The 52,130-nt window shown below is 37.3% G+C and overlaps 2 protein-coding genes and 4 pseudogenes across 7 annotated transcripts; 1 reads left to right on the forward strand and 5 right to left on the reverse strand.

The window, feature by feature from the left end:
- Nucleotides 1-3,802: 3,802 nt before the first annotated feature.
- Nucleotides 3,803-7,515, reverse strand: LOC147273442 (uridine 5'-monophosphate synthase / UMP synthase (PYRE-F) (UMPS)). Its single transcript, XM_086256909.1, has 6 exons — nucleotides 6,648-7,515; nucleotides 5,913-5,996; nucleotides 5,011-5,093; nucleotides 4,809-4,896; nucleotides 4,464-4,718; nucleotides 3,803-4,130 (listed from the first exon to the last, which is right to left on the reverse strand). Exons 1-6 carry the CDS (start codon nucleotides 7,440-7,442, stop codon nucleotides 3,993-3,995), a joined length of 1,443 nt encoding a protein of 480 aa, XP_086113035.1. The 5' UTR covers nucleotides 7,443-7,515; the 3' UTR covers nucleotides 3,803-3,992.
- Nucleotides 7,516-7,802: 287 nt separating this feature from the next.
- TPS5 (trehalose phosphatase/synthase 5) lies at nucleotides 7,803-14,384 on the forward strand. Of its 6 annotated transcripts, none has more exons than XR_015124172.1 (5): nucleotides 7,803-8,007; nucleotides 8,742-10,800; nucleotides 12,097-12,370; nucleotides 12,737-13,061; nucleotides 13,512-13,652. XR_015124172.1 is itself a non-coding variant. In XM_086256082.1 (5 exons), the coding sequence occupies exons 3-5, from the start codon at nucleotides 8,816-8,818 to the stop codon at nucleotides 13,833-13,835; spliced, it is 2,583 nt and encodes an 860-aa protein (XP_086112208.1). In that variant the 5' UTR covers nucleotides 7,805-8,007; nucleotides 8,459-8,517; nucleotides 8,742-8,815; the 3' UTR covers nucleotides 13,836-14,384. The 6 variants fall into 6 exon arrangements, 5 of the variants coding, with proteins under 5 accessions (XP_086112208.1, XP_086112205.1, XP_086112206.1 ...); XM_086256082.1 differs by lacking the exon at nucleotides 12,737-13,061 and adding an exon at nucleotides 8,459-8,517 and having other exon boundaries at nucleotides 7,805-8,007; nucleotides 13,512-14,384; XM_086256079.1 differs by lacking the exon at nucleotides 12,737-13,061 and having other exon boundaries at nucleotides 7,805-8,007; nucleotides 13,512-14,384.
- A 232-nt stretch (nucleotides 14,385-14,616) lies between these two features.
- LOC147273444 (putative purine permease 22) lies at nucleotides 14,617-20,244 on the reverse strand (annotated as a pseudogene).
- A 6,493-nt stretch (nucleotides 20,245-26,737) lies between these two features.
- Nucleotides 26,738-28,832, reverse strand: LOC147273445 (dynamin-related protein 4C pseudogene; annotated as a pseudogene).
- A 5,781-nt stretch (nucleotides 28,833-34,613) lies between these two features.
- On the reverse strand, nucleotides 34,614-37,096 carry LOC147273446 (dynamin-related protein 4C pseudogene; annotated as a pseudogene).
- Nucleotides 37,097-47,680: 10,584 nt separating this feature from the next.
- On the reverse strand, nucleotides 47,681-49,975 carry LOC147273447 (dynamin-related protein 4C pseudogene; annotated as a pseudogene).
- Between the last annotated feature and the right edge of the window lie 2,155 nt (nucleotides 49,976-52,130).

Genomic DNA, 52,130 nt, shown 5'->3' on the forward strand with positions numbered 1-52,130 from the left:
AACCTGAGTGGGTGCGCGGCGCGGAAGCCTGGATAGTGCGCGGGGCGGAAGCCTAAGTGGGTGTGCGGGGCGGAAGCCTAAGTGGGTGCGCGGCGCGGAAGCCTGGGTGTGTGCGCGGCGCGGAAGCCTGGGTGGTGAGCAGGGCGGAAGCCTGGGCTCGAGCCGGGGCTGGCGGTGCGCAGGGCGGAAGCTCGGAAGCTCGGAAGCTAGGAAGCTCGGAAGCTCGGAAGCTCGGAAGCTCGGAAGCTCGGAAGCTAGGGAGCTCGGAAGCTCGGGAGCTCGGAAGCTCGGAAGCTCGGAAGCTAGGAAGCTCGGAAAACTCGGAAGCTCGGAAGCTAGGAAGCTCGGAAGCTCGAGAGCTCGGAAGCTCGGGAGCTCGGAAGCTCGGAAGCTAGGAAGCTCGGAAGCTAGGAAGCTCGGAAGCTCGGAAGCTCGGAAGCTAGGAAGCTCGGAAGCTCGGGAGCTCGGAAGCTCGGAAGCTAGGAAGCTCGGAAGCTTGGAAGCTCAGAAGCTGGGAAGCTAGGAAGCTCGGAAGCTCGGGAGCTCGGAAGCTCGGAAGCTAGGAAGCTCGGAAGCTCGGAAGCTCGGAAGCTCGGAAGCTCAGAAGCTAGGAAGCTCAGAAGCTCGGGAGCTCGGAAGCTCGGAAGCTAGGAAGCTCGGAAGCTAGGAAGCTCGGAAGCTCGAAAGCTCGGAAGCTAGGAAGCTCGGAAGCTCGGGAGCTCGGAAGCTCGGAAGCTAGGAAGCTCGGAAGCTCGGAAGCTCGGAAGCTAGGAAGCTCGGAAGCTCGGGAGCTCGGAAGCTCGGAAGCTAGGAAGCTCGGAAGCTAGGAAGCTCGGAAGCTCGGAAGCTAGGAAGCTCAGAAGCTCGGTAGCTCGGAAGCTCGGAAGCTCGGAAGCTAGGAAGCTCGGAAGCTCGGAAGCTCGGAAGCTAGGAAGCTCAGAAGCTCGGAAGCTCGGAAGCTCGGAAGCTAGGAAGCTCGGAAGCTCGGGAGCTCGGAAGCTCGGAAGGTTTTTGCACCTCAACTGAGGGTAGAGAATTCAATGGGGAAAAGTTGTAACTTTCCCACAGACGGCGCCAAACTGTTGATGCTCAAAAATGGTAAAGCAGTCAACGTCGAGTCGAACCACGTAGGCCCGTTGACTCACCACCGAGTGGATGACACGTCGAAGTGGGGCAGGAACGAGTAGCTGGGTCCGACTGGTGAGTAATGAGAGAGAATGATATCCAAAGCACCCTGCGCAAGTACACAAAAGTGAGCGGGAAGGGCACCGGTGTGGTGCCGGCCCAAGCTCCTCCGACGCTCAAGTCAGTGTTCAGAGAAATCTGAGAGCAGAGTGAGTGGATAGTATAATATTGATTGAATCTTCCCTTTGTGACAAGAAGGTACCTCTTTTATAGTACCTTTGGAAGAGTGTCAACCAATCCGGCGATGACACGTGTCTCTTGTAATGATTCGCACTGTAGGAGCGCCACGTGTCACCTGTCTCGTGGGTCCGAATGAGTCGACACGGGTCGGGGCCTAGGAGGCTGGAGCTTAGGAGGCCAGAGCCTATGAGGCCGGAGCCTGGGAGGTCGGAGCCTAGAGGGCCGGAGCCTAAGAGGTTAGGGGCTAGGAGCCCAAGAGCCTAGGAAGGGCTTAGTCTTTGGGCCTAGGCCCAAATGACATGATGTTTAAGCCTTATGTGACTTGTCGTTATGCCGAGATGATTAGTCATACGAACAGTATGGAACCCGGCGACAAAACAATTTAGATATCTTCCTGAACCCCTGTATTTGGTGGGTGCAAGTCATGACAATTTTAGTACAATTTTTGGTTTTGGGTTCATTCATGAAAATAGCGATTACAAATTGTTCCAAGTTTTGACCACCATGATGATGCCAAATTTACGTACAAATTCTTGGAGAGAAGTAAAAGGCTGTCCATCATGTGGATACTATATTAAATCTGATGAGATTACTTTGAATGGAGTGCTATATTGGACCTATTGGTTGGCAAGTGATCATAAATTGCACTGGTATGTGTTTTCATTCAATCTGCACGATGAAGTATTCCATGTGATACCCCTGCCACGGCCAGTATCATTTATACTCCGATTGCTTTCATGGAAAAATTCAATCGGATTTTTTGTATGGAGTGATCGTCTTGAGTTTCTGATGGTGCCTATGACCTAGGAATCTGCAGCAAGTGGTACAAAAATGCCTTGGACTAAACGATTTAAAATATCCTCATCAGTGTGTGAACATTCCTTTGGAGTTTGGAAGGATCAATTTCTTTTCTCCCAACGTCATGAAGCAAAGCACACGAATAATGGTGAAGGCGACCTGTTTCTTTATGATCCTACAAGCCAGAAATTGAGAAAGCTTCCCAAATATGAAGCAATGTACTGCTTTCTTGAAGCACACAATTATGTGGAGAGCATAGTTTCAGTCTAAAAAACAACATTGGATGAAGTTGTGGAATAGGCTCTTGCATTGCATGAGGTGTAATTTTCTTACTTCTCTTCAGTATTCTGTTTGTTACCAAGTTCTAATTTCTTCCTCAATATATTTCTCAATTTTTATATAGTGAAGGCCATGGACGCTGGTGCAGAGGATGTTCAAATTTAACAAATTTTCTGTTATGTATTTTAACAAATTTTCTGTTTTGGGTAGCAAATAGGCTTGAGAGTATGATGCTGTTTTCTGGGTGTTTCCATTTCTGGGTTTCTATGCGCTTATTCACTAGAATATTTTTGATGTTGTGGTGGCTTGTAGAACTCTAGTAGTTGAGGGCATTTATCTCTACACCTTCGTAGGCTCTACCCTTTTGATATCCCTCGTAAATTCATGCTCATTCGGCTGCTTATAGAGGCATCTAAATGAATGCTTGCGTTTGGTGTAATAGTATCTTCTGTTTGTACATTTATGATTTTCTGTTTGAAGTTGCAAAGCTGATACTTAGCAAGCTTCTGTCGGGGTTTTCGATTTATCTGATTCTTCTTGGTGGGTCTTTGAGATTGTTTTACTTTATTGGTCTAGTGTCAACTTAATTCTGATTTTCTTTGATATTTTTCTTGTTGAATGTGAATGACAGTAAGTATAAAAGATAGTAATTTGCCTAATTCTCATGTTCTTATCTTTCTTCTAAGAATGTGCTGCCTAGCTATTGACTGTAGTTGAAAGAAGTGAGGGGGTTAATTGGATGATACCAGTCTTCTAATCTGTGGAATGTTTTAGCTCTGGTTGTATGTGATTTACTTCCATTCAAATTTTTTGATACAGCAGTCTCCACTATTCTTTTCTGATAATGTGAACTGTTTCAGTGGCTGATTTTGGCCTTTAATTACTACGATTCAAGTCTACAAAATGCCTTTGAACTCTTACCCTCGGATTCAATATATGTTTAGAGTCGACGTGCATGTATATAGTGATGGAAACTCTTACCCTCGGTAATGTGATGACTGATGATGATCATTGGATGACCATTCCAGGTTATTAATTAAAGTTATACATAAAGATTTTTTTTTTTTTTGGGGGTTATAAGCCAACTCTTAGCTGACACGTCCAATCTGTTAAACTGGAATTCCATTCCAATTCATTATAAATGTGGCAAGACCTTCAAATGCATTTTTTAAGAAAAAACATGTAGTGCCTGAGTTGGAAGTTTGGAGATCGTAAGAGCAAAGTTGGGAATCCAATTCAACACCGTAGTTCTTTTTTTTTTTTTTTTTTGGCCAGTAACAACACCGTGGTCCTTAAAAGTTTGATTTCTGCGGCCTTCTAGGTATTTTATAAAGTTGTCAAGCATTTATAACTTAGAATCTGGAAAACAGAAAAACATGTATAACTCCCATAATATAAAACTTGGAAGTTTCAAAAATACATTGAGATCAGAAGCACCAGGTCCTCTGGTCTCAGAAAACCACACATTGATGTCAACCATAATTAACTCATCTGTTTATTAGCAAATCACCCAACATAAGTGAAACAAGGGAGTAAGACTGATAGCAATCTTAGCTGCTGCTGCTGCATTTAGCCAAATATGCTTCCCATCCTTGAAGTCGGTATTCATGAGCTGCCTCTGCAGGGTTTGCAGCCTTTATAATTCCACGCCCAACTATTATGATATCACTACCTCTATCATATATGACCTGGTACACAATTTGTCTCAATCACAAGCTGGCCCATATGAATTAATTAATAAATAATAATAATAGCAATAATAAATCCAACTCAAAATTTTGACATGAGATGTCATTGACTCATTGCATACCATTCCAACAATATTTTGTTTATAAATATATAGTTGGCTTTCTGGCTAGTTTAGAACAAGAAACTTTGTGGTATCCTTCTACAGTTCTTTACTTTGATATATGAACACTCTGACTATTATATATTTATATACACATGAAGAAAAACCAGAACAATACACCGATCCCTAAAAATGTACGGTTATCAACATAAAATCACTGTATCAAACTTACAGAGCGTGGAGTGTTATATTGCTGGCCAAGATCATCACCCCCCTTCACCATTTGCACTCCAGGGGTTGCCTGAATGAAAGCTGGATTTACTGGTGCCCCTGGCCATGATGCTGGATTAACTGAAATGAAGCCAATCACAAAGTCCGAATGCTCCTCAGCGATCTTCACTGCTGCAGCTGTGTAGTCTCCCTTGGCAAGGTTACCGGCTGAGCTCATTTCAGCGAGCAGCAACAGGCCCCTACCACGCGGCAAACCCTAAGAGAAGTACAAGAGTGCTATAAAAGTTAAAAGATGAAATCATTTGAGCACTATTTATGCTGAAATCATCGATGCAAAGTTGCAAACCTTCAATTTCAGTCCATCCACAATCCCAGGACCCGAGATTATGTGAGCATTGACTATATCAGCCCAGTCCAATATATGGAATATACCTCTGCAAAAGGCAGAACCAAAAACCTAAGGGCATTGGTACTAACAGGGAAAAAAAAAGAGAAAATTTTAGAGGGAAAAAAAAAAAGAAAATTTTAAGAGGAAAACTCAGGCTCACCCTTCATACTGCATTGTTACTGTGTTACCAATGTCTGCAAACTTACGATCTTCAAAAATTAAGAAATTATGTTTGTCTGCAACCTTTAATTGGATAGAGCGCATATCAGCTATAGGTTGGCAGTTATTTTCCATAAACCAAAACATATTTGTAACCCACACAATCCAATATACATTGCTGTCAGGAAAAAAGCAGGAATAACTTCAAATATTCAGTTACTGCGTTTGACTACTGATTAAAATATAATTAACCAATGTTAATATCTTCTTCAATAAATCATGGTATAACAATATATGATATATCCCTTCTGAATTAAATCCGTGGAAGATTCATCTATGCATAGAAAATGATGGCTTAATAATATTCATTCAGTCAAATGTTGCGAAGTTGAAAAAATATTGACTCCCATGTTTGTAATGAAAGACCAGGCCATCTTCTTAAAAATAAAAATCAATTGATTTACCTAAAACGCAAACGGAAATTAAGGACATTTAAGAGACTAAGTATTAACTCATAAAAAATAAATAAAAGGAATCAAATGCACACTCCAATTCCATTCAAATACACTACTTCATCTTCCACTTTAATAAATGGATATAGTATATGTGGAAGTGGAAGTCAAGATGGATATGGTGAATGCAATTGAAGATTTTTTCAGAGACAATCATCCAGAAGCAATTACTGTATATCTTATGAACCTTGGACTCACACATACAAAAAATTTTTTGCATTATATTTTATGTGGCACACCATTGATATTGTCAATGTCTTAATGCCTATACCAACAAGAAGTTAAAAAACCACATGAAACAACACTCATCAATCATTATGATTCAGAAAACAACACTAAATAACAACTTTGCAAGTAACAAAATATAAAAAAAAACAAGTCTACAATATACCGAGCGAAGTTTAGAACCAAAATCTGGGGTGAAATCAGGCAATATATCGACATGGGTTTTCAATAAACATATCTCAGGTCCAACCTGCATTAAAACAAGTAGAATCAATCAAATGTTGAAGATTAATCTATCCCAAATAATTGGAGATCTTGGTTCTCGGTATTCTCCTTCAAATCCACTTCCTCTCTTCCGGTAAATTCAAATTTACAAGGCATCAACTTCTAAATTTGTCAATAGTAGCTGCACTAATAACCTTGTATTTGCAAATCTAGCTTACAAATACACACGCATACACGATTAAGTCATTACATATGCAACTATTTCAGTAAAAGTACAACAACAAAATCAGGAGCAACACCACATTAAAATATTTAAAATATCACAGCGTTTTCACAAACTAAATTTGAATCCATACAAAAAAACTTCTCTTCTGGTAGGCAGACCAGAAGAGAAGTTTTACTCAAGCTTGACTGGGCTAACATTTCAGGCCCAATCCGCCTAAACCCAAAACAAAACTGGACTAAAATAGTTTAAACATTCCAGGCACCTGTAAGCACCACGTGACACCCAACAATAGTCTAAACCCTTGCTCAGTCAAAGTCTCAAGAGGTCAACCCTGGTCAGCAATTAAAGATATTGTCTACATTCAAGTTTCAAAAATTTTCCGGGAAAATAAGGAATCTCCGAGAAAATCAGATACCACTAACATTTCAATTTCAATTCAAATCGACTCACCTTCTCAGCAATGTCGAGCAACTCCTTTGCAGTCCCAACATCAGCAGCCAAGCAGAGATTACTCTGCTTCTTCACCATAACCTCATAAAGCCTCTTCCCCATTGGATTCTTCGCCAGCTTCGCTCTCTCCTCAAACCCTAAACCCCTAACCTTAACCGTCTCGACGGCCTTGGGCACAGCAACTTTCCGATTCTCCTCCAGAAACCTCAGCACAACGCCCTCCGTCTCCTCCGCCACCTTCCCCTTCTCCTTCAAAACCCTAACCATTTCACTCAGTCGGAACAGTGCGTGCAGCTTAATCCCGTTCTCCGCCAAATTCTCCCTCCCTCCCTGCTCCCGATCGATCAAAACGACGGCGTCACTGACCTTCAGCCCCGCGGCTCGCAGCGGCTCGGCGGTCTCCAAAACCGACGCGCCGCTGGTGACCAAGTCCTCGACAATGAGGCAGACCTGGTCGGCGCTGAACTCGCCCTCGATGGCCTTGGCGGTGCCGTAGTCCTTGACCTCCTTGCGGCGCATGAGCATGGGGATGTCATGGCTGGTGCTGATGCAGGTGGCGATGGGGAGCGCCGTGTAGGGTACGCCGCAGACGAGGTCGAAGCGCGTGGCGGAGGGGACGGCGGCGATTAGGGTTTGGGAGATTTGGCGGAGGAGGGTGGGGTACGATACGATGAGGCGCAGGTCTATGTAAATTGGCGAGAAGATGCCGGATTTGAGCTCGAAGTTGCCGAATTTGACGGCGGAGATCTCGTGGAGTTTGAGGATCAAGGACTCCGTGGACGGCGACGATGACATTCTGGAAAGAGAGAGAGAGAGACAGAGAGAGAGCGGAAAGGAAGGAGAAGTGGAGGAGGAGAGGTCTGTCGGGAATAGCTTTCCTGTTTCGTATATTTATTCTTCCTAGTTTCTTTTTTTGTACCATGGGCTTGGGCTTATAACAGCCCACTTTGGTCAAGTCTGTAACCTTGTACAGAAATTCCAGAACTTGAGTTAAGTTGTGACCCTTTAAGAGTTAATCCAGACAACAAGAACTAACCATGGTTAAATTCAGTTGGAGGGGACTGTTTTATGTTCCTCATGTCATCACTCACCACTAGCACCAAAACTAGTGAGAGAGTGAGAATCTAATTCTTTCTAAATTTTTCCTATAAAGACATCCCATTTGGTTTGTTGTCGGACGTAAAAAGAAATTAGAGTGGTAGCAAATGAAATTTTGTACAAACAAAAATTAAAGTAATAATAGAGAGCCTTTTTTGTCTCCACCTAATGCCACTGTCAGTCAGTAAAATAGAGAATCTTTGGTGTCTCAGCTCGCACCGTCGCTCACTCTCTTTCTCTGGTATCTGACTTCAAGGCCAGGGTGAGTCTCTCACTCTTCTGAAATGATGATTTTTTAAAGCTTCTTTTTCATGGTTATTCTCCTTTTCCATGTTGCATGCCACTTTTTTGTGCTTTGTTCACTTCCCACTTGGTTTTGAGTGCTGCTGCATCTTCCATTCAGTATTCACTTGCTACGTTCACTCTTTCTGTCTCAAGATTATTTACACTTTTTGTAATTGAAAGGTGGGTTGAACATGCATTTTGATGTTTTAAGCTACTTTGGTGGATTTTTCTGTGTAGATAGACTGTTCTAAAGATTCTTGGTTTTCTGGGTTGCTGGGTAATCATTTGTTATTGCTAGATGTAATTTTTGTCAGATTTAGCTTCTGGGTAGTTCCAAATCTGTTCTTAGATTCTTGATTTTTCTGGGTTTTTTTCAGATCAGCGTTTGAGCGTCAGATTTTAATATTTGTCTATTTATTTCATTTAAGTGTACTTACTTCTGCAAAAATTGAAGGTCTGTTGTGAGGAAAGCTAAAGGAGATTTCTGGTAAATTTTCTTTGTTTGTAAGGAGAGCATCTTTGTATTGTAAGGATTGTATGCTAGTTTAGGCTTTAGAACTCAACCGTCGGTGGAATCTGTGCAGCTTTTGCGGCATTTTGTTAATGATTTCATTGGCATTGAGATTTCAAGTATTTCTTGCATTGTGTGTTCTTATTTTATCTATTCATCGGAGTGTTCTGATTATATCTGTTCATGGAAATTCTTTGTAGAAGTTGACTGTGAGGAATCAACATAGTCCTCTTTCAACTCTAAGTTGACCAGAAGTTCATAATTCGTCCTCACAATGGTTTCAAGGTCTTATTCTAACTTACTCGACCTTACTTCTGGTGGATCCCCAACTTTTGGCCGTGAGAAGAAGAGGTTCCCCCGAGTGGCAACTGTTGCGGGAGTATTGTCTGAGCTAGATGATGATAACAGCAATAGTGTTGGCTCTGATGCTCCATCATCCATTTCTCAAGAACGGATGATCATTGTGGGAAACCAGCTTCCACTTCGGGCGCATCGTAGAGAGGATGGGGAGTGGTACTTTAGCTGGGATGAGGATTCACTTCTTTTGCAACTCAAAGATGGCCTTGGCGAAGATGTAGAAGTAATCTATATTGGTTGTCTTAAAGAAGAAATTGACCCAAGTGAGCAAGATGATGTAGCCCAAACTTTGCTTGATACTTTCAAATGTGTCCCTGCATTTCTCCCTCCTGAGCTTTTTAGTAAATTTTATCATGGTTTCTGTAAACAACATTTGTGGCCTTTATTTCACTACATGCTTCCTCTATCACCAGATCTTGGTGGTAGGTTTGATCGGTCTCTTTGGCAAGCTTATGTTTCTGTGAACAAGATATTTGCAGATAAAGTAATGGAAGTGATTAGCCCTGATGATGATTTTGTGTGGGTTCATGACTACCATTTGATGGTTTTGCCAACATTTTTGAGGAAGAGGTTTAATAGGGTGAAGCTTGGATTCTTTCTCCATAGTCCATTCCCTTCATCTGAGATATACAGGACACTTCCTGTAAGAGATGAGCTTCTTAGAGCACTTCTGAATTCTGACCTAATTGGTTTCCATACTTTTGATTATGCCAGGCACTTCCTCTCTTGTTGTAGTAGAATGCTTGGGCTCTCATATCAATCTAAGCGGGGATACATTGGGCTTGAGTATTATGGTCGCACTGTAAGCATTAAGATTCTTCCTGTTGGGATACATATACGTCAGCTACAATATGTATTGAATCTTCCAGAGACTGAATCTAAAGTTACCAAGTTGGAAGGTCAGTTTAGGGGGCAAACTGTTTTGCTTGGGGTTGATGACATGGACATCTTTAAGGGAATTAGCTTGAAACTTTTGGCCTTCGAACAATTGCTTATACAACATCCTGATAAGAGGGGTAGAGTTGTTTTGGTTCAAATTGCTAACCCTGCAAGAGGGCGGGGGAAAGATGTCCAGGAGGTCCAGTTAGAGACTGATTCCACAGTGAAGAGAATCAACGAGACATTTGGAAGACAAGGATACAGTCCTGTGGTCTTGATTGATAGCCCACTTCAGTTTTATGAGCGAATTGCTTATTATGTTATTGCGGAGTGTTGTCTTGTTACAGCAGTGAGAGACGGGATGAATCTTATACCGTATGAGTATATAATATGCCGCCAAGGAAATGAGAAGCTAGATGAGACTTTAGGACTAAACCCAACAACCCCAAAGAGAAGCATGTTAGTGGTATCTGAGTTTATTGGGTGTTCTCCATCACTAAGTGGGGCAATTCGAGTTAACCCATGGAACATTGATGCTGTTTCTGAAGCTATGGATTCTGCCCTTATGATCCCTGAGGCAGAAAAACAGTTGCGACACGAGAAGCATTATAGGTATGTCAGTACACATGATGTTGCATATTGGGCGCGCAGCTTCTTGCAGGATCTTGAAAGGGCATGCAGGGATCATATGAGAAGGAGGTGCTGGGGAATTGGTTTTGGTTTAGGATTCCGGGTGATTGCTTTGGATCCAAATTTCAGAAAGCTTTCAGACGAGCATATTGCTTCAGCTTATAAGAGGACCAAGAATCGAGCAATTCTTTTGGATTATGATGGTGCTATGATGCTGCCAGGTTCAATTATTACCACTCCTAATACAGAGGCTGTTGGAATCTTGAACAATCTGTGCAATGACCCAAAGAATGTTGTCTTTCTTGTTAGTGGGAAAGACAGACAGACTTTGACTGAATGGTTTTCTTCTTGTGGGAAGCTTGGGATTGCAGCAGAGCATGGTTATTTTGTGAGGTACGTCTCTTTTTGTTGTCATTGTTGCTATTGTCCCCACTCCCCCCTTTTTTCCCCGTTCAGGCTCTATGGCAGTGTAGATGCGGTTTCATAGACTTCTTTCCTGGTCTGATGATGTTCCATAAGCTTAAACATGTGATTTCAAGTTCTTGGATCTTTATCAATAATGAAGTTCTGGTTATAGATGTCACATGGACAAAGTACGAATAGGAAGGGGAAGAAGAAGAAGAGAATAAATAATAATAAATAAAAAAAGTTCACTTGTTGATTTAGCCTGCTTTTTGGATATTTTTTCTTTTTCTTCTGGTTGAAGGTATTTCCCAATTGTTGATGCTGTTGCATACACTTATGCATGTAATCTTGGTTTGTGGATCTTTTATCAATAATTTAGTTGTAGTTTTAGATGTCACATGGACAAGTTCCAAAAGGGATGGGCTAGGCCTGTGTTTCTAGTTGTATGAAGAACTGATGAACTGTGCAATCTCATTTGTTTAGTTTTCTAACAGCTTGTGTGGACAAATAAAATTTGGATTCCAAATGATAAATAAGTGTTTTATTTAAAATAGAATGGTGAAAAGGAACTAGTGAAATTAGGATAGTCATTGCATGTGTTGAATCATTTCTCTCAAATTGGATAGACCCGTCTCAGAACTGTGCAATCTCTCAAACGGAAACCTAAAATGTTCTTTTTTTTTTTTTTTTTTTTGTAGCCTGAAAATTTTCTAACCAGAATATTACGGTGGATAAAACTAAAATCTTTATGGTGCATAACTGGACTGTGGTGCTCATATGATTCGTGTTCACAATGCTAAGTGAGTTTGCTTGGGTTATCATTCTCCACTCTCAATAAAACACTTCGAAATGTAAATGGTAGGAAATTTCCATTGCCCCCAATCCTAAAAGGTAGGCCTTTCTTGTTGCTTTGGTGAAATGTAATAAAGTACAACCTTCATATCATGTGATTGGTTTGAAGGTTGTTTGAGCAAATTTTTGTGATCATTTTTTCTGAAGATGGGTATAGCTTCTTTAGGCTTAACAGATAGAATTAATTCAATCACATTAATTTTTATAAGTTTTCCCTACTGGGATTCTTTTTGTTTTGTTTTATTTTAAATAAAGTGAAAAAAAGAATGAGGTAGAGGTAGAGCTGCATTTATTTTAAATCAAAGTCAGGATCAATCTGCAACTTTGTGATCCAGTTTCTGGTTATAGAGTTTTGAAAAGAGAAACATGTCTGAAAATCCTTTTGTTTGTTTGGGTGTGATTGAAGTTGAATGTTTTTTTTTTTTTTTTCAGGTCAAATCATAATGTCGACTGGGAAACTTCTGTCTCTATTCCAGATTTTGATTGGAAACAGATTGCTGAACCAGTAATGCAGTTATACACCGAAACAACCGATGGTTCTACCATAGAGACCAAAGAAAGCGCTCTTGTGTGGAATTACCAATATGCAGATCCTGATTTTGGCTTCTGTCAAGCTAAGGAGCTTCTAGATCACCTGGAAAGTGTTCTTGCCAATGAGCCAGTGTCTGTCAAGAGTGGCCGGCACATTGTAGAAGTTAAACCTCAGGTGAGCGGCTCTTTTTCTCCTTTGTAATGTCAATTTAATAGTTGTTTTTAAGTCTAGAAACATATGTAAATGAAATGAGTTGTTGCTATCCATTGCCACGGTTTCATTGGCTTCTGTAGCATTTTACATGTTCTATGTAATCCAGAAGTTTTAGGGTGGGCCTTAAATTTTATAGTAAACATATAATGAAGTTCCAAGGAAACATATGAGCCACTAACCAGGGTAGAATACTTGCTCTGACACCTTGTTCAATACATGGGTAGAATTCACCCTTAATCGGCTTGCAAGGAAAAGATGCCCATATGTTTATATGTTGCATATCCCAAAAGGTATTGGAACTATCCTAACACTCTTCCTCAATGCTAGGACTGAGGACACTGGGTTAAACATGGTTTCAAAGAAGGTGTGCTGCAGGGATTGGTAGAGTTCGTATTTGCCCTACGTGGCTAGGTACTTTGGGGATGTGCAATGTATACAACATAGTTCACATTCGCCCTAAGTGTGTTCAACCCTGGCATTGAAGGAGAATTATGCATAGTCCCATATCGCCTAGGTACTTTTGGGATATGTAATGTATACACGTGGGCGTCCTTTCCTTGAAAGCTGATCTCAAGTATGATTGCTACCCATGGTTTAACTCATCGAACAAATTGGAGAGGATTCAAATGGTTATAAGCATAACCTGAAGAAGGTGGGAAAACTTAAGAAATGCTTGCTCCAAAAGCTATATACTCAGGGGCTGTATTAGAGTGTTGAGGTGGAAAACCTATCATTTGTTCTTTACTTTTTACCACATAAGCCTTTTCATTCATTTCAAGGCAGAAGCGTCACTTGGTGAATCTTCTTTATTGGACTGTTTAAAATTGGTAAACTTGGCGCATCATGACAGTTTTAATCAAATGTAAATCAAGTGTGGTTGTGCTGTTCAAAAACTACTACTTATATGGATCATGGACTTTCTATTCACTTTTCATGATTCTCCTATTTTATTCACTATTTGTTGATATTTTTTTTTAAAAATTGGAAGCATGAAAAATATAATGTAAACTCTCTTCTGATTTGAGGTTGCAATATATATCTCTATGAACTGAGGCTCAACTATAATTATATAAGTTTCACTCATTATCTGTCCATTCCTCAGGGTGTCAACAAGGGCCTTGTAGCAGAACGTCTCCTCCTAACAATGAAACAGAAGGCAATTCTTCCAGATTTTGTTCTCTGTATAGGGGACGACAGGTCTGATGAAGACATGTTTGAGGTGATAATGAGCTCAGGGGACTCTCTCTCTCCTGTTGCTGAAGTTTTTGCTTGCACTGTTGGCCAGAAACCCAGCAAGGCCAAGTACTACTTGGAAGACACAACTGAGATTTTGAGAATGTTAAAGGGCCTTGCCAATGCTTCAGAACAGGCGGGCAGAAATGCTCCACAACCTTCTCAGCGAGTGGTTATTGTAGAAAGTAAGTAGATTATTCATTGTGTACCCTCCCTGCAAAACGTCCCCTAGGCCTGTGGTTCATTTCATGAGAATAATCAATATTGGGTGGGGTCGAGCTCGATGGTTTGAAAGTGTGGGTCCTTCCTGTCCATCAGATATACATATATAATTTATTTGGCTGTTGTTGCAAAGCGTATGTAGCTAGCTAAATTGTAACTTGTTCATGTCTTGATGTGGCCTTGTTACTTGGTGTGTTTCGGATTCTTTCACCATTGAATGTGCCATGTGTTATTGTTGAGCATCCAATATCTTTCTGAGGTCCATGTCAGCCACACCCTATGAGAAAAATTTCAGAGGGCTCAGCGTACAGAGGGTAGGCTCACTTTTGAGGTTGTAAATGAAGCTCTATGGGAGCATATGTAACATTATGCATGGTACCTTCCACAGCCCCATGATGTGGATTATTAATCTTGTAAACAGATCATCGATTCTTGAAGGTATGTATCAAGGCTTGCAAGATCATATGCTTCATAATATTATATATATTATGCATAATCTAATATGATTTTATTATTTGTACATTATGATTCTTATATCTCTCCACCCAAAAGAAATAATTGATAGACACATAACTTTATGGCTAGAAAACTGGATTGATCAAAAGAGAAAAAAAGAGAGTAGAAAACTGGATGTTTAATTGAGAGTTTGAGACAAGTCATCAACTTGTCATTGCTTGTAGTTTTCTTCATCCATTAACCTCTTCCAGGAGTACTGAATTGGAAGCTTCATTGGCATTTGCATTTTCAGTTTTTTCAGTCTTGGACTTACAATATTCGTCAAGGTAGTGTTGCCGAAACTATGGCCATCACCTTCAAACCATGCATTCTGTCATCGAAAACAATCACAGCCAAAACCTGAACCACAGGCAGACCCATAGCACCTATAACATTGCAGAAGAGGGAAGACACCTCAAATATCAACCCCACTGTACCAATGATAAACTGCCAAGCAATAATCGTCCAAACCAAACCAACACCTATGATGCCTTCCCTGTCTCAAATTCATCCATCTCTCTATTTAGTCCCTTCCACTCTCCACTAGCAAACGGTCCAACCAAGAGAGCCACAGTTGCCACTAGTGACTGATTGATGATCATATCCATGACAGCTGTGAATGTTTGCTTTTTGAGAACCTTCCGGAAGGCAAACTGGGTCAGGGCAAGCACCAGTGCATTCCCAGCAGACCCCCCCCCCCCCCCCCCCCCAACAGTGCATATGAACCCAAGTGCATACTTTCCTTTGGAGACTGATTCTGTATAAGTATCATCTGAAGAGTCATGATCAGTACTTTGAAACACAAGAAGAGGGGAGGAGATGGTGAGGACTACAGAATTGATGACAAATGGAGTGAGCTTTTGGGAGTTGAGGAAGAAAGAAAAGAGAGCTGTGAAGCCCAATTGGGATGCACATATCAGAGAAAAAGTAGACGCAGGAAGGTTTAAAAGCCCAAGTGAAGTCAAGAAGCAGCTTCCTGCTATGAGTAGGCCAAGGGTGACATAAACCAACACAAGGGTTTAACACAGATGGTCCTTCTGAATGGGTAGTACTGTTTGTGGTGGGATTATTAGTATTGTGTTTGGATGATAAGAAAAGAAAATAGAAAGGAATGACGATTGGGAATCCTCCAATTTGGACCCATTTGCCCTTTCCACCTTTGTCGAAGTACAATCTTCCCACAAGTGTTCCTGCTGACTGGCCAGAGAGGACAAAGAATATGTAGGTGGCTATTCGAAACCAATTCCACTTTTGTAGTTTCTGGGTCGAGGGATTGTTGATTGGTTGTTGACACTTGTATGCTCAATTGAGTTTCCCTCTTTGTCATCCTGAATTGCTAGAAAAATTCAAAATGAACAATGAGTCTATGACTATATATACCTGCGAGATTATATAGAACTATTCAGACAATATTTTTGTGGTCACTTTGCTGACCACTTCTATTAGAGGTAAAATTTTCAAATTAGAACACGTGTCAATCATTAATATCTAAAATCCTAAACCTAAACCATACCCTTAGAAATTGTACACATGTTGTAATTTTAATGGGGTGGTACACTACGTCAACATGTCACATGGTGTTGCGGTCACACACAATAATTTTTTGTGTATTTATCATAGTTTCTCTTCAAAGTATATATTCTATGAAAGTCTGGTCAGCACTAATTGAATGGTTTATCATACTACGCATGTATGACACACACACGCATATTAGTAAAGGTTACTTCACCAAATTAAAAATGGCCTTCAACCTTGAATATTGTTATTTATACCATATTTATTAATTCTCAGAGAAAAATTATTGTGTATGATCGTAACAAAACTATAAAACAATTGAAAGCTTATAGTTAAGGCAGCGGCTATTCCGACCACCCATTGGTGCTGAGTTGACCACTCTCATCTTAATTTAGTAAAAGACATTTTTACCCCATTGTAAAATGACCATATAGGACATCTTGTTTTCTTAAAGTATGTTTTCTCATTACACCCCCATATCCGCTTTACCACCGCCAATTACTCCACCCACACCCACACCATCATCTTCATCTTCACACTCCACTCTCTTCCACTAACCACCATTTTTAACCTCTACACTTTTCAACCAAAACCCTAGACATAGACTATTCATTTCATCACTCCTATTATACCAAAATCAACTATTTTTGGCAAATGAACACTCAGAATGACCAATTGGAGTCGTCAAATGAGGTCATTTTGATCATTTTTTTGTTTTTTATGGAAATTTTTGCGTTTTGAGATCTTCTGTTCGCGGTTTTATTCGGAACACTAGAACCGAAATATGTAAACTATTTAGGTAGATACCCACCGAATAATATTCAATAATTCGGCAGGAATCTACTAAACATCCAAAGTCGACTTTTTCTTTTTATTCATTTGGTGGGTACTTGCCGAATATTTTAAATAAATTAGGAAGTATTCTGCCGAAAATGTATCACAATTTCAATAGTTTTCTGTCGAATATTGGGACTTGCATAATTTTTTTTTTTGTTTTGAATAGGAGCAACAACTGGGACATGATTCCACGAGATATAGTATGGTTGAAGACAAAGATTGTTGTGGGTGATGGAGGTGGTGGCTAAGTGACAGAGACGAAGGCGTCGACGGCGGTGAGTGACAGAGATGACAACAATGAGGGAAGGAGAACCAGCAGTGACCAAAATTTACCACAATGTGAAAGTCATGGGTGGTTTAATGGATTTAGAAAGTAAAGTTAGAAATTGGGGGTATTTGGGTCATTATGGGGTGGTGAACTCAGCAAAATTCTGAAAACTCAAAATAAACGGTGGTCAACTTAGTAAGGGTGGTCAACTCAGCAACAATGAGTGGTCAGAATAGCCGCTGCTTATAGTTAATTCAAAAAAAAAAAAAAAAAAACAAGATCAATCTTTTTAATGGATCTAAAATAGGCTTGTAAAAACTGCTCAAGTCCGATGGACTGGCTTGAGGTCGGCCCTATTTTTTCAAATTATGGGCTGGCCCAATCCTATATATCTTATAGGCAGGTTTGGGCATGTCCGTTTGTGCATAGGGTAGTGTTTGGGCCCAACACTATTGAACAATTAGCCATCTCTAAACAAAACAAAAAACAAAAAAAAAGCTACTATTTGCACACCATTTTTTTTTTTTGCACACCATTTTCTCCTACACATCTCCTACCATCTTCTAAAATGTAAAATTTATCTTTAACACACCCCTCTCATTACCAAAATACCTCAATCTCATTAATCTCACTAAATTTCTCCGTACACACCCACTCAACTCAAACACTACACACCCCACAAACACATTCCAATTACACACCCCACCCCACCCCACCCCACCCCAACCCCACCTCCCAACCCCATACACACACACACACGTTACACACCCCACCTCCCAAACACACACACACACAGTTATCTGCAGAACATTTCCAATTTGTTCAACAGTTTACTACCGAACAAATTAGAAATGTTCGGTGAGTATCTACTTAACACCCTGAATATACCTGCCATGAATAAATCCACATACTTATATATTTTTAAATATTACAAATAGTGCATCAAGTTCAAATTTATAATAAGTAAATACACATGTCAACAATTCTAACGAGTGTTCAGAACAAAATTAATCACTATCAAGAGACACATGTTCTTATGTGGATGGATCATTAGGGCATACAAGTTCCTTGAATTGCTCAAGGCGATGTTGGTATCTAGTATACCACATTTTTGTTCTTTCGATGACATACAAGCTCCACACAGTTGGAACAGATGGCATAGGGTGCTCCGGTACCAAGTGTACCTATTAAAAATAAAATAGCTTTGCATTAGACGTGAGTCAAAAGATAATTTAAATATCAAATAACACAAACCATATAGTTCAATGTGTACGTACCTGTACGAAATGATTGTCATTGACAAAACCGATACCAATCTCACGAATCTTGGATATCTCAAGTGTATTTGGGTGTGCGCTAAATGGTAGGCACGTTAGGCATAACGACTCAGATACATGAGTCACCACTACACCATAGCGTGTCGCGATTACATATCCTATCTCTGGCATGTCCATCCAATAATCTTTTGGTGCAAGATGAGGTTCTTCAAAATACTCAATCGAATGCTTTAGCTCAGCAACTCGAGATCGACCAAAAATGGACTCATATAGGCTGGACAATGACCGTAACGAGTGGAATAAATCTATACGCACCTTCCACCACGCATCTTGACCCAACCCCAAAGCCAAAGCTACGACTCGATAGCCACAATGACCGTCGGATTTGACATCAGTGGCACCGGTAATGAATGGCCTAATGCTAGTGTTGAATTGGTGTGTATACCGGTGAGTCGGAATAGATGGTGTGAGTGATGTCTGTAGAAAAACATCAATAAGTTAGATTATGCAATGAATACTAGTAAAATGAAGTAATATTATAATAATTAGAATTAATTGTATACCTTTAATTTAGATACTCGTGCCTTTAGCATCTTCTTTGGCGAATTGGTGTCAACCGTACATATTGTAGGTGATGGTGAATGACTATCTTGACCCGAAAGTGCATATTCGGTCAAAACCTCGGCCTCGGCCCTAGTGTAGTCCTCAACCTCGCTGTTTCGAGTAGAAGCACCACACCATATTGGTTATATTGCTCGTCGTAAACGTAAAACATGAAAATGGTGTTATAACAGTGTGCTCGGTAGAAGGTTTCCGAACCAAATGTCCTTGTTCGGTAGGAATCTGCCTAACAAATGCCCATCTTTCCACAGGTGACTACCGAACGAGCTCAATTTTACATAAATAAAAAAATTTCATTCGACAGGTGTCTTCCGAACATATATAAATAATTCAGTAGATGCTTGTCGAACTTTGTAAGTTTATTCGGCGGGTAGTCACCGAATGATTTTTTTAAAAATTTATTTGTAATTTTCATTCGGTAGATAACCACCGAATCTTTTACTTTTGTTCGGTAAATATCTGTCGAACATTTGAGAAAAGTTTGGCACTGGTTCGCTGAACAAACCGCGAATAGAAAATGAAAAACACAAAAAATTACTATCATATCTCATTTGAAGGTGAATAAAGGACGAGTGGAGGCTCCATTCATGAAAACTAATATGTATTTCTACAATATTATTCTATATATGTAACAAAGAGAGAAAACTTAAGGTTTAATTAATGAAAGTGAAGAAATGAGGTTATGAGATGAGGGGGTGTGCAATGAGAGTTTTAGGATTGTTGTAGTTGGGTGTGTAAGGAAAGTTTTTTTTTTTTAAATAATGTGGGTTGTCCTTTAAGGTCTTTTCCCTTTGTGTCAATTAAATAAATTCAAAATTAAATTGTTGAGGGTGTGCAAATAGCAATTCTAAAAAATTTCATGTGCCCAGTTTTTCAAGGATTTCTTCTTTGTACATGAACTAATTAAAAAAATCTATTGCATCTTCAATCTCTCCCAAACCCAAAGTTGTTGAGAAGTTGAGAACGCTACTATCTACATGCCTACTTGAAACAAGTAGAGAGCTCAGACAAAAAAGAAGCAAGTAGAGAGATCCATTAATTTCATCACTACTTTGTATAACATGTATGATATATATATATATATATAACTAAGAGTTTAAGACATAATAATTAATTTTAAAATGTGGTAAGTGTAGCATTACTGTTAATTTTATTACTCAAAAGAGCAAAGAAAAAGTGGACATCCTTTTGCATACTGTGAACATCCCATGGTAGAAATTAAGCTAGCTATTGATGATGACTTACCCGGCCATGATGTGAAGCTGCAGTTCTTGCTGAGCTTCTGCCATGCCAAGCTGAGAACATGTTCCACAGACACACGGAGTTAATGACTGAATTGGCGGGAAGAGTAGGAGAATATTGTTCATCGATCCATCTATTCTTTCATATCATGGAATTATTGAGTGATGAGTCTGATGACTGATGAGTGTGCCCACTAACAAGTAACAACATTAACAATTAAAATAAATACCAGACAAATTTTATATATTATATATATTTTTTCTTTTACAAAATAAATTTGTTCAAGACGATTAGATTTTTAGTTCTTTGACTTTTTATATAACAAATCGGAATGGCTTTTACGAGGGAATACTTATGAGAAATGTGAGAGACTATTTTATAATTTATAAGAGCCCTTAGATTAATTCAAAGGTCCATTAATTTTAACTATTAAATTTCAATAACTTTTTAGTTTAGGTACCAAAATTAAATAACATTTTAGATTAGGTACTAGTTGAAAAATCAAACAAAATAATAAAGTAAAAGGTATTAAAATTTACAAATATTACATCACATTTCACTACAATAAAAAAAATAAAAATAATATTACATAAAAAATATTATATTAATTTATACTATATTGTATTAAAAAAAATCAATCCAATCACAATTAATTAAGTTGTGACTGTCTTGGTAAATTAAAAGAGACAACTCACACCACTATACTATGTATTATTTTGAGTAAAATTATTGTTTTGATCTCTATTTATACTAGATTGTAGTATAATTTCTCTAAAAAAAATTTAATTAAGTCACAACTTAACTGTGACTGTCTCACAACTTAGATGTGACTGTCATTCAGTCACAACTAAATTTGAAGTTGTGAGTGTCGTACAGTTACAACTAAATGTGAAGTTGAGACTACATTAATAAATTTTCAAGATAATATAAAAGCCTCAAGGGCAATTTTGGAAAAACTTTATAAATTTTAATTAACACCCATCATATTTGGGCCAAAGGTCAAAAATGTCAAATGGAAAAAGCTTAAATCAAAAGGGTCAACATATTTGTGACCTAATTTAAAAAATTACATTTAAATTTGGTAGTTCAATTGAAATATTATATAGTTTTCATGCTATACCAAAAAATTATTGGAATTTTGTATTTAATCCTAATTTTCTATTAATTCAATGTCATATATTTTTATTTACTTAAAACCTATACCAATTTAGCTTTTTTACAAATCACTCACCTGAGGTCCTGAACTATACTCCAATTTGCAAGTCACCACTTATATTAAAAATTGAATCAATCTCCGTTTAATTCCATCAATATATCTATTAAAAATAAGGATATATTGGTCTTTTCAAGTAAATTTTAAGGGATATTTTGGTCTTTTTGTTTTTTGGGTGGAGAGTGGATGGGTTGCTGGGCTCAGTTTTTTTTGTTGTTTATGTTTTTTCATTTTTTATTTAATTATTTTTTATTTATATATTTAATAATAAAAAATTAATAGAAAATTAAGATTAAATACCAAATTTTAATAATTTTTTGGTATAGCATTAAGACTATATAATATTTCAATTGAACTACCAAATTTAAATGTAATTTTTTAGATTAGGTCACAAATATGTTGGCCCCTTTGATTTAAACATTTTCCATTTGACATTTTTGTCCTTTGGCCCACGTATGATGGGTGTTAGTTAAAATTTATAAAGTTTTGATAAAATTGTCTTTGAGGCTTTTGTATTATTTTGAAAATTTGCTAATGTAGTCTCAAACTTCACATTTAGTTGTGACTGTACGACACTCACAACTTCAAATTTAGTTGTGACTGAACAATAGTCACATCTAAATTGTGAGACAGTCACAGTTAAATTATGACTTCATTGAGTTTTTTTAAAAGAAATTATACTACAATATAGTATAAATAGAGGTCAAAACAATACTTTTACTCAAAATAATACATAGTATAGTGATGTGAGTTGTCTCTTTTAATTTACCAAGTCAGTCACAGTTAAGTTGTGACTAGATTGATTTTTTTATTTTTTTTAAATACAATATAGTATAAATTAATGTAATATTTGTGATGTAATATTATTATTATTTTTTATTTTAGTGACATGTGATGTAATATTTGTAAATTCTAATACTTTTTACTTTATTATATTGTTTGACTTTTCAACTAGTACCTAATCTAAAATGTAATTTAATTTTAGTACCTAAACTAAAAGCTATTGAAATTTAGTAGTTAAAATTAATGGACCTAAAAATTAATCTAAAAAGAATAAAATATCTTTATTTTTAATAAAAATATTGACAGACTTGGACATAGACAATGCATTGCAATTTTTTTTTTTTTAATTCAAGTGGCAGATTGATTCAATTTTTAATTTAGATAATAATTTAAAAATCAAGATATAATTCAAATGAGTAATTTGTTAAAAAAGCCTATCAATTTTATCACCCAATAACTCACCCTTAAAAAAACATCACTTTTATCACTCAAATCCATTTTTATTCTTCATCCTATTTTTTACTCCATATCACCGTACGGTTCACCATATTGTCTATACTAGGGGTGGGTTCGGTACGGTTACCGTACCGAAACACCCATACCGAATTCCGACCGATATAGGTCGGTAACCGATAATTTCGGTATCGGTCGGAGAGTGGCGGTATCGGTCGGAGAGCGGCGGTGCCGACTACAAATCCCAACAGCCTTTCCTCCCTCCCACACTCTGTACCAGCCAAGCCCACTCCTCCAAGATGAGGGATTGATAAGAGATTGACCAACCACATCCCCCTTACACCCCTAGCCCCAAACCCTAACCAACAACATCAATTAGAAAAAACGACGACGAAGACGAAGGCCCAAGATTCGAAGTCAGCGATCTGGACTGAGCCATTAGAGTTGATCAAGATGTTGTTTTGATGGCGATGACGCTGGGAGCCTCGGTCGAGGTCGATGATGGTGAAGTGGACGAGAACGCAGATGGCCTTGTAGACGATGGAGACGCTGCGACTGATTTCGTCATGGATGTGGAAGGCTTTTGGGTCCAGAGGGAATTGGGTCCGATTTCGTCTTGATGGAATTTCTGGGGGGAAAGGTATTTTGGGGAGAGGGAAATAGATGATAGTGGTGGTGGTGGTGGTGATGGTTGGAGTCTTGGAGATGATAAATTGATTGTGGTGGTGAGGGCTGTGGTCGCACACAGAAAGAAAAAGAAGGCAAAAAGAAGAGAAGAGAAGAGAAAAATGAAGAAGAAAAGAGTCACGGGTGGGAGGAGAGAGAAGAAGAAAAAGAAAAGAAAGAAAGAAGAAAAGGGGGGGGGGGGGGCACGTGGGTTAGGGGGAAAAGAAAAGAAAAAATAATAAAAATAAAGTTTTATTTTGTAAAGAATAAATAAGGTATTTTGGGGTTTCGTTTAGGGTTTGGATTTTGGGGTTTAGGGTTTAGGGTATTTTGGGGTTTCAAATTTCAATTGGGGTTTGGAGTTTTTTATTTTTATTACATATGTTTTTTATAATTTATAGTATATATTCAATAACTTAATAGTTTACATGTTTTTTAATTTATATCATCTTCTAAATCTTAGGGTATATGATATAGGTCATATACCTAATAGGGCCGTTAGGCTAAATAGCTAATATCATATACTAATAATAATATATTATACCATATTATACATTTATGATTGAGGTAATTACATAAATCATAAATAGTCCATAACTCCATAATCCATATTGATATTAATATATTATACCATATTTTACTATATTATATCATATTATACAATATACTAAATTACTAATATTATCATATTATACTATACTATACCATATTATATTATTATACTATATACTATATACCAAACTCCAAGTTACCAACTATGAATCTATGAATTATAAATTTATAGTATTAGACTATTAGGGTATAGAAATTAGTAATTTAGTATGAGATATCATATACATATACTATATAGGGTTTATAATTTAGTATAATATTAGGATTTAGGGCTAAACCTTAGGGTATATGGTATAGGTCATATACCTAATAGGGCCGTTAGGCTAAATGGCTAATACCATATACTAATAACAATATATTATACCATATTATACATTTATGATTGAGGTAAATTACATAAATCATAAATAGTCCATAACTCCATAGTTCATATTGATATTAATATATTATATCATATTATACCATATTTTACTATATTATATCATATTATACAATATACTAAATTACTAATATTATATCATATTGATATAAATTATAGAAAATTAGAAATGTATTATGTAAAATTATAAATTATATAGAAAGGTAATACTAAGTATTTTATATTTAGGGTATACTAATAATATAGTATAGAATTGTATAAAAATGAATTATTTTAATTATATTTTTTTAATATACGGTCGGTATCGGTATACCGTCGGTACCGGGTTTTGTAAACCAATACCATTACCAAATTTATCGGTATTTTTGGTATCGGTACTTTTCGGTATTTTTCGATATCGGTTTCGGTATTTTTCGGTATTTCGGTATTTTTACCCAGCCCTAGTTTATACCCTCCATTTTATTTCTACGGCGAGCGGGTTATACCCGCGCCACTGATGATGGTCCTTACTTTCTGGGTTGTGGCCTCTTCGGCTCTGGTATTGCTTTCTCCGGCCTTTTTAACCAACGCAAAAAAATAGGGATGACGGTAGAGAAATTTGGGTGTTTGAGGCTAATCAAAATGTGAAACCCAACTCGCGCATCAACCCCTTTCCAATGCTTAAGAGTTTCAATTATGACTTTGATGGTTTTGGTGGAGCTGCAAGGCAAATCAAGTATGACTTTGATGGTTTTGGTTACGATCATTTTCCAGAGCACAATACCAAGGGCTTTCTTCTTTTCATAACGTTTGAATATGAAGTCACCAAATCGGACTTCCTCGTCTGTTTATTTACATTTTTACATATATAATTTATCAGTGATTTTCTCTCAATTGCAAGTGTCTCAATGATAAACTAACGGCCTCAATTCTTGCTTGCAAAGTATACAACAATAAAGTTGTTAATCGTGCATTAATGCCACTTGTTTTATGCAATGTAATCAATTAAAATATGCTTTTCCTTTCACTTATGTCTAGAGTTTGTGAAGTAGTGAAGGGTTATAGGCTAATGTTGTTATGTTATCAAGCCTAGTAACTAGAATTCTGAAGCTTGTTGATGGAATATAGGACAGATATTTTCTTTCTTTTTTTCTTTTATTTGCTAATCCTTGTGAGAAGTAAAAACTACCATTTTATGATAATTTTGTTTTTTTATTTTTGTTTTTGAAGTTTGTAATTGAATTTTAGCTATTGGATCAGTTAATTTACTTTGATATAACTGCATATCAATCTTTTTGTTTGTTCATTAATTTGCTTTTAAGAAAAATGCTAAATTATGGTCTCTGTAGTTTGTGCCATTTTTCACTTTTGTTTGCATAGTTTCAATTTTTTTAATTGTGTATTTGTAGTTGGTTAATATATAGTTCCACAAGTGCAATAAGGTCAAATTGAGATTTCTGTTGAGGCTACCCCAGTTTTGTGCGGGTTAATTAAAAATCTTATAATGGTAACCCAAAAAGATTGAAATAGCCATGCATGTGGACATTCTTTCAATTAATTTGACTGAAATCTTGATTTGGCCTTCATTGCGATTGTTAATTAACTAGGTGGATACAATTGACAGAATTAAAATCACTTTCCTAAGTTGAAAATGACTTGAACTAGAGGAATCAAAAATTATGTGGATACATGCAATAGATGGTTTCTAAACTGGTGCATCCCATACATGCTGCTTCTGCATGTTCACAAATTTGATGGGATTCATAGTTGCACAAATGTTGGAGAATTTAATTAATTAGCTGTAGACTTGCATTCTTTTTATCTGGAATCGGTTTGTGATTTATCCTATTCAACATAACAGGAACAGTATAGAGGATGAGGACATTGATGCTTAGGATGAATGAAGGTAGTTTTTTTGTATTTCCAAGATTCTTTGACTGGACTGTTGTGAACTTCAGCTATTGAAAGATTTGAATGGAAGTATCTAGTTACAAATTTCAATATGTTTTGCAGTTTGGAACTAAGCTCCTGTTTCTGTCAATCAAATGCTTTTCCATTCTTTTTTTCCTTGTTGAATTTCCCTGAGCTCTGGCCAAAAAAACAAAAGAATTTCCCTGAGCTCACAATGAGTAGTATTTGCAATGGATATTTTACATGAACCCAATGTGGGGGTTGAGTTGTTAGTGATCATTGAGCTATCGTGGTTATGAATGAATACAAGAGGGGAACCTTCTTGAGGACTTTGTTGGGTTGTACTTTGGTTGATCGTTTATACTTATAGTGTTGTTTTCTCTTTGGGTCTGAGCTTTTATTAATTTCTTGTGTTCTTAATTGGCTCAACTAGCTGTCTCTATAACTCGTTGGTGGTTGCTGTTTTCATTTGATTGTTACTGCCTTATTGGCTGCTTGGGTTTTTCCTTTCTTTGTTTCAGCTTTGCTATTTCTGGTGGCTGTTTATGCTGGGCTTTGCCCTTTGTAATTCTTTCTTTGGTTTAATAGATTGTTTATTTACGGAAAAGAAAAGAAACAATGGTACAAATAAAGCAGCACAACACTAGGATTAGCAGCAAATCAACAACATACATTAATAAAAGACTTGACAAACCTAAGATAACTAGATTAGTAAACACTTCAAGCCAAAAGAAAAGATTAACAAACACTAGGAAATCCAAGAAACGTACTACTACTACTACCCATACTCAGCAACTGCATTAGACAATTGCTCTTTCATTTTATATTAAGACTACAAACAGACCACCATACTTCAGCAAACCAACAAGTTAATCACTATAAGTAATAATGCCATCCATGATCTTACTCACAACCTCTTTAGAATCCTTGAGCTTTTTGATGCTCTTCTTGAGCTTCTCACGCTTCGCTGCAACTGATGGAGATTCCTCCAACATCCTCTCAATCCCACCACCATAAGGCCCCATGAACTCATTCACAATCTCCATCTCTATGTCTTTGTTCACCAGGTTGGCAACACTCAGCTGCAAATGCAATGCCATGCAATCAACCAACCTCCTCAGAACAATCTTCCAATACGCAGTAATCCGCATTTTCAAGTCAAAAGCCTGAGATAGATCAACATGTCGGTACTGCTGAAGAACTCCAACTTGAACCGCCCCAATACCCTCTACTGTTATCGCAGAGAGATCACCATCATGCAAGACTGTCCTGATGAATTCACTCTGTCCAGACATCAGCCTTTGCAATTCAGATACATATTCTGGATTACATGTATAATCAGTATGCTTCTCCATTTCCACAATCTCCTCCATCCACTTAATCGACCTTTCTTTCATCTTGGCAATTAGACTATGGCCAGCTCGTCTGGTACACATCTGAAGCTGATGATAGTTATCAACATTACGCATTAACACAGAAAGAACCACTCCCTCAATGTAATTCCACACCTGCTCAACAAACCTGATAGGAATGCTTGAAATTCCCTTCACTTTTCCCTGCAAAATAACAAGAAAAGCATTCCGGGGAACAAAATTTGGAAGGCCAATGCCTTTTGATTCCTCCAAAATCTTAATCTCCTCAATCAAGAAATTACTTTTGGGGTCACTTTCAGCACAGCTGTGGAGTTCGTGTGCATACTGATTGAGCATCTCCACCAGCCGAGCAGTGCAATGCATGTGTTTCTCATCTGGGTACTCATCAAACTCCCCTCTCATAAGAATTTTCCTAAGCGATTCTTTCGACAACCCAATGATCTGCATAAAAGCAGTCATGGCCTCAGAAACAGAAGACAGGCTCTTTGGCATTTTGTTGAGCTCCGAGAGATAATGACTCAGCTTGTCATTGATCTTCTTCACAATCTCCGGCAAGAGTCTAGCAATGCTAGTGGCTTGAATTTGCACCAACTTTTGGGCCAAAACTGAAATCCCAACCATAGATTTGTCAATCTTTGAAAGCCGAGGATCAGTTTCAAAGAGTCGGTCAGAAATAGCCCTTGCCTCCGCATAGCTTTCATCACCAATCCGATTCCTTACACAGACATAACCAAGACCAATGTTGACATCATCTGATGTAACCTTGTCTAGTAGCCCGTCAGGTGCCGTATCCACCTTGGTAACCACAGCCAGAGTCCTCTCACCAGTTTTATCCACCATCTGCGACATCTTGATCGATTCACAGGTGGTGAAATCAACATTCGCAGCCAACACATTGAGAATGATGCTCTCGTCTGGTTTTATATAGTCCATGATCATATCTTTGATTTGGAATTCAATATCCGCAGGCTGGCCACGAACAGGAACTCTAGTGATTCCAGGGAGATCCACCATGGTCAAATCCGGAACACCATTCTTTTTCACCAACAGAGTCAATGGGGCTTTAGAAATTGCCTTACCTTCCCCTGCAATCGAATTCGTGGCATTGATAATGTCCTCAGGAATGTGGCCCTCATCAGTACGTTCAACCTTGTCATTGGATGATGGAGTTGCAGCTGTCTTAACAGCAATGCTGAAGGAAACTAGATCTGCAGAGAAAAAAGTGAAAATATCAGATTCAGGTAAACTGGAAAGTTCATATTATTAAATGATGAATTGGTCATATATAATTCAATTTGTATAGGCCAAAAAGAATTATTGAGTACTAGTGTGGCAGTTGGTCATGGGATTGTGTCTACTGATATATAAGATAAATGGTTTTTTTTTTTTCTTTTTCGGGCCATTAGAATTGCATAATTTGCAGGTTGATGCAGCTTTATACATAGTCCATTTTAAAAAAGTAATCTACCTTTTTCATGGTATTTGTTCCTAAAATATTTTCATTGGCAGGTTGGATAAAATATTTTCATTGTTGATGCTTGCTAACATATATATGAATTTGCCATATTGCTTCCAGCAGATTAATACATTGAATATGTTGCGTTATGCACAGGATTTGCTACTAGCCTGTCATATTTTCATGCCGTTATTACTTATTTAATTTATTAGATATAACGTCCTCATCAAAGATCAGAAAATGACAAGCAATTGTTAATGTCAAGTCTGTGGTTCACGCACCTTGGGAAAACAATAAAAATTAGGATTGCTCAGTTACAGGATATGTGAACACAACCTTCAATATGTAAAATCTTGTTTTGTGCTGGCTAAAGTTACCAAGCTGCCATCTTTCTTTTGCTTCATTGGAGTCTAGCTGCTTCCCTATCCCATTTTTAGTATAATTTGCATGCCTACATTTTATTTGTCCAAATTATTAACCCATCTTCCTACACTATATATCAGTAAAATTTTGCTTATGTGGATGTATTTCATAGTAACAGATGTTGGTTTTTGCAAGTATATACTCTATCATTGTGAACTTTATTGTTTTATGCTATCATAGGCGTTTTCACACTTAGGTTCGGAAGTTATTCAATGTTAAGGGGAAAAATATATGATGTATATCCATATTGCAACTTTCTGTAGAATTGTAAGCATTCTTTTATGGCACATATATACTTTTAAGTTCTATGAAATTGGGCATGTCACATGCATGTGCTTGAATACTTATCCTTGGCCCTGAAAGGGAGAGGAAGAGTACCCAATATATATAATCTTGTATATGCCAATGCAACAAAGTCTAAAGTCTTCTCGAACTACCTATGATCTTGTGTACCAATCTAAAGTCTAAAGTCTTAAGTCTTATTAAATCTGAAATATTATTTTTTTGGTTCTCCTTGCAAATTTTTGTGGAGACGTAGATGATGAGGGGGTAAAATGGCGATAAATCAGCAACTTTTTTTTGTGGAGACGTTGATGATGAGGGCAAAAATTTAGTTCAGGTGGCCATATCTTTCTTTTAAATTTTGTATAATTCCATAGGTTTTCCATATATTTGTTATGACTAGCAAAAAGGTGATAAAAATTCTTGACTAAAGATTATTGTCAACTGTGATGATTGACTAACGTTATAATTGATCAATGTGTCGTTAGGCTCTAACTTGTCATATAAATGCATACATAATACTCATGGATGATAATTTACTCTTATCCTAATTATCATTGTTTTTCTTCAACCAAAGACCATGCAGATAAGCATCGTTATGGTGTTGTTCGGCAATTTTTTGTGAAGGAAGGTAACAAGTGCTGCCAATTAATATTTTGTAAGTGAAGACGGCCTTTAGAAGTGGTGAATCATGCACCTATTTTTGTGCAAGTGCATGAGCTGATTATTGGTTTTTTTAAAGGGAGGCTAGCTTAATTTAGATACTAGGATGAGATGGGGTAATTAATTATGGATATATGCTCCATATTTTGGTGCAATGTGTAATCCTTTTTCGGAAGGTCTTGAAATACTTGTATTGGATGTTGGAATTAATGGTAATGGTAATGGAATGGATTGAGATTGCACCAATTTCAAGCTTGAATGTCAATTTATATCTTTTATATCAAGATTGTAGTACAAATTGGATAATAACAGTGATATTATAGTACAAATTTCATAACAGTTTATATTAAAACATAGAAATATAAAATAGCATGCACATCAGTTTAATATAAACTTAAAAATATAAAATAGCATGCACATCAGTTTACAAAAAACAATCTGATGTCCAACATTGTCTTTTATATCAGTTATAGATTAAATACAGATGTTTTAAATACATTCAAACATCTATTTACAGAAAAAATCCGATATGTAACATAGCATGTAGATCAGTTTTGGGAGCATAAAATGATATCTAAGGTAGTTTACATATCAAAAATCACATAAAATACGATGTAGAAACGATGTGTTTCCTATCTTTAATATCAGTTTCAGAATCTTAATTCATCAGAAAATTGGAGAACTGATATTTAAAGGACCCATTGGACATTAGAATTTAAACAAAAAAGATGTCTAACCTCATTATAGATATCAGTATAAAACTGATATCTTAAGTAGGTACATTAGATATCGCCTGCCTAGACATCGCCCAAAAACATGAAAAGACATCAGTTATTCACTGATATATAAGGGGGGTATTTGTTGTAGTGAGTTGAGAACGCTACTATCTACATGCCTACTTGAAACAAGTAGAGAGCTCAGACAAAAAAGAAGCAAGTAGAGAGATCCATTAATTTCATCACTACTTTGTATAACATGTATGATATATATATATAACTACGAGTCTAAGACATAATAATTAATTTTATTACTCACAAAACAAAGAAAAAGTGGACATCCTTTGCATACTGTGAACATCCCATGGTAGAAATTAAGCTAGCTATTGATGATGACTTACCCGGCCATGATGTGAAGCTGCAGTTCTTGCTGAGCTTCTGCCATGCCAAGCTGAGAACAAGTTCCACAGACACACGGAGTTAATGACTGAATTGGGGGAAAGAGTAGGAGAATATTGTTCATCGATCCATCTATCCTTTCATATCATGGAATTATTGAGTGATGAGTCTGATGACTGATGAGTGTGTCCACTAGCAAGTAACAACATTAACAATTAAAATAAATACGAGACAAATTTTATATATTATATATATTTTTTCTTTTACAAAATAAATTTGTTCAAGACCATTAGATTTTTAGTTCTTTGACTTTATATATAACAAATCGGAATGGCTTTTACGAGGGAATAATTGTGAAATTTGAGACACTAGCTGTTTTATAAGAGCCCTTCGATTAATTCAATGTCACATATTTTTATTTACTTAAAACCTATACCAATTTGGCTTTTTTACAAATCACTCACCTGAACTATACTCCGATTTGTAAGTCACTACTTAAATTAAAAATTGAATCAATCTCCATCTAATTCCATCAATATATCTGATAAAAATAAAGATATATTGGTCTTTCCAAGTAAATTTTAAGGGATATTTTGGTCTTTTTGTTTTTTGGGTGGGAGTGGCTGGGTTGCTGGGCTCAATTTTTTTTTTGTTTACGTTTTTTCATTTTTTATTTATATATTTAATAATAAAAAATTAATTTGAAAAGATTAAAATATCTTTATTTTTAACTGAAATATTGACGGATCTAGACAAAGATGATACATTGCAATTTTTTTTCTTTTAATTTAAGTAATAGATTAATTTAATTTTTGATTTAGATAGTAATTTAAAAATCGAGATATAGTTCAAATGAGTAATTTGTAAAAAAAACCTACCAATTTTATCACCCAATAACTCACCCTTAAAAAAACATCACTCAAATCCATTTTATTCCTCATCCTATTTTTTTTTTTTTTACTCCATATCACCATACGGTTCACCCTATAGTCTATAGTCTATACCCTCCATTTTATTACTACGGCGAGTGGGTTATACCCGCGCCACTGATGATGGTCCTTACTTTCTGGGTTGTGGCCTCTTCGGCTCTGGTATTGCTTTCGCCGGCCTTTTTAACCAACACGAAAAAAATAGGGATGACGCTAGAGAAATTTGGGTGTTTGAGGCTAATCAAAATGTGAAACCCAACTCGCGCATCAACCCCTTTCCAATGCTTAAGAGTTTCAATTATGACTTTGATGCTTAAAATTGAATCAATCTCCATCTAATTCCATCAATATATCTGGTAAAAATAAAGATATATTGGTCTTTCCAAGTAAATTTTAAGGGATATTTTGGTCTTTTTGTTTTTTGGGTGGGAGTGGCTGGGTTGCTGGGCTTAGTATTTTTTTTGTTTATGTTTTTTCATTTTTTATTTATAAATTTAATAATAAAAAATTAATCTGAAAATATTAAAATATCTTTATTTTTAACAGAAATATTGACGGACTTGAACAGAGAAAGTATATTACAATTTCTTTTGTAAATTTAAGTGATAAATTTATTCAATTTTTAATTTAGATAGTAATTTAAAAATCGGGATATAATTCAAATGTGTAATTTGTCAAAAAACCTACCAATTTTATCACCCAATAACTCACCCTTAAAAAAACATTACTCAATTCCATTTTATTCCTCCATATCACCATACGGTTCACCCTATACTCTATACCCTCCATTTTATTACTGCGGCGAGTGGGTTATACCCGCGCCACTGATGATGCAAAATTTAGCCCCTTGCTGGTGGAGCTGCAAGGCAAATCAAGTATGACTTTGATGGTGGTTTTGGTTACGATCATTTTCCAGAGCACAATAACAAGGGCTTTCTTCTTTTCATAACGTTTGAATATGAAGTCACCAAATCGGACTTCCTCGTCGGTTTATTTACATTTTTACATATATAATTTATCAGTGATTTTCTCTCAATTGCAAGTGTCTCAAGGATCAATTCTTGTTTGCAAAGTATACAACAATAAAGTTGTTAATCGTGCATTAATGCCACTTGTTTTATGCAATGTAATCAATTAAAATATGCTTTTCCTTTCACTTATGTCTAGAGTTTTTGAAGTAGTGAAGGGTTATAGGCTAATGTTGTTATGTAATCAAGCCTAGTAACTAGAATTCTGAAGCTTGTTGATGGAATATAGGACAGATATTTTCTTTCTTTCTTTCTTTTATTTGCTAATCCTTGTGAGAAGTAAAAACTACCATTTTATGATAATTTTGTTTTTTTTTTTTTTCAAGTTTGTAATTGAATTTTAGCATTGGATCAGTTAATTTACTTTTATATACCTGCATATCAATCTTTTTGTTTGTTCATTAATTTGCTTTTAAGAAAAATGCTAAATTATGGTCTCTGTAGTTTGTGCCATTTTTCACTTTTGTTTGCATAGTTTCAATTTTTTTAATTGTGTATTTGTAGTTGGTTAATATATAGTTCCACAAGTGCAATAAGGTCACATTGAGATTTCTGTTGAGGCTACTCCAGTTTTTTTTGAGCTTTAGCCTACGTTATCTCTCAGGCACATAGTAGTTCTTTGACTGGACTGTTGTAAACTTCATCTTTTGAACTATCTAGTTACATATTTCAATATGTTTTGCAGTTTGGAACTATGCACCTGTTTCTGTCAATCAAATGCTTTTTTCTTTCTTTTTTTCCTTGTTGAATTTCCCTGAGCTCTGGCCAAAAAAAGAATTTCCCTGAGCTCACACGAGCAGTATTTGCAATGGATATTTTACATGAACCCAATGTGGGGGTTGAGTTGTTAGTGATCATTGAGCTATGGTAGTTATGAATGAATACAAGAGTGGAACCTTCTTGAGGACTTTGTTGGGTTGTACTCTGGTTGATCGTTTATACTTATAGTGTTGTTTTCTCTTTGGGTCTGAGCTTTTATTAATTTCTTGTGTTGTTAATTGGCTCAACTAGCTGTCTCTAAAACTAGTTGGTGGTTGCTGTGTTCATTTGATTGTTACTGCCTTATTGGCTGCTTGGGTTTTTCTTTTCTTTGTTTCAGCTTTGCTATTTCTGGTGGCTGTTTATGCTGGGCTTTTCCCTTTGTAATTCTTTCTTTGGTTTAATAGATTGTTTATTTACGGAAAAGAAAAGAAACAATGGTACAAATAAAGCAGCACAACACTAGGATTAGCAGCAAATCAACAACATACATTAATAAAAGACTTGACAAACCTAAGATAACTAGATTAGCAAACACTTCAAACCAAAAGAAAAGAATTACAAAGATTAACAAACACTAGGAAATCCACGAAACGTACTACTACTACTACCCATACTCAGCAACTGCATTAGACAATTGCTCTTTCATTTTCTATTAAGACTACAAACAGACCACAATACTTCAGCAAACCACAAGTTAATCACTATAAGTAATAATGCCATCCATGATCTTACTCACAACCTCTTTAGAATCCTTGAGCTTTTTGATGCTCTTCTTTAGCTTCTCACGCTTCGCTGCAACTGATGGAGATTCCTCCAACATCCTCTCAATCCCACCACCATAAGGCCCCATGAACTCATTCACAATCTCCATCTCTATGTCTTTGTTCACTAGGTTTGCAACACTCAGCTGCAAATGCAATGCCATGCAATCAACCAACCTCCTCAGAACAATCTTCCAATACGCAGTAATCCGCATTTTCAAGTCAAAAGCCTGAGATAGATCAACATGTCGGTACTGCTGAAGAACTCCAACTTGAACCGCCCCAATACCCTCTACTGTTATCTCAGAGCGATTGCTATCATCTAAGACTGTCCTGATGAATTCATTCTGTCCACACATCAGCCTTTGCAATTCAGATACATATTCTGGATTACATGTATAATCAGTATGCTTCTCCATTTCTACAATCTCCTCCATCCACTTAATCGACCTTTCTTTCATCTTGGCAATTAGACTATGGCCAGCTCGTCTAGTACACATCTGAAGCTGATGATAGTTCTCTACATTATGCATTAACACAGAAAGAACCACTTCCTCAATGTAATTCCACACCTTCTCAACAAACCTGATAGGAATGCTTGAAATTCCCTTCACTTTACCCTGCAAAATAACAAGAAAAGCATTCCGGGGAACAAAATTTGGAAGGCCAATGCCTTTTGATTCCTCCAAAATCTTAATCTCCTCAATCAAGAAATTACCTTTGGGGTCGCTTTCAGCACAGCTGTGGAGTTCGTGTGCATACTGATTGAGCATCTCCACCAGCCGAGCAGTGCAATGCATGTGTTTCTCATCTGGGTACTCATCAAACTCCCCTCTCATAAGAATTTTCCTAAGCGATTCTTTCGACAACCCAATGATCTGCATAAAAGCAGTCATGGCCTCAGAAACAGAAGACAGGCTCTTTGGCATTTTGTTGAGCTCCGAGAGATAATGACTCAGCTTGTCATTGATCTTCTTCACAATCTCCGGCAAGAGTCTAGAAATGCTAGTGGCTTGAATTTGCACCAACTTTTGGGCCAAAACTGAAATCCCAACCATAGATTTGTCAATCTTTGAAAGCCGAGGATCAGTTTCAAAGAGTCGGTCAGAAATAGCCCTTGCCTCCGCATAGCTTTCATCACCAATCCGATTCCTTACACAGACATAACCAAGACCAATGTTGACATCATCTGATGTAACCTTGTCTAGTAGCCCGTCAGGTGCCGTATCCACCTTGGTAACCACAGCCAGAGTCCTCTCACCAGTTTTATCCACCATCTGCGACATCTTGATCGATTCACAGGTGGTGAAATCAACATTCGCAGCCAACACATTGAGAATGATGCTCTCGTCTGGTTTTATATAGTCCATGATCATATCTTTGATTTGGAATTCAATATCCGCAGGCTGGCCACGAACAGGAACTCTAGTGATTCCAGGGAGATCCACCATGGTCAAATCCGGAACACCATTCTTTTTCACCAACAGAGTCAATGGGGCTTTAGAAATTGCCTTACCTTCCCCTGCAATCGAATTCGTGGCATTGATAATGTCCTCAGGAATGTGGCCCTCATCAGTACGTTCAACCTTGTCATTGTAGTGCAAGGAAAGCTCTGGTTCAGGTTCGGAGTGGTGTTGGAGCCTCATGATAAGGGGCACCCTGGTACAGATGCCTTGGCCACGTGGGAGGCTGATGCCGGCAAGTGATTCAAGGACGCTGGATTTTCCAGAGGACTGGTCGCCCACCACAACAATGGTGGGGAGCTGAATCCCTTCCTCCATAACCATGAGGGTTCGAAGCTTGTCAACTGCATCAAGCAGAGGACGGATTTTGTCATTGTAGGATGACACAATAGGTGCATGATGTTGTTCTTGTGTTACTGATGATGAGCCTTCATCTTCTACATTCATGGTGAAACTTGGTTTGGTTTTGCAGTCACTCATAATTTCTTTTGAAACTTGGCTAGTCTGGTTAGAGAAGAGAAGAAGAAGAAGAAGAAGTCCTTGGAAGTAAAAATGAAGCAGTCACTTCAATATTTAATGACAACACAATGGCAAGCTGCAGAGCTGCTACAATGCCTATCTCCTCAGGGATGCCCTTGACTTTTGTCTTATGAATTGTTTCCTACTTACACAGTTACACTCTTTACACTTTTGTGTCATGAATTGGATTTTCCCATTCACACTCTTTTGGAACAATTGATTCCCACTCAAATTCTTTAGTCTTTTTTTTTATTTTATTTTTGGCCACTAAATTCTTTAGTCTTTAGTCTTTAGTCTTTAGTCGTACACTTTTGTTGGGAAATTGTACGATAAAGTGCTCCTCTGATGGAGCTGGTCACGTGTACCATTGTAACCTATTGGTTGAATCATTCAATCTAGTCTAAGAGATGTGAAATAGTGGAATAAAGCAAACCTCGAACGGCTATAATAAAGATTCTGAATCACCAGCATTGTGCTTTTTAACCTTCGTGGAGAAGGACCTTCTTGAACAAGGACATTTCCAGCATCCTATTTTTTATACAAGTTTTGACATAATATTTAAATATGTCATATTTTATATAAAATTTTAACTATCTAAATCGTATATTTTTTAGATCTTTATTAAAGTATCAACTTTATAAAAAATTAAGTAAATCTGAAATTATTTTTCTATAAAGATTAAATAGTTATCATTTCAATCATTTCAAGTATTTATTTTCTTCGTCTATTTGTTTGATCAAAGTTAGATAGTTTAATGGTTTCTTATTTATCTAATTTTTACAAGGATGATTCTTTAATAAATACATAAAAAATAGACAGTTCGGATCATTGAAAACCCTATATAGAGTAGGCCTTATTTAAATATTGTGTAAAAAATAAGATATCACGGATCCGCCCCTTCTTTATTTATGCATATTATATATAGATACTCTAAGGGCCGTAAAAAAGTGGAATAAATCTAACAAATAGCCAAATAGGTAATAATGATTTTCTTACCAAAAAAAAAAGAAGGTAATAGTGATTCTGACTACGTTACCATGTCACATAGTGTTGCAGTCACACACAATAATTTTTTATGTATTTATTATAGTTTTTCTTCAAAGTATATATTCTATGAAAGTCTGGTCAACACTAATTGAATGGTTTATCATAGTACGCATGTATGACACACACACACACGCATATTAGTAAAGGTTACTTCACCAAATTAAAAATGGCCTTCAACCTTGAATATTGTTATTTAGACCATATTTACTAATTCTCAAAGAAAAATTATTGTGTATGATCGTAACAAAACTACAAAACAATTGAAAGCTGATAATTAAGGCGGCTGCTATTTCGACTACTCATTGTTGCTAAGTTGACCACTCTCATCTTAATTTAGTAAAAGACATTTTTACCCCATTGTAAAATGACCATATAGGACATATTGTTTTCTTAAAGTATGTTTTCTCATTACACCCCCATATCCTCTTTACCACCACCAGTTACTCCACCCACACCATCATCTTCATCTTCACACTCCACTCTCTTCCACTAACCATCATCTTCAACCTCTACACTTTTCAACCAAAACCCTAGACATAGACTATTCATTTCATTAATGCTATTATACCAAAATCAACTATTTTTGGTGAATGGACACTCAGAATGACCAATTGGAGTTGTCAAATGAGGTCATTTTGATCATTTTTTTCATTTTTAATGGAAATTTTTGCATTTTGAGATCTTCTGTTTGCGGTTTTATTCGAAATACCAGAACCAAAATATGTAAACTATTTCGGTAGATACCCACCGAATAATATTCAATAATTCGGCAGGAATCTACTGAACATCCGAAGTCGACTTTTTCTTTTTATTCATTTTGTAGGTACTTGCCGAATATTTTAAATAAATTCGGAAGTATTCTGCCGAAAATGTATCACAATTTCGGTAGTTTCCTATTGAATACTAGGACTTGCATAATTTTTTTTTTTTTTGAATAGGAGGAGCAACTGGGACATGATTCTTTGAGATATAGTATGGTTGAAGACAAAGATTGTTGTGGGTGATGGAGGTGGTGGCTGAGTGACAAAGACGACGACGGTGAGTGACGGAGACAACAACAATGAAGGAGGGAGAACCAACAGTGACTAGAATTTATCACAGTGTGAAAGTCATGGGTGGTTTAATGGGTTTAGAAAGTAAAGTTAGAAATTGGGGGTATTTAGGTCATTATGGGGTGGTGAACTCAGCAAAATTCTAAAAACTCAAAATAAAGGGTGGTCAACTCAGCAACAATGGGTGGTCGGAATAGCCGCCGCTTATAGTTAATTAAAAAAAAAAAAACACAAAAACAAGATCAATCTGTTTTATGAATCTAAAATAGGCTTGTAAAAACTGCTCAAGTCCGATGGACTGGCCTGAGCTCAGCCCCATTTTTTCAAATTATGGGCTGGCCCAATCCTATATATCTTATAGGCAGGTTTGGGCATGTCTGTTTGTGCATAGGGTAGTGTTTGGGCCCAACATTGTTGAACAATCAGCCATCTCTAAGCAACAAAAAAAAAAATGAAGTAATATTATAATAATTAGAGTTAATTGTATACCTTTAATTTGAATACTCGTGCCTTTAGCATCTTCTTTGGCGAATTGGTGCCAACCGTACATATTGTTGGTGATGGTGAGTGACTATCTTGACCCGAAAGTGCATATTCGGTCAAAACCTCGGCCTTGGCCTTGGCCCCAGTGTAGTCCTCAACCTCGCTGGTACCATATTGATTATATTGCTCGTCGTAAACATAAAACTTGAAAATGGTGTTATAATAGTGTGTTCGGTAGAAGGTTTCTGAACCAAATGTCCTTGTTCGGTAGGAATCTGCCGAACAAATGCCCATCTTTCCACAGGTGACTACTGAACGAGCTCAATTTTACATAAATAAAAAAATTTCATTCGACGGATGTCTTCCGAACATATATAAATAATTCGGCAGATGCTTGTCGAACTTTGTAAGTTTATTCGGCGGGTAGTCACCGAATGATTTTTAAAAAAATTTATTTGTAATTTTCATTCGGTAGATAACCACCAAATCTTTTACTTTTGTTCGGTAAATATCTATCGAACATTTGAGAAAAGTTCGGCACTGGTTCGCCGAACGAAACGCGAATAGAAAATGAAAAACACAAAAAATTACTATCATACCTCATTTGAAGGTGAATAAGGGATGAGTGGAGGCTCTATTCATGAAAACTAATATGTATTTCTACAATATTATTCCCTATATGTAACAAAGAGAGAAAACTTAGGGTTTAATTGACGAAAGATGAAGAAATGAGGTTATGAGAGGAGGGGGTGTGCAATGAGAGTTTTAGGATTGTTGTGGTTGGGGTTTAGGAGTGTTGGGTTGGGTGTGTAAGGAAAGGATTTTTTTTTTGTTAAATAATGTGGGTTGTCCTTTAAGGTCTTTTTCCTTTGTGTCAATTAGGTAAATTCAAAAATTAAATTGTTGGGGGGTTGCAAATAGCAATTCTAAAAAAATAAAAAAATCAGTTTCATGTACTCAGTTTTTCAAGGATTTCTTCTTTGTACATGAACTAATTAAAAAAATCTATTGCATCTTCAATCTCTCCAAAACCCAAAGTTGTTGAGAAGTTGAGAACGCTACTATCTACATGCCTACTTGAAACAAGTAGAGAGCTCAGACAAAAAAGAAGCAAGTAGAGAGATCCATTAATTTCATCACTATTTTGTATAACATGTATGATATATATATAACTAAGAGTCTAAGACATAATAATTAATTTTATTACTCAAAAAACAAAGAAAAAGTGGACATCCTTTGCATACTGTGAACATCCTATGGTAGAAATTAAGCTAGCTATTGATGATGACTTACCCATGATGTGAAGCTGCAGTTCTTGCTGAGCTTCTGCCATGCCAAGCTGAGAACAAGTTCCACAGACACACGGAGTTAATGATTGAATTGGGGGGAAGAGTAGGAGAATATTGTTCATCGATCCATCTATTCTTTCATTTCATGGAATTATTGAGTGATGAGTCTGATGACTGATGAGTGTGTCCACTAACAAGTAACAACATTAACAATTAAAATAAATACCAGACAAATTTTATATATTATATATATATTTTCTTTTACAAAATAAATTTGTTCAAGACGATTAGATTTTTAGTCTTTGACTTTATATATAACAAATCAGAATGGCTTTACGAGGGAATAATTATGAGAAATGTGAGACATTGTTTTATAAGAGCTCTTAGATTAATTCAATGTCACATATTTTTATTTACGTAAAACATATACCAATTTGGCTTTTTAAAAAATCACTCACCTGAACTATACCCCGATTTGCAAGTCACCACTTAGATTAAAAATTGAATCAATCTCCGTCTAATTTCGTCAATATATCTGGTAAAAATAAGAATATATTGGTCTTTCTAAGTAAATTTTAAGGGATATTTTGGTCTTTTTGTTTTTGGGGTGGGAGTGGCTGGGTTGCTAGGCTCAGTTTTTTTTTGTTTATGTTTTTTCATTTTTTATTTATATATTTAATAATAAAAAATTAATCTGAAAAGATTAAAATATCTTTATTTTTAACAGAAATATTGACAGACTTGAATAGAGACGGTATATTACAATTTCTTTTTTAAATTTAAGTGATAAATTAATTCAATTTTTAATTTAGATAGTAATTTAAAAATCGGGATATAATTCAAATGAGTAATTTGTCAAAAAACCTACCAATTTTATCACCCAATAACTCACCCTTAAAAAAACATCACTCAAATCCATTTTATTCCTCATCCTATTTTTTACTCCAAATCACCATACGGTTCACCCTATAGTCTATACCCTCCATTTTATTACTACGGCAAGTGGGTTATACCCGCGCCACTGATGATGGTCCTTACTTTTTGGGTTGTGGCCTCTTCGGCTCTGGTATTGCTTTCGCCGGCCTAACACGGGGATAGGTAAGTTATTTTCTTTTAACCAACATGAAAAAAATAGAGATGACGCTAGAGAAATTTGGGTGTTTGAGGCTAATCAAAATGTGAAACCCAACTCGCGCATCAACCCCTTTCCAATGCTTAAGAGTTTCAATTATGCAAAATTTAGCCCCCTGCTGGTGGAGCTGCAAGGCAAATCAAGTATGACTTTGATGGTTTTGGTTACGATCATTTTCCAGAGCACAATAACAAGGGCTTCTTTTCATAACGTTTGAATATGAAGTCACCAAATCGGACTTCCTCGTCAGTTTATTTACATTTTTACATATGTAATTTATCAGTGATTTTCTCTCAATTGCAAGTGTCTGAATGATAAACTAACGGCCTCAATTCTTGCTTGTAAAGTATACAACAATAAAGTTGTTAATCGTGCATTAATGCCACTTGTTTTATGCAATGTAATCAATTAAAATATGCTTTTCCTTTCACTTATGTCTAGTGTTTGTGAAGTAGTGAAGGGTTATAGGCTAATGTTGTTATGTAATCAAGCCTAGTAACTAGAATTCTGAAGCTTGTTGATGGAATATATGACATATATTTTCTTTCTTTCTTTCTTTTATTTGCTAATCCTTGTGAGAAGTAAAAACTACCATTTTATGATAATTTTGTTTTTTTATTTTTGTTTTTGAAGTTTGTAATTGAATTTTAGCTATTGGATCAGTTAATTTACTTTGATATACCTGAATATCAATCTTTATGTTTGTTCATTAATTTGCTTTTAAGAAAAATGCTAAATTATGGTCTCTGTAGTTTGTGCCATTTTTCACTTTTGTTTGCATAGTTTCAAATTTTTTAATTGTGTATTTATAGTTGGTTAATATATAGTTCCACAAGTGCAATAAGGTCAAATTGATATTTATGTTGAGTCTACCCCAGTTTTGTGCGGGTTAATTGTAACACCCCGAACCTCGGGCCCATAAAAACACTAAAACATCAAATTTTTAAAATCTGGTTTCTCTTTTCCTTTGAGCCATGCACATAAATATAAATAAAGAAATTTTTTTGAAATAAAACATTTATATAAAACTTCTGTATAAAAACATTTAAACAACGAAGTAGGTCCCACTGCCTCGTCTTCTCCCCACTGTCTCCTCAGCCTGCTTAACCTGCAAAACATTAACTATACTGCACCATATCCATAGTACATCGGGTTATTCAAACAAATAATCCGATAAGCTCACTAGAACTCGTATGAGTGAAATAACTTAAACAATAATCCTCAATAATTCTTCAATTTCCATACTAAAAAATAATCCACAATAATAACCAATATTTACTCAATCACATAATAATTTCATCCACCAATGATCCAAACATCAAGATAACCATAATTCCTCGTATTCACATCAAATTCCACTGATAATAATAATAATCATTCTGGCCAATCAATTGCCTAATCGTCAACTATTAACCTCAACTTCAATCATTCACATCCTAATTAATAATCTCAATGCATAATCACCATCATTGTCTATCATCAGGATTCAAGCCTAGACTTTACCAAGTCCTAGCAAACAATGCAATACAAGAAATCAAGCAAACAGTTAAACTAACTAAGTTCACTCACGTCACTCTTGGAAATCCTCCAACATTAAAACTATTTTCAAAATCTCTTCTTTCAAATCCATTTTTAAATTCCCTCAAACCGTAAATCAAACTCTGAAAACAAATAATACTCTCGAGCTGTAAAAATATTAAAATTTTTGAAATAAAAACGCAATGCCTTACTGAAACTGTCATTTAAAATATTTACTAATGTAATATCATTTCTCAAAATACTCACAATTGAAAACTCACCCCACACTAGTACCCGGGGAACTGCTGGTCATATACTGAGGTAACTAAGCTCGCCACATCCCGTGCATAGGCACGAGCAGGCAGATAAGTTCGCCACTTCCCATGCAGAGTGATCTCGATGCACGGGCAGGCATGTATGTTCGCCACTTCCCGTGCAGAGCGAATCAATGCACGGGCAGGTCAGGATGCTCGCACAACCTCAATCATAGCATTCTCGAAACTAACTCATAATTTTCATTCTTTAATAATATATTAATGCTCCTTGTATTTCTTCTCAGATTCACCTCTACATATGCATCATCATCAACACTTGCTGAAAGAAAATTTATTCTTAAAACATTTATAAAACAAGGTCCATTCACTGTTTACTCTGAACTATACCGAATCCTTTCCGAAGTTGATTCCTACTCACGACCCCTCACTTGTTTGTCACTCAAATCATACCAACACTTCCTCAATAATTAATTCGATCGTTTTGTATAATAACTGCCTAATCATCATTTATTTACCTCGACAATAAACATTCCTTCTCTAATTCATCAATTATCGTCATAGCATTTTTATAATTCCCAATTAATTCCTTAGCCTCAAATCATCATCAAATCATCATCAATACATTCTCATGATTCAAATCCTACACTTAGCATTCTCTAACATATAACAACAAACACACAAAACACACAATTCACTAACGGTACTCAACAACATAACCAGATAAGCTTCACTCACTGTTTAACCGTGTGAAAAGACCGAAATGCCCTTGGACGGCAATACGCTCGGATAACAAATCCGGTAACATAACGGCATCGGGAATGAGATTTCCCGAGCCCGTGTACCTGTTAAGACTAGATAACCAACTTAAATCACAATTCAGGAACACAAACAGCCGCTAAGCGACTGAAACGGGCGGCCGCCACCACACACGGCAGCTGCCCAACTTAGAACAGCATACAAAAACACAGAAACTTACCCACAGGCTTCGGATGACTAGTCAAAGGCCAAAACCAATAATTATAGTGGTCGGCACTACCAAACACGGCGGAACCCGCGGTGGTCAACCTGCAAAATTTTCAAACTCAAAAACAACCTAAACGAATTACACAGGCACGAAGGAGACGTCGAGATGATCAACTTTTATACCTGGGTCGACGACCAATTATCGCCGGAAAAGCTCGAAACTGGCCGGAGAAGCCGCCGGCCTGAAATTCTTCGATCTGCCGCCGTGAGGGGTCGTCGGAGCTAGGGAAGGCCAAGGATGAACTCGCCGTGAAGAGGGGAGGAGGACCGAGGTGGTCAGACATTGCGTCGTGGCCGGAAAAGCGAGATCGCCGGCAAGGAGAGGCTCGGCTGTTCTGCGTCGTTCCTTCGTCATGGGTGATCGGCCGGAAAAACGGAGACCACTGGGAGAGAGAGAGAGAGGAGGGAGGCGAGCACTGTGGGGTGAGAGGCGAAAGAGACGCGGGAGAGAGAGAGAGAGAGAGAGAGAGAGAGAGAGAGAGAGAGAGAGAGAGAGAGAGAGAGAGAGAGAGAGAGAGAGAGAGAGTGAGTGAGTGAGTGAGTGATTTTGGGTTTTAAAACCACTTTTATGTAAATTACAAGTTTGCCCTTTATTTCAGATGCCCGTAACTTTCAAACCGTAACTCTAATCGATGCATGTTACGTGTCTACGAACTCGTGGACTCGAGATCTATCCAACGTGCCCAAAGTCAAAAAACGAAAGCCCACTAATTTTAAAAGTCAACTTTGAGTCAAGTCCAATTTAAAACAAAAATTAAATATTAAATCAAAACCTTTTTTATTTTCCGAATAAATTCTCAAAATCCTTAAAATAAATTCTTAAAATATTTAAAATAAATCTTTGAAAAATACGGGGTCTTACATTAATTAAAAATGTTATAATGGTAACCCAAAAAGATTGAAATAGCCATGCATGTGGACATTCTTTCAATTAATTTGACAGAAATCATGATTTGGCCTTAATTGCGATTTTTAATTAACTAGGTGGATACAATTGACAAAATTAAAATCACTTTCCTAAGTTGAAAATGACTTGAATTAGAGGAATCAAAATTATGTTGATACAATATATGGTTTCTAAACTGGTGCATCCCATACATGCTGCTTCTGCATGTTCACAAATTTGATGGGATTCATAGTTGCACAAATGTTGGAGAATTTAATTAATTAGCTGTAGACTGCTGTAGTAGACTTGCATTTTTTTAATCTGGAATCGGTTTGTGATTTATCCTATTCAACATAACAGGAACTGTATAGAGGATGAGGACATTGATGCTTAGGACGAATGAAGGTAGTTTTTTTGTATTTCCAAGATTGTTCCCAGCAGCTAGTGGTAGTGGAGCTTTAGCCTACGTTATCTCTCAGGCACATAATGGTAGTGGGGCTTTACTTTATCTCTCAGGCACATTGTAGTTCTCTGACTGGACTGTTGTAAACTTCAGCTTTTGAAAGATTTGAATGGAAATATGGAAGTATCTAGTTACAAATTTCAATATGTTTTGCAGTTTGGAACTATGCACCTGTTGATGAGGACATCATTATTAAACCATTCAAGGTTTATGAGCGGAAAAGATGGAAAAAGAAAAAAAAATGATCGAGTCCTTTCATTGTGGCTGGATTAAGTGCAGACCATTACTTCTCTGCATTTATGGCTTTGTTTCTAGCAATTTATTGGTTTATTTTCAGTTTTATTTTCTTCAATACTTGTGTCAGTTTCAGTTCAAATAAACTTTTAAGGCATAAGTTTCAGTTTCATAAAATTAATTAGGACACTTATGCAAGAGTTATCTTTAGGAATTTGGGGAGTTTTTCTTTGTAATTGGGATTTTAATGCTAGTCTATTTGGGACTATTTAATTGGGACTATTTGGGAGGTATTTTTAGATGTATCTTGCTGGAGAAAAATAATGATGATGATGAATAAAACATTTTATCAGCAATTTTCTGGTTTGTTAATTTTCTTGCGATGGGAACTTTTGGTGTGAAGCCAAGTTTTGGGTGTGAAACCTTGTGATCATCCAGCTACTTTATCTTTCTATAATCTGAGGTTAATCTTTCTTGTCTTTGAGCTTTCATTATACATCTCTCAAGTAAGTGTTCCTTGATATATTATTCCCTTTCCCTTCAAACTTTCTTTCTTTCTTTGTTTCTTCAATCTTACATCTATTGTTGAACTCACTACTATATTCTATTTAGTTCTCTGCATTAAATTAGAACAACCCTAAACTAGAGGATTTAACACATTCATTATTACCACTTGAACACAAGCTTTTATAAGGAACTTTCTGTGGGTTTAAAGTTGATTCGTTTCATACTAATCTTACTTTTGAATTTCCCTTATATGAGTGTGGGTGTTAGCTAATTTAAATTCAAAGCTTAAAATTAATTCTGGTTGATCTTGGCTTTAGTATCATATCCTGCATCACCTGTTTCTGTCAATCAAATGCTTTTTCCATTCTTTTTTTTCCTTGTTGAATTTCCCTGAGCTCTGGCCAAAAAGAAAAAGAATTTCCCTGAGCTCACAATGAGTAGTATTTGGAATGGATATTTTACATGAACCCAATGTGGGGGTTGATCGAATTGTTAGTGATCATTGAGCTATGGTGGTTATGAATGAATACAAGAGGGGAACCTTCTTGAGGACTTTGTTGGGTTGTACTTTGGTTGATCGTTTATACTTAATAGTGTTTTTTTCTCTTTGGGTCTGAGCTTTTATTATTTCTTGTGTTCTTAATTGGCTCAACTAGCTGTCTCTATTCAGACCAGAAAAAAAACTAGCTGTCTCTATAACTAGTTGGTGGTTGCTGTTTTCATTTGATTGTTACTTCCTTATTGGCTGCTTGGGTTTTTCTTTTCTTTGTTTCAGCTTTGCTATTTCTGGTGGCTGTTTATGCTGGGCTTTGCCCTTTGTAATTCTTTCTTTGGTTTAATAGATTGTTTATTTACGGAAAAGAAAAGAGACAATGGTACAAATAAAGCAGCACAACACTAGGATTAGCAGCAAATCAACAACATACATTAATAAAAGACTTGACAAACCTAAAATAACTAGATTAGCAAACACTTCAAGCCAAAAGAAAAGATTAACAAACACTAGGAAATCCACGAAACGTACTACTACTACTACCCATACTCAGCAACTGCATTAGACAATTGCTCTTTCATTTTCTATTAAGACTACAAACAGACCACAATACTTCAGCAAACCACAAGTTAATCACCATAAGTAATAATGCCATCCATGATCTTACTCACAACCTCTTTAGAATCCTTGAGCTTTTTGATGCTCTTCTTGAGCTTCTCACGCTTCGCTGCAACTGATGGAGATTCCTTCAACATCCTCTCAATCCCACCACCATAAGGCCCCATGAACTCATTCACAATCTCCATCTCTATGTCTTTGTTCACCAGGTTTGCAACACTCAGCTGCAAATGCAATGCCATGCAATCAACCAACCTCCTCAGAACAATCTTCCAATACGCAGTAATCCGCATTTTCAAGTCAAAAGCCTGAGATAGATCAACATGTCGGTACTGCTGAAGAACTCCAACTTGAACCGCCCCAATACCCTCTACTGTTATCGCAGAGAGATCACCATCATGCAAGACTGTCCTGATGAATTCACTCTGTCCACACATCAGCCTTTGCAATTCAGATACATATTCTGGATCACATGTATAATTAGTATGCTTCTCCATTTCCACAATCTCCTCCATCCACTTAATCGACCTTTCTTTCATCTTGGCAATTAGATTATGGCGAGCTCGTCTGGTACACATCTGAAGCTGATGATAGTCATCAACATGACGCATTAACACACAAAGAACCACTCCCTCAATGTAATTCCACACCCTCTCAACAAACCTGATAGGAATGCTTGAAATTCCCTTCACTTTTCCCTTCAAAATAACAAGAAAAGAATTCCGGGGAACAAAATTTGGAAGGCCAATGCCTTTTGCTTCCTCCAAAATCTTAATCTCCTCAATCAAGAAATTACTTTTGGGGTCACTTTCAGCACAACTGTGGAGTTCGTGTGCATACTGATTGAGCATCTCCGCCAGCCGAGCAGTGCAATGCATGTGTTTCGAATCTGGGTACTCATCAAACTCCCCTCTTATAAGAATTTTCCTAAGCGATTCTTTCGACAACCCAATGATCTGCATAAAAGTAGTCATGGCCTCAGAAACAGAAGACAGGCTCTTTGGCATTTTGTTGAGCTCCGAGAGATAATGACTCAGCTTGTCATTGATCTTCTTCACAATCTCCGGCAAGAGTCTAGAAATGCTAGTGGCTTGAATTTGCACCAACTTTTGGGCCAAAACTGAAATCCCAACCATAGATTTGTCAATCTTTGAAAGCCGAGGATCAGTTTCAAAGAGTCGGTCAGAAATAGCCCTTGCCTTCGCATAGCTTTCATCACCAATCCGATTCCTTACACAGACATAACCAAGACCAATGTTGACATCATCTGATGTAACCTTGTCTAGTAGCCCGTCAGGTGCCGTATCCACCTTGGTAACCACAGCCAGAGTCCTCTCACCAGTTTTATCCACCATCTGCGACATCTTGATCGATTCACAGGTGGTGAAATCAACATTCGCAGCCAACACATTGAGAATGATGCTCTCGTCTGGTTTTATATAGTCCATGATCATATCTTTGATTTGGAATTCAATATCCGCAGGCTGGCCACGAACAGGAACTCTAGTGATTCCAGGGAGATCCACCATGGTCAAATCCGGAACACCAATCTTTTTCACCAACAGAGTCAATGGGGCTTTAGAAATTGCCTTACCTTCCCCTGCAATCGCATTCGTGGCATTGATAATGTCCTCAGGAATGTGCTCCTCATCAGTACGTTCGACCTTGTCATTGTAGTGCAAGGAAAGCTCTGGTTCAGGTTCGGAGTGGTGTTGGAGCCTCATGATAAGGGGTACCCTGGTACAGATGCCTTGGCCACGTGGGAGGCTGATGCCGGCAAGTGATTCAAGGACGCTGGATTTTCCAGAGGACTGGTCGCCCACCACAACAATGGTGGGGAGCTGAATCCCTTCCTCCATTACCATGAGGGTTCGAAGCTTGTCAACTGCATCAAGCAGAGGACGGATTTTGTCATTGTAGGATGACACAATAGGTGCATGATGTTGTTCTTGTGTTACTGATGATGAGCCTTCATCTTCTACATTCATGGTGCTTGATTTGGTTTTGCAGTCACTCATAATTTCTTTTCAAACTTAGCTAGTCTGGAGAGAAGAGAAGAAGAAGAAAGCTAGTCTGCTACAATGCCTATCTCAGGGATGCCCTTGACTTTTGTCTTATGAATTGTTTCCTACTTACACAGTTACACTCTTTACACTTTTGTGTCATGAATTGGATTTTCCCATTCACACTCTTTTGGAACAATCGATTCCCACTCAAATTCTTTAGTCTTTTTTTTTTAAAAAAAATTTTTTGGCCACTAAATTCTTTAGTCTTTAGTCTTTCTTTAGTCTTTAGTCTTTAGTCTTTATTCGTACACTTTTGTTGGAAAATTGTACGATAAAGGGCTCCACTGATGGAGCTGGTCACGTATACCATTATAACCTATTGGTTGAATCATTTAATCTAGTCTAAGAGATGTGAAATAGTGGAAAAAAGCAAACCTCGAACGGCTATAAGGCCTTCCACTATGCAGCCGGAAAGTGTTACCCAAAACCCATTTTGGGTCACAAATGGGTCACACCTTAACACTATGGGCCGGAAAATGTGACCCAAAAAAGGGTGTAACCCAAAGTGTAACCCAAAAGAGGGTTTCAGTGTGACCCATTCTGTGCTGTGACCCAAAATCAACAACTCAGCCCACGTGAAGAGAGAGAAGCAAAACTGGGCAAAAAACGAGGTGGGCCCCGCGCCTGTTGGTGCTGACGCACGCCTGCTGCTGCTGACGCAAGTGTCGGCTGACGCCTGGCTTCCTCGGTTGCAGCTCCTGGCTTCCTCGGCTGATGACGCGTGGCGGGCTGGTTTGGTCACCAACGGTCCAGATGAGATGACCGTTGGTGATCAACGGCTGCTGCGGTTTGTAATTTTTTTTTTTTTTAGATGGGCCGGAAATGGATCAAAGGCTGAGATTAATGGACCGTTGATAATCAACGGTCCAGATCGGCCATATCCTTTTTTTTTTTTTTAACAAATATTTAATAAATCATTTAAAATAGATATAATATCCGAAAAATAGCCAAAAAAATTTCAAAAAAATTTTAAAAAATTCCCCAAACCCTCCAACAGCTATATTTTCAAATGGGTCTATATATATCACACAACACTCATATGGTTTCATCACAATTTACAACCTTTGTTTACCAAATTTACACAAAATTTTTTTTTCTTTGTCATGGCTCCAAGAGGAAGTGCTTGGGTGGTAGCTGAAGATGAAGCCCTAGTGATGGCATACCTAGAGAGGTCTCCCGACGGTTGTCTTGGTGCCCTAGTGATGGCATACCTAGAGAGCCCTAGTGACTGCAGCAATGCGGGTGATGGCATATGGCATTCCATATGATTTGGTCTCAGAGTCAATGACCATTAGCCAAACCACCATACGACAGTCATTCTTGAAGTTCGTGAGAGCCATCACTGACGACTTCGGACCAGAGTATCTCCGGAGGCCTACCCCGACCGATTTGAGGAAACTTTTGCGAAAGGGGAGCCGTAGAGGATTTCCAGGTATGATTGGTAGCTTGGATTGCATGCATTGGGTATGGCAAAATTGCCCAATGGCCGAGCAAGCTGTGTACCGTGGGCATTATCGTGTCCCAACAGTTATCCTTGAAGCCGTTGCTGGGTACGACACGTGGATATGGCATGCAAATTTTGGTATACCTGGGTCGAATAATGATATCAATGTGCTGGACTGTTCTCATCTCTTTGATGATATGATTTCCGGCCGAAACCACAGGGTGAAATTCACTGTGAATGGGATAGACTACACCATTCCATACTTTCTTGCAGATGGGATCTACCCTCAATGGTCAACTCTTATCACTACATTGCACAGTCCCGTTCTTCCCCACCATAAGTTGTTTGCCGCTCGACAGGAGGGATACAGGAAGGATGTGGAGAGGGCGTTCGGAATTTTAAAAGCCCGGTGGCAGATTATAAAACGACCTGCGCGTTATTGGCGTCCGATTGAGCTTGGGTATATCATAAAGGCGTGCATAATATTGCACAATATGATCGTGGAGGATGAGCGCCCTGAGGATGACGGTAGGGATGACCCAATAGACCTAGAAGCGAGCACTAGAAGGGCAGAAGCTGAATACGAAGGTGTAGAACCATGTCCGACCGGTGCCGCTCCATCATCATTACCTGAGATGAATGTTCGTCGGAATTTGCTTAGGGACCGAAATGTCAACGAATCCCTAAAAACTAATTTGATTGAGCACATCT

This window comes from Dryas octopetala, chromosome 9 (assembly GCF_963921425.1).
Source record: "Dryas octopetala chromosome 9, drDryOcto1.1, whole genome shotgun sequence".
Taxonomy (NCBI): Eukaryota; Viridiplantae; Streptophyta; class Magnoliopsida; order Rosales; family Rosaceae; genus Dryas; species Dryas octopetala.

Coding starts and splice junctions, on each gene's coding strand:
- LOC147273442 (XM_086256909.1), bottom strand. CDS start 7,442: ATGTCATCGTCGCCGTCCACGGAGTCCTTGATCCTCAAACTCCACGAG. Junction 4,897..5,010: donor GTAACAATGCAGTATGAAGG/GTGAGCCTGAGT, acceptor TGCCTTTTGCAG/AGGTATATTCCATATATTGG. Junction 4,719..4,808: donor TGGATGGACTGAAATTGAAG/GTTTGCAACTTT, acceptor TACTTCTCTTAG/GGTTTGCCGCGTGGTAGGGG.
- TPS5 (XM_086256082.1), top strand. CDS start 8,816: ATGGTTTCAAGGTCTTATTCTAACTTACTCGACCTTACTTCTGGTGGA. Junction 10,801..12,096: donor GAGCATGGTTATTTTGTGAG/GTACGTCTCTTT, acceptor TTTTTTTTTCAG/GTCAAATCATAATGTCGACT. Junction 12,371..13,511: donor TTGTAGAAGTTAAACCTCAG/GTGAGCGGCTCT, acceptor TCCATTCCTCAG/GGTGTCAACAAGGGCCTTGT.